Source organism: Scyliorhinus canicula, chromosome 12 (assembly GCF_902713615.1).
Source record: "Scyliorhinus canicula chromosome 12, sScyCan1.1, whole genome shotgun sequence".
In the NCBI taxonomy this organism is placed as follows: Eukaryota; Metazoa; Chordata; class Chondrichthyes; order Carcharhiniformes; family Scyliorhinidae; genus Scyliorhinus; species Scyliorhinus canicula.
In genome coordinates, this window is record NC_052157.1 from 123,109,257 (window position 1) to 123,181,345 (window position 72,089).

Genomic DNA, 72,089 nt, shown 5'->3' on the forward strand with positions numbered 1-72,089 from the left:
TGTGGTAGTGAGCGGGAACCGCCGTGCGCTTCCTGGCGCTCGGCAGCGCAAACGAACGTTAATTGGTCCACTTAAGGAGGCCTCATGGACTTCTCGCCGCCAATAACGCCTCGCCAGCTGATTCAGCGAATAAGCTCGAGCAGCACTTAAACTGCACTTACTCGGCCAACATCAACCAGCTCGCAATAGCAGCACCGAGGAAACTGGCCGTAAGATTCGGGCACGCTGACCTGGGGAGGCTCCTGGATGCGATGGAGACCAGGAGGGATGTCCGTTTCCCCAGAGGGTACCGGATGGTGAACCACAAAGCAGCCGGTGCTGTCTGGGATGAGGTGGTGGCAGCAATCAGCTCGGGCAATGTGACCAAGAGGACACACCTCCAGTACAGGAAGAAGGTCAATGACCTACACTGGGCAGCACAAGTTAGTAAACATCAATGCCCCCACCATGCCTGCCGAAGAGAGCATCCACCCCCCCCCAACTCTCCAATTGACCCCCAGTACTCCCTCCCCTTCCCCCCCCCCCAACCCCGCCTTCACACCCCCTCTCCCACCACTGAACCACACATGTAGCTCACGATGCCCTCACTGTGTCTTCTCAGGATAAGCTCTGCCACAATCGGCGGGAGAGGGCCCAGACTGGCGGATGGGTGCCGGACTTGAGCATCCTCACCTTCTTCAAGGAGGGGGCCCTATAGGTGACTGGCGTGGCCAAGGACAGGGCAGTCACCAACGTGGAGACTGGCAGACACCGCAGAAGTGAGGAGCCACCGGGATCCACTTGGAAGACCTGTCAAACGTGAGTTGTGATTGTCTTACTGACTGACATATCCCTCCCACTGATCACAAGTCCATTCTCCTGAAGGTCCTCCAGCCGACGGTGGCCGCCATTCGGGGTGGCCCCTCTTCCGCCTCCCAGGAGAGCACCTCGGAGAAGTGCTCCGAGATTGCCACCGTAATAGTCATCCCCACCCTCCATCAGCGCAGATACACATGACTTGGTAGGAAATGTTAGTGGTCAGGCTTCAGGGCACAATCTGGTGAGCACCACATCGCTGCTGATATACATCTGGAGGAGGTAGGAGCTTTCAGGCAAGACAGCAGTTGGAGGTCTGCTGGATCCCAGGACCCAGTTGGGTCCCAGGATGATGCTGAGCCTCTGGAAGTGGATTATCCAGAGGTGATGGAGATGATAGAGAGCGGCCGGGATGTTCAGAGGGAGATGTTAGCATTACTCCAGCAGATCCATAGCTGCTTGGAGGAGTCCCAGAGGCGAAGGGCACAGGAGATGGTGCCGGCAATGAGTGGCACAGAGGCCAACACTGCTAGGATGGCGACTGCAGTGGAGAGCCTGATGCATGACATCCGCATCATGAGCGAAGCTGTCCAAGGCGTCATGTAGTCGGTGACGGATATGGGTCTCGGCAGAATGTCCGACTTGCTGGGGACATCACCCAGGACCAGGGTGACTTAATAAGGTTCTGAGGGACATGTCCTGCTGTCAGATTGGCATAGCCGAGGCGCTGCGGAACTTGTCCCAGTCACAGGTGGGTATGGCTGAGGCACTGCAGAGCATGTTCCAGTCACTGAGGGTCATCGCGAGGGCCTCGACACCATGGAGCGGACCATGGAGAACCACCAGGGCTGGCAGTGCCAGACGATGCAGCGGCATCCAGGGCTCGAATGGATGAAAGGCAGCACACAGGACAGGGCGGCACTGCTGTGCCTGTGCCACCGACAAGTGAGCTGGTGCCCTCCTTCCCCAGAACCCCCAGAGGATGCCCGCCAGGGGCATCGAAAACCACGGGATTGGGTATGTAGCTGGCTGCCTCCACCTCACCTCCACCAAGGTGCCCGGATGGTACTGCCAAGCAGTATGGAGCACTGCCTTAGGTGCCAAGGTGGCAGTGTAAGGGTGCCTGAGTGCCAGGATGACACTGCCAAGGGCCGGGGCGCGAAGGGCCATCTCCATGAAAAGAGGGTGGAGAGGGGTTTGAAGGGTGGGGGATTTCAGGGCAGGTAAGTAGGGTCCTCTGGGAGTTTGGTGATGGGTGGGGCTCTTAGAAGGGAGGGGGTGCGGTAAAAGGGCTTGAAGGGGTCTGAAGAGGGACCCCCAGGGACCCTGTAGCAGGGTGTCCTCACTTGGGGGGTGTGGGGTTGTGGTCCATGTGTATGGGGAGTGACGTTGCCTATTGGTATGGGGTGTGAGGGATCTATAAGCTCACTTAGAGTTTGCGGCACCCTTTCAAAATGGCAGCCCGATCTCGGAGTTCAGCTTCCCAGTGCTGAAAAAAATTCTAAGTGTGGGCTAAACCGATGGGAAACTCCCTGAATGCTACAAATTAACTTAGAAATTTTGGGGGAGAATCGTTCCCTATTTGATTTCTTCCTACTACCCAATTGCTGTTTTTAATGCATGTTCCAGGCTACTTCTGCCCTGCATATACATTCTCCTTGCTTCCACGAATGGACCACATCTCCACTAACACCTGGAATATTTACTATCTCTATTCTGACGCAGTCCAGCAGGATTAAATACGTATGAATAAAGTCAGATTAGATAGTTGGGATATATTACATATTACAATTTCTTCACTGCTTCATGGATTAAGAAGTCTATTGAGACCCAGGAAATGAAATGATAAGGTGAAGGCCAATTTATTTACATTGACAAAATGTCTGCCCACAGCAGCAAATATATTTACGGAGTACAATCCCGTTGGGACAACCAACATGCCAGTCCATGTCCGGCTGGTCTTTATACTGAGATCTTATGAGCCGCAGCTGGGTGGGGCCTCCACCCACTAGTGGGTAAGCTCATATTCCATGGATCGCATGGGGAGATCAATCAGAGTATCCCTATGTGCCTCGTGGGGGTTATTACAAAGTCAAGGTTTATATTGTTAACCATCCACAGCCCTGAATGAATTTTATATTGGCAGATAAATACACAATGAAACCAATGGGAACATGAACAACCTAGTCTTGTCCATGGAATGGACTGATTTGGTTAGAAGGCAGCTAGATGAAGACCTTCTGCTAACACTTGCTGGAGCCAGGTGCTCTTGTCACAGCTTCAATAACCTATCCCCGGCCTCTGAAGGATTGCAGGCTATCCTAGCTGCAGGGAAAGGAAATACAATCTAATTGTAAACAAATAATGTTCTGCCATATACTTATAATCCCCTACCTTCCTTGTAATCTTTAATATAAACATGAACTCCAAGAGTTAGGGCAGCACGGTGGCACAGTGGTCAGCATTGTTGTCTACCGTGCTGAGGATCTGGGTTCGAATCCTGGCCCTGGGTCACTGTCTGTGTGGAGTTTGCACGTTCTCCCCGTGTCTGCATGGGTTTCACTCCCAAAAGATGTGCAGGATAGGTGGATTGGCCACGCTAAATTGCCCCTTAATTGGAAAAAATAATTGGGTACGCTAAATTTATTTTAAAAATGAATGCCAGGAGTTATTAGGAATATGAGAAGGTCACAAACATATTAATTTTTGTTTGGTCTTCAACAAATCTACCCACTATCTCATTACATGCCTCAAACCCTTTTCTTTACAAACTCCCATTTACTTCCTCATAAACTCAGTTACACAATTAGCTTCAATGAACTTCCCCAATTACGTATTACGGAAGCTGTTTAAAAATATCCATCTGATTTCCCTTCTCGCTCCTAATTTCATGTTCTGATCTTGGGCTATTGCTCTGGAATTCTATTCCCACATCATTCAGCATTGTCCCACCTGTGATTGTCTCCTCAAAACCTTAATCGAGGTTTTTGGTTTTCTTGCTGAGTTTTAGTCTGTCGCTCAGTCACCATAGGCACCATCAGATATTTTAACACAGCAAAGAGTTTTTCAAAATCTGTACAGTGGCGATCCCAGTGTTAAATCTTTCACTATACTGAATTAAATTGTCTGGATTAGTTTTGCCTCCCTTTTGGGAAGTAACAAAACATCCATAATCTTTCCTTCAGAGCTTAAGTTGCTAATGCTTAGGACCATATTCACCCATTTCTCCCACAATCAGTCTCGGAAGAAGGTTGCAAAGACAATGGGCTGGATTCTCCGATCCCCGAGCAGTATGTTTCTCTGCGGCCATCGTTCGCTGGCGGTGGGATTCTCTACTCCTGCCGCTTATCATTATTCATTTCATTTCATTTCATTTCATTCATTATCAATGGGATTTCCCATTGAAGTCATCCCACACCACCGAGAAACCCATAGCCGGGGGTACGCTGCTGGCGAGAATCCCAATGACTGGAGAATTCTCGCCAGGAACTCATTGATGAATAGAACATATTAAATAGTAAGAACTCTGTTTCTCTCCACAGATGCTGCCTGACCTGCTGCAAGTATTTCCAGCACTTTTCTGATTTTATTAAAGGCTGCAGTGAGGTTCTGGATCTGAATGATCCTAGTGGAACCCAAATGGACACTGGTGAGCAGTCTTTTGGTGAGTAAGTGCCACTTGATAGCACTGTAAATGATGCCTTCCATCACTTTGCTGATGATTGAGAGTAGGCTGATGGGGCAGTAATTGGGCAGATTGGATTTGGCCTGCTTTTTATAGACAGAACATATCCGGGCAATTTCTCACATTCCCGGATAGATGTCAGTGTTGTAGCTGCACTGGAGTAGTTTAGCTAGAAGCATGACTAGTTCTTGAGCCAACCTAAGGACTACACCTGGGATGTCATCGGGGCCCTTAGCCCTTGGCACGACCAGTGCGCTCAGCCATTTGATGTCACATTCTGTAAACTTAATTAGCTTTGGTGATAGCACAAAGCTCAGAAGGGAGCCTAAATGAGCCATTCACTCAACAATTCTAGCTGCTTTAAATTCTGATGACTGTTATTTTAATGCCCTGTGTAACACAATTCTGCAAAATTCCTACATGTGCTATTATTAATAAATTGTAAATAATTAAAAATGACTTAAAAAGAACCTAGTGGAGCCTTTTATCAACATATAATTCAGTGCGTCTTGAAGCTCTACTTCATTATCTGGAGTTGGATGTGTCTGTGTTGCATCAGGAAGGTATTGAGCATTCTACAAAGATGAACCATCAGAGCTATGGCACATATAGATTATAAGCACATGAGCTTCCACGAGATATGACAGTGTGACAAGTTGTTCGCAGGCTATATATTACAAATGGCTGCTCAGATTACATCACATAATTGGGTGTATTAAATTTGATCTGCACGAGTTGCTGTTTGTACTATTCTTAGAGTACAAAGCAGAAGTTTCTGGTAAAACAGAGCAGATCAGGTCAGCCCTCACCTCAGAAACCTAGACATTACGCTAGGGTTTTTCTCCAAAGAGGCTAACTGATCAGCAAGAACACTAATCATTCACCATCTCTGATGATGATATATCATTTCATATGTATACGTATAATATCATTTCAGGTGGCTGAAGACATCTGGCTCATAGAGACCTTGCCCAGTAGATGTCTGTCTGTGATCTCAAACGTTGAAAATGTTTGATGAGAGAGACTCCACCGTCTAGATCCATCTAGACTTTGTTTCTTCCCATAGAGTCAGGTCCAACTGAGAGGGGATTGGCTTTTGTTGTATCTGACCTTGGATGTTCTATGGTGCAGGTTCCCATGGTCAGTTGGCTGTAGAGTACAAATGGGAATTCTGCATGTGAACCATATGGCCAACCCCATGAAGCTAAGCTCTGATTCACATGCCCTCAATACAAGGGTGCCTTGCAAGAACTTCATTGTTACAGATTTTGTCCTGCCACATGATGCGACAGCTGGATCTTAAGCAGTGAAGGTGGAATGTATCTAGTTGCTTTATGTGATGTCAATGGAGTTGTCCATGCCTCACTGTCATTGTGAACCGGTTTGAGAGCACTGCCTGGTAGACTTTGATCTTTGTGTTTAGACAAGCTCCTTGCTCTCTCCAAAGCCTTTGGGTGATCCTGCTCAAATCAAAGCTTGCTTTTGCCAGATGATGGGCGATTTCATCATCCAAAGTGGTGTTGTTGCAGAGGATAGTCCTAAGATATTATAAATGGGAAATACACCCAGTAAAACTACCCGTCCGCTTAAATATACTCGCAAGTTCAAGGTTAAATTAATAGACCTAGGATCTTCACATGGTGGAAATAATAAGCAAAATCAAATTTAAAATGACAGTAAAATACGCATAATCAGAGCCATTGGATAAAACAACTACTTGTAACATGGGAGATTGCAAACCAATAAAGTAGTTTCAAAACATATCATATGGAGTTGGCTTCAGAATAATGAAGACAGCGATGAGGAAAGGGTTAATATTCATGTTGAAACTCTTAAAGTTGATTTCTGCTCTGATAATTGAATCACTGCACCTTCAATATTAGAATGAGTGAAAATATTTAGTCAGCAAATTTCTAAAAAAAAAACACAAAACAAAATTGCAATAAACTTATTACTCCATCTGTTAGTTAACTGGATTAACTGGAACTTCAAACATTCTATGCAAATGTTTTGACCACACAAATTATATATAAGGTGATATTTCAAGCATTTCCTGGTAGAAAGGACTCAGAGATTCCAAGGCAAGTATCAATCTGGCTGCTAATCTCATGTTTTGCGGTTAATGTACTTAAATGAAGTTGGCTGTTAATCGTTGCACATATGTTATTATTGAATCAAATTAAATTTTGTTCCTTACTTGATCCTAATAGGGACCTTAGGTCAGTTCAGTTGTACCCTGACCTTGCAGATATTTAAGGTGAGTGGAAATCTTACAGTGAAAATATCCAATCTATTAATCAGAAGACATGCAGAGCAAAGCAAATCTTCGTTTATATCTTTTTTTATATCAACCATGTTTATGACATTTATCAAATAAATTATTTTAATTTCAGTGAATGATTATTTATATAACACAGGTGAAATTTAGTTCATATTACTCAATTAAGTTGTTTAGCCACTAATACTTTGATGTTGACATCATAAATTTCGATGTCAAAGGATTCCTTCAGTTTATTCCCATCACAACTTATCTCAACTGAATTTAATGACTAACACCATCTCTGAATGACTACTTTTGTCCTTAACTCACAACTGAATTTTTCTTCTTTCAGAATGACACCCCTGTGGTTCCTGGGCGTGTTGCTCGCTGGGACTTTCCTATCGCAGTCTGACGAAGTTGCAACAGGTAAGAGGTTAAACCTATCTGAGGTTAAACTTACTCTGTCTCTCGTAAACTCAGTGTATCGCAGACTGAATCTGGCTCCAATGATCTTGTGCAATGTCAGAATAAAAGAGGCTGGCATTCCCCAAACCTATCGCGGTCTGAGAAAAGTGCAATAAGGAGATGAATAGGAAAAGCAACAAGAGAGACTTGGAGAATCTCGTGTCCGCTTGTAGAAAACAGATGTCACCATAAAGACATGTCCTTAAAAGGTTGAAGCCGAGTACAAACACCAAGTCACTTACACTACGGAAAGCCTGATACATCAAACTCTGTCATTCCTCTTCTTGACTGACAACATTGGATAAATTCCATATTTGGCCAAACTCTGCAGTGGGTAGTCATTCTCAGTTGTGAAGAAAATCAGAGAGCACAAATATGCGCTATGGAGTACAATGTGGCAATGTTGATATTTAGAAAGGAACCAAGAATTTGATTCAGGTTTTATTCAATGGAATGTTCATCGAGAGATTGGTATTATGTCGACCATCTAAGATGAGTCTGTTGAAGTTTTTGAATTTATAGCAGAATGATATCTAATGAATACAACTTAAAAGGAATAATTTACTGAAGTTCCATCTTTGAGGTTTTTTTTGCGAAGTGATGATGAATTAGCTGTTGTGAACATTAGCAATGAAAACTGGAAATACTGCTGGGTTTTGAGACTAGAAGTCGGAGAGTATGTCAGGACTGTAGCAGAATTCAAACTCTTCAATAATTCTACAGTCTGCAAATGACACCAAATTTAGAGTAATGGCCAATGATACTAACTAATGTTTGGTACTCCGAAAGTAGTTACATGGACAGTTGAGAGGTGTTTGGTGACATTCGACAAGAACAAATGCAAAACTACGAGAGTCTGTAGAACCAAGAATGTAGGTTACATATAAAATGGCAATCTTTCTGGAGTGAGAGAGCAGAAAAAAATTGACAGGTTTCGAAGAAATTGTAAAAGCACCAATTTATTCTTCACAAATAGGAGGGAAAGGCGTAACATTGTTGAAATGTACAGTTAGGGTGTGACTTCCACACCTAAATATTCCACATACTTGAGTGCACCTAAAACTTTCCCTTATCCTAAATCACACCAAGTCCTATTCACTCATCACCCCTATTGCTGACTGAACCACACTTGCTCCCAGGCCACCTATGCTTCAATTTTAGAATTCTTATTCCTGTGCTCAGGTCCTTCCATAACCTTGTCCCTCCTTATTTCTCGAACCATCTCCAGTTCTACAATCCTCTGGGAACTTTGTGATCATCCACCTCGAAGGTCTTGTGTGTCTCTTTACTCCGTAACGGTATTGTCAGTGGACTATTAATCCAGAGACCCAGGGTAATGCTCTGGGGACATGGGTTCGAATCCCGCCAAGGCAGACGGTGGAATTTGCATTCAATGAAAAAAAATCTGGAATTAAAAGTCTAAATGCAGCCATGAAACCATTGTCGATTGTTGTAAAAGACTATCTGGTTCACTGATGTCCTTTAGGGAAGGAAATCTGTCATCCTTGCCTGGCCTGGCCTACAAGTGGCTCCAGATGCACTGCAACGTGGTTGACTCTTAAATTCCCTCAGGGATGGGCAACAAATGCTAGCACGACCAGTGACGCCCACATCCCATGAATGAATAAAAAAACACAGCAAATTCTATTTATATCATGCATTGACTTAGCAAAATGTCACAGAGTTCTTCATAGACACGTAATCAGACAAGCAATGACAAAGCCAAAGAAGCAAATGTTAGAGCAGTTTACTAAAAATCTGCAGTTAGGTTTAATGGAGAGCTTAAAAGAGAAGATAAATGAAGCAGTACTTAATTCAAACATTTAATTGAAAGGGAAGGTGTAAAAGTACTTTGCGTGTTTTTTCTGTCATGCCTCAAAGAAACAAAGCTGTTCACTTGCTGAAAAAAAACAATCTTTTCCAAACTCCTGTTGACTCTGTAGACAGGGTTCTCTGTTCCAGACGAATTTATTAAGATTTTCCCAGATTATTTTCTTTGTAACTAACACCCAACTAGTGACACTGGAAGGATTTCAGCCACATACCAATCAGTCAACATAAATGCCTTTCTTGGCTGAAAAATGTGCTTGTGTATGCTCCTAAGGTATAGACAAATGTGCAAACAAATTGCGAGTTTGCGCCTGGAGAGCCGTTTAATAAATTCAGTGTAACATTAACCTGTTTAGATTGGAGCTACACTGGCTGTACGTCTCAGTTTAATGCCGATTGCATGCTGCTGGCGCTCTCTGGTATCCCCCTGCTCCCCTATCACGTTTCCAGGCTTTCAATTATTAACAGCTTCTTACTTCACATCATGTTAATTAATATCTTTGTCAAATCGTTGCACTTTCATATAGATTTAAATTGAAAACAGCTACTCCGACAGGTAATGGCCAATTTGTTTTTGATTCAAATCATCCAGTTAATCAATTCCATAACAAGTCGCTTATCAATTTTCTCAGGATGCTAACTGTCTGGCTCAGAGCTGCTATGTTTTTGTTGCAGGTGATGACCAGCTCCTGGGCAGTTCATTTGTACAAAGAGCTGTACGTGAAGCCATGGAACTGGTGGACAAAGCCTATAAAGCCACCAGAGACCAGTAAGTAATTACCCCAACTCTGACTTAACCACCTATGAGACGTGCAGCTGGTAATATGAAGATAGATTTATCTATTTCATTTTCTTGAAATTCACTCATTTCTGAAACTATAACTCAACATTTATAATAAACACAGCCGTACTATTCTCTTCAATTCTATTTGCTCAGAGTGTGTTCAACTTTGGGGATCTGAACATAAACAGTGACCAAACATGCATCATTTGTGTTCAAACGTTTTAAGGCTGTGTATTTGAACTTGGATATTCCTCTTTTGTCAGAAAGGGCACAGAATAAATGGTGGGTATCAGAAGTCATGAGGAAGGGTTAAGAAAATATTACTTGCTCTTTTTCTTTAAATCAATCCTCAAGATTGATTGATTGATATTTATTGTCACATGTACTGAAGTACAGTGAAAAGTATTTTTCTGTGATCAAGGGAATGTAGATAAAAAGAATAATCAACAGAGTACATTGGCAAATGGTACATCAACAAATAGTGATTGGTTACAGTTCAGAATAAGGGCCACAAAACGGAAATACATGAGCAAGAGCAGAGACTCGATTGAATATTAAATGTGAATGGAAACATGTAATATGTATTCAATCAAAGAAATAATTTGCATTTATATGATTCAGGAGTCTAAAAATCTTTTACAATAAACAAATTACTTTAAATGTTTAAATGCCACTGTTGGTACATGGGTAAACACCATCAGGTTCACTGATGTTCTTGAGACAAGGAAATCTGCCATCCTTGCCTGGTCGTGCTTACATGTGACTCCAAATCCACAGCAATGTAGTGGATTCTTAAATGCCCTCTGAAATGGCCTAGTAAGCCTCTCAGTTCAACGGCAATTAGGAATGGGCAATAGATACCCAGCCAGTGACGCCCGCATCCCATGAACGAATGGGACAAACATGCAATCAATCTGTTCACAGAACCTCTCAAACAGCATGTGAAAGAGCAAAGGAACTCTACAATGATCAGTGTCTGGAATTAACAGTCCTGTAATCAGTGAACAAGCCATTTCTGTAACTGAGTGGCATTATATATATTCTTTATTCACAAACTGGCTGTCTGACCTATCTCCATCTAATCTGATACTTTCCATTTCTAGGCAAAAAGAGAAAATTAGCAAAAGGTCCTTGAAACCGATGGACCTTATGCAGTTCTTTAAGCAACCTCTTGCAGAGACCAGGACTGCAGTACGATCTGCAGAGTACATGGAAGCTGCACTGAACCTCATCCAGCAAAATGTTCGCAAAGTCCACAAACGCTCACTGAATGCATCAGGTCAGTTTAGGAATGGTTCCAGCCACAGGCAATTGAAGCTCAGAATGAGCCAAGCTGATCCCAACAGAGACTGTTTGAATGTGGCAGGAGAAGCTATCACAGAATCAGGGGATCCTTCCAGCCTAGAGGGAGACTATTGTGCCTTGGGCCTGTCAAGGAAGCCCTGGCTCTGAAGGAACAATTCACCAAGAACAACTCCCCTATATTCTCCCCATAGTGCTCACAATGTTTTTCAGAAAATAATTCAATTTCCTCCAGAGCCTCGATTCACCCTGCTTCTACTACACTCTCAGACAGTGCATTCCAGATCTAAGCCACACGCTGTGTGACCCTGCCTCCTCCACACTCTCAGACAGTGCATTCCAGATCCGAACCACTCGCTGTGTGACCCTGCCTCCTCCACACTCTCAGACAGTGCATTCCAGATCCGAACCACTCGCTGTGTGACCCTGCCTCCTCCACACTCTCAGACAGTGCATTCCAGATCCTAACACTTCCTGTGTGACCCTGCCTCCTCCACACTCTCAGACAGTGCATTCCAGATCCGAACCACTCGCTGTGTGACCCTGCCTCCACCACACTCTCAGACAGTGCATTCCAGATCCGAACCACTCGCTGTGTGACCCTGCCTCCACCACACTCTCAGACAGTGCATTCCAGATCCGAACCACTCGCTGTGTGACCCTGCCTCCTCCACACTCTCAGACAGTGCATTCCAGATCCTAACACTTCCTGTGTGACCCTGCCTCCTCCACACTCTCAGACAGTGCATTCCAGATCCTAACACTTCCTGTGTGACCCTGCCTCCACCACACTCTCACACAGTGCATTCCCTAACCTAACCACTCATTGTGTGATCCTGCCTCCTCCATACTCTCAGACAGTGCATTCCCTAACCTAACCACTTGCCGTGTGACCCTGCCTGAGGCCGCATGTCCTTCCTCCTCCAGCATGTCGGCCGTTGCTGTGGCGGGTTGTGGAGGGCACAGCTGACCACTACAAAGCGGGAGACCCTCTTGACGGGTGTACAGTCCAGGCATCAAAACCACATTTTTAGCAGTCCAATGCACCACTCAATGACAGTAACAGGTGGCAGCATGGGCCTCGTTATGTCGGTACTCCATCTCGGTCTCCAGCCTCCACACTGCCGTCATCAGCCATGAGCTCAGCCCTTATCCCTAAAGAGTCAACCCATAATCTTGGGTGGTCCTTGGAGACACCAGACATGTCCGAGTGTCCCAGGATGTAGCTGTCATACACAATCCTGATTCGAAGGTAGTGGTCACACATGAGTTGAATATTCAGGGAGTGGAACTCCTTCCTGTTAATGAAAGGGTCTCGCTGATGCCCCGGTGCGTGCAAGGCGACATGCACACCATCAATTACCCCCTGGACCTGGGGCATCTCGGTGATGGCAGAGAACCCTGCAACCCAGGCATCTTTATGGCTTAGTCCAGCTCAAAGTTGATATAGTCTTCTTCCCTGGCATACAGGACATCTGATACCTCACAGTAACAGATGCCCTGTATGCCCGGGATATGGGCTGCAGAGGAGGTGGTGGGGTAATGGTATTGTCACTGGACTAGTAATCCAGAGACCCAGGTTATGGTCTGGGGTACCTGTTTCGAATCCCACCATGACAGTTGGTGAAGTTTGAATTCAGTAAATAAATCTGGAGTTAAAAGTCGAATGATGACCATGAAACCATTGTCAGTGTTGCAAAAACCCATGATGTCCTTCAGGGAAGGAAATCTGCCGTCCTTACCCGTTCTGGCCTACATGTAACTCCAAACCCACACAGAAATGTGGGTTCCCTGCACTTGGGGTACCACCTCCACCCTGCGTTGATGCTGCAGCAACTCTTAACTGCCCCCACTGAGCAAGGCCACTCAGTTCAAGGGCAATTGATGGGCAACAAATGCTCGCCTAGCCAGTGACGCCCACATCCCAAGAAGGAATAAAAAAAAGCTTGTGAAATGCCACATAAATTGTCGCTTGAGCCCAGGAATGAACCGGTTATGTACAGGTTCAGGGCTGCGGTGACCTTCATAGCCACCAGGTGTCCTTTTTCTTCACAGGGTGCCAAGTCTGCGAGGACTATCTCTTTGTTGAGATGGAGTCTCTTGCGGCACATACTGTTCATAATCTCCTTGAAAGACCAATGATGCCTGTACAGCTTGGGCAACTGGTGACCCCTCTGTGTTCCTCCTCAGTCTGACGAGCAGCCTGATCTTCAGGGTGGGCAGTGGCTCCCTGCACTTGGGGTACCACCTCCACCCTGCATTGATGCTGCTGCCTTTTACGGCGTGTGGCAGCCGGGGCTGCCACCAGTACCCCAAGCTGGTGGCTTGGGGCTTCCTCTGCAGGTGTGAAGCCACCACCCATTTTGGTACCTGTAAGGAATTGGAGAAGAGAGACCGACATTTAATATGCCTTCCCCCGTGAGACCCCCAAATCTCCCAAGCCTCCCCACCCTTATCTATTCCGTCTTCTCTCAGAGTGCCATTAACCAAGCCGGCTGTGATGGAAAACCCTCGCTCTGCACACTCAACCCCAGCCACATCAGGGGCTAGACCCCAAACCCCGACCAGGTACATTAGAGAGACCATGCTCAAGGTGTCCTCCGCTGATCCACACGCTCATCCTTTGGTCGCGAGGATATCCCGAGTGCTGAAGCCCAGCTCTTTGATTGTTGACTGCTGCCTCTAAGGTGCTGATGCTTCTATAGCTCAGGCAAACTGTTCAGGCTTCAAAGTGTGATTGAAATGCGATGCAATCATCCTCATCAGAGACATGTGGATAGCACTGTGGCTTCACAGCGCCAGGGTCCCAGGTTCGATTCCCCGCTGGGTCACTGTTTGTGCAGAGTATGCATGTTCTCCCCGTTTCTGTGTGGGTTTCCTCCGGGTGCTCCGGTTTCCTCCCACAGTCCAAAGATGTGCAGGTTAGGTGGATTGGCCGTGATAAATTGACCTTAGTGACCAAAAAGGTTAGGAGGGGTTATTGGATTAAGGAGATAGGGTGGAAGTGAGGGCTTAATTGGGTAGGTGCTGACTCAATGGGCCGAATGGCCTCCTTCTGCACTGTATGGCACGCGTATCCACAAGAAGCTTCTTGGGAATATTTTGTTTATTAAGCGGTCAACAGGAACAGAGATTTGAAAATTAACTATGTAACATTCCATGTATCACACCAACCATTAAATCACAAGGAAATGTCACTGTTCCATATTGGTACTAATACAAAGCTTTATCAGCTAATTTTCAAAAAAAACAACAAACACATGGTATCAGTCCTTGCAGGTTTCTCAACAGAAACGGAGGATAAGCCTGAGAATGTGTTATCATTTCCAGAATTTTGTTGGAGAAATGATCTGTCCATTAATGTGTGCTTTTTCCATGTATCATAGACATTCTCCATCAGGCCCTCCCACATAGTTCAATCTCACAAGAACCAAATCCTGGCATCCACGTATTCCACTGACCGGAAGGCCAGGTGTTCCCAGAAAAACAGATTTGAAAAACACCGGTCTAGACGCAACACTCTGTAAGCAGCTAGCCTGCATTGTGGAGTGGCACCATCCATAATCATACTTGGAATTGTAAATAATTAATGTCTACTCAATAAAGGTTTACATGTTTAAACACAAAAGGCTCAAGACCTCATTAATGAGACACCACCACAGCAACACGAAAATGACATATTATGACATGTTTGAGAACAGGTGAAGAAATCACATGTGTAGTTGTGTGGATCAGTGATCAAGCAGACAGCGACACTCAACAATAAACTAGACTGTAATTCAAACCGATATACACAGAACCTGGAGTCTGGTGAGCACCTGTTACACTACCAGGAATTTACTGACTATATCTGTTGGTGCTCTTGTAACAGAAAGACAGATTGTTATTTAACTGATGCAATTTGTGTGTGAATTTTTCAGTGATTGCAACCGATAAAGAGTATATGTTTCCTGCAGATTTGTTAACAGCGAGTGACCTGGACACCATTGCACACGTCACGGGCTGTCGAGCCATACGTCAGCCCCCAGTCTGTAAAAATGACTGTTGGTCAAATCGATACAGGACCTTCACCTCTATCTGCAACAACAGGTAGGAACTGATGGTGCTGGTGACGACTGTCCAGTCACCTTCAGTGATTAACTGTTAAACAAATATGGACATTCACTAAATGTTTCTACCTTCATCCTGATTAATATTTCTTTATAATAAACAAAGGACTAGGTCCACAGAAGCATTTTATCACTTGCCATAAAAACAGAAAATGGTGGATACTCAGCAGGTCTGGCAGAATCTGTGGACTGAGAAACAGAGTTAACATAACCTTTCATCTGAGCCACCCGTGCATGAGATTGATGCATAGGATCCTTTGAATGTTATCAAGGGTCTTAAAGGAAGAGGGAGTGAGAGAGGGAGAGATGGAATAGGAAAATGTTTGGCAGACAACAAGGTGCATTGTAAAAGATTTCAGCAAGCGATGGACATGTTTGCAATGTTTACTTTAGGTACAGTCAGGGAATGGAGCATTTCCCACTGAAGTACTTTAGAGTGTTTTCCGAATCTCAAAGGGTAGGTTATATAATTGCCCTCCAACCCCCACCCCCCAAGAACCATTGGGAAAAATAGCAATCGCATTAAAACTTGCTGCGAAGCAATGGTGATGAATTCTCCAGCTCTTCTGAATCTGCCCTCCAGCATTTTAGCTTTCAATTCTCGTATGGCTTGTCACCACTCCTAGGGCTGTCCACACCCAGAAGATCCGGGAGATTCTGTGGTGTTCTTTGTGATTCTTATTATCAGGATGGGTGTCGTAGTGTTTACAAATACCACAGAAGCTAAATTCAATAACAAAGTTAACATTTATTACACTACTTGTTAAAGCTCGACCACTTACTCCCACAGCCAGCAACAATTTAGCAATCTACAACCTACTTACACCAGTAGTACACTAATAAAATTACCGGCCGTGTAATTTACACGGCGCCAAGGCCCGGCGCGCGTAAATGACGTGGCGCCGCTCCTAGTCCCCCGGGGTGGGAGAATAGGGGCGAGGAGCGGTTTTCACTCCAGCATTGGCACTTAGTCTCCCGATAGGAGAATCTCACCTATATAGAACATAGAACATAGAACAGTACAGCACAGAACAGGCCCTTCGGCCCTCAATGTTGTGCCGAGCAATGATCACCCTACTCAAACCCACGTATCCACCCTATACCCGTAACCCAACAACACCCCCTTAACCTTACTTTTTAGGACACTACGGGCAATTTAGCATGGCCAATCCACCTAACCCGCACATCTTTGGACTGTGGGAGGAAACCGGAGCACCCGGAGGAAACCCACGCACACACAGGGAGGACGTGCAGACTCCGCACAGACAGTGACCCAGCCGGGAACTGAACCTGGGACCCTGGAGCTGTGAAGCATTTATGCTAACCACCATGCTACCGTGCTGCCCGGTATAGTGTCCGCTTGTGTTGTAGTTGGTTCTGGCAAATGCACTGGATTCGTGACTTTTAACAAAACTCATTGATTCCTACGAAAGATGACTCCAGTTTGTACCACATACAAGCATGATTCAACACCATTGCATTTTCCAACCATCCACCATTTGGATTTTGTATCCTTATGACAACCTCCTTCTTTCAGTGGAGGTAGTTGCTTTGCACAGAAACAGTCCAACATTTGATGTTGCGGTTTTGTCTCCACATAAGCAGTGACTTTAACTTTTAAAGCCTAGTACAAGAACTATATAAATATATTTAACTGAACAGCTTTAGCATTTTGCACTTTATAACCATTGCATTATAAACAAAAACTTCTGACCAGATCTTGGCTTATTTGGGTCCTTTTGAGATCAAAATTTCAGTCACAGGTTCAATCTCTGAAACCTTGCAACAAAATATTCGAAAAAAAATTAAAATCTATGATGTTAGGCAGATTGTAATTTTCTTACATAGCAAAACTCCTGCAGAAATTCGCTATCGGCCACTTCAGCCAAACCTCATCTTGACAAGGAAACTGTCAGTCCTTGGCTTATAATGATGCTAATTATATTCAAACCAAGTTACTGTTTTGGATCAGGTGAATTTGGGCAGAAGAGATGAATGTTTTTTGTTGTATATTTGCAGGAGGAATCCTCGCCTGGGATCGTCGAACACAGCACTCACCCGATGGCTCCCAGCTCGCTATGAAGATGGAATTTCACTTCCACTGGGCTGGACTCCAGGCAGAAGAGTATCAAGATTCGTTCTGCCACTGGTAACGGTTCACACATCAAACACAAACAAATACTATTCACTGTGAAAAACCTGCTGTCAGTTGTGGTGAACCCCACAATACTGAGCACAAGCAAATAGGATTCAGCTCTCTTCAGAGCCTTCCATGAGTTACCTTTACATCAAGTCATCCTAGTTCCTCGTAGGTTCTGGCACATAGTACAAAACTGTTCCTCAGCGCAATGTAGGATTGCAGCTTTTTCAGAGATTATGGGTGGACTCTTAAAAGAGCCATTGTGTTTGGGGTGGTTTTCAGTCCATTGTGGACTTTTACTTGGAGCTGATGTACTTGGGCACCATTTTTGTCCCTTCCCACACGGCATCCTTGGCCAGTTCCCCAGGCTGCAGCAGGTGAACTGTGGTTGGGATCCACAGGGAGCTGAAGGTGCTGCGCTTGTTGTAATGGGCCAGGCGGGTAACCTCACCTGCGATGTGCTCGGAAATATGGGGCGCGATTCTCCCAAAACGGGAGAAATCGTAAAGCTGGCGTAAAACCCGGGCGGGTTTTACGGCAGCGCGCCCCTTCCCGACCGGGGACCGATTCTGGTCCCCGGTCGGGGCTAGCAGCCCGACGCCGTAGGCTCCGGCAAGACGGGCTTAACGAAAATCGTTAAGCCCGCTTGCCGGAGTTAGCGCCGGCTGATGCGTCATATGACGTCAGCCTGCGCATGCGCAGTTTGGAAGACTCCAACCCGCGCATGCGCGGGTGACGTCATCGCGTTTTTGCGCGAAACCCGCGCATGCGCGGGCCGGGTTGCCCCTCAGCCACCCCGAGAATGGATACTGCGGGGCGGCGGAAGGACAAGTAGTGCGCGGGCATCGGGCCCGCTGCCCGCGATCGGTGCCCACCGATCGCGGGCCCATAGCACCCTTGGCACGGCCGTGCCAATCGGTGCCATGGTTATTAATAGCGAGTTAGTCACGCCGTTTTTACGAACGGCAAGACCAGGTGTGTTTGCCGTTCGTAAAAACGGCGTAAAGGGCTGGGACTTCGGCCCATCTAACAGCTGAGAATCGCTGCCGGCCGTAAAAAACCGGCGGCAGCGATTCGGGTCGGGACTTCGGCGGGGGGGGGGGGGGGAGAATAGCGGGAGGGCGGCAAAAATGTCGGGAAGGCCCTCCCGCTATTCTCCCACCCGTCGTGGGGGGCGGAGAATTTCGCCCATGGTCCAAGAACGAGTTCTTGTGCTCGTGGCTTTGGAGAAGATGCCAGTGTTGAGGTGAACCTGCTTCATCACTTTCCAGATGTAGATGGAGAAACTCAACTTCCTCAACCTTCGTCGCTCCTTCCTTCCTTTTAATGCCAATTTCTTAACGACTTTCTTGACTCCATTCAATGTCAGCCATCTTCAATTTCTCACACAGATAAGCACCAGCTTTGGAAAGTCTGGAATGCTGATTGGTGTATGAAATGACCCACGGGTGAGACAAAATAGAAACATCTCCTATTGGTTGTCCCTGGAGTTGCACTGTTCTTTCTCATGTTGTTATGTCGTCGGCTTTATTCACTGCCCTTTAAGGTTACGAACATGTCACAGAGGAGCGGCTGAGCATGCAGCAAAGGTGGCTCTATGATGAATAAACATTATCTTATTTTTTGTCTGATGAATGCTTTGCACTTCTGCTCCAGGTTCGAGACGTGTCCAACAAAATCCTGAATGTATCCAATGAAGACGTGGTATCGGATTTGGTATCAAGTCATTTGTTTATGCAGTGGGGTCAGTGGATCGATCACGACATGAGTTTAAGTCCTATGTCTGGCAGCCTCCAAACCTTCAATGATGGAATCGACTGTGAATCCACTTGTGTTCGGAAAAGTCCTTGTTTCCCAATAAGGGTAAGACCTCCATTCTGGCTCTGAAATTCTCTTTATAATTTGTGTCCTTTTCCCTTCCCTGCCACTTTGACAAATGCAATTTGCGTCAGCTCAGCGGTGACATTAAGAACATTCAAAAATATATAACACTTTCTCTTGAGATCTACTTCAAAATTCTCAACCATAGGCACTTCTGTGGCCATGAAATGGGCTCTAGGATGGTAGTTTGCCTCCCTGGTGCCAGGATCCTGAATGTCTCTGAGTGTGTACAAAGCATCCTAAAATGAGAGGGAAATCGGGCAGAGGTCATTGTCCACATTGGCACGAATGACATAGGTAAAAAGAGTAGCGAAGTCCTGCAACAGCAATTTAGGGAGTTATGGAGAAGATTAAAAAGCAGGATCTCTCGGGGAGTAATCTCAGGATTACTCTCTGTGCCACGTGCAAGCGAGGCTGTGAACAGCGAGATAGGGCAGCTGAACACGTGGCTAAAGAACTGGTGAGGGGTGAGGGCTTCAGTTTTTTGGATCATAGGGAAGTCTTCTCGGGAAGGTGGGGCCAGTAAAAGAAGGATGGGTCCTGAACGGAGGGGCACCAATATCCTGGCTGGGATGGATTGGGTGGGTTTAAACTAATGTGGCAGGTGGATGGGAATCAGAACAATAAGCCAGCAAATATAGAGACTGGGGGTGAGTATGGAACCAGGGCCAGGCTGGCTAAGAGGAAGGGAAGGCTGTGGGAGGTCAAATTCAGTGGGCCTGGAGGTCTGGAGTGCATTACTTCACTGCACAAAGTACAACAGGCAAGTCGGATGAACCTAGAGCCTTGATTCATGTGCGGAACATGAATCCGGTTGCTGTAATGGAGACAAAGTTAAAAAAGGGACAGGACTGGCAGGTAAATACTACGGGATTATGGGTGTTTTATATGAGACAGAGGGGAAGGTAAAATAGATGGGGGAGTTGCAATATTGGTTAGAGAACCTGGGCGGGGTTCTCCCGTACCCAGCAGGACGGGGGGTCCTGGCGGGACGGAGTGGCGTGAACTACTCCGGCGTTGGGCCGCCCCAAAGGTGCGGAATCCTCCGCACCTTCAGGGACTAGGCCCGCCCCGGAGTGGTTGCCGCCCCCCCGGCTGGCGGGATAGGGGCTTGGTGCCACACCAACCAGCGCCGAAGAGCCTCCACCGGCCGGCGCGAGTCGGCGCATGCATGCGCGTGAATTGGGAGGGCGGCGGGGGCGGGATTCACGCCGACCCCCGGCGATTCTCCTACCCGGCAGGGGGGTTCAGAGAATCCCGCCCCATATTACAGCTGGACAGAGAGAGGATACTTGAGAAAAATCAAGTAACGAGACACTGTGGGGAGAACTCAGAAACAGGAAGGGGGCAGTCACTATGATGGGGGTGTACTACAGGCCTCCCAACAGACCACGGGAAGTTGAAGAACAGATATGTAAGCAGATTCTGGACAGATGTAGAAATCGTAGAATTATCATAGAATTTACAGCGCTAAAGGAGGCCATTCGGCCCTTCGAGTCTGCACCGGCCCTTGGAAAGAGCACTCTACCTAAGACCACACATCCACCCTATCCCCATAACTCAGTATCCCACCTCACCTTTTTGGACACTAAGGGCAATTTAGCATGGCCAATCCACCTAACCTGCACATTTTTTGACTGTGGGAGGAAACCGGAGCACCCGGAGGAAACCCACGCACACACGGGGAGAAAGTGCAAACTCCGCACAGATAGTGACCCAAGCTGGGAATCGAACCTGGGACCCTGGAGCTGTGACGCAACTATACTAACCACTGTGCTGCCCTTCTCCCAGCAAGGGTATTGGTGCCCCTTCAGTCCAAGTGTAACCCGTCCTTCTTGTACTGGCCCCACCTTCCCTGGAAGACATTCCTATGATCCAAAAAACTGAAGCCCTCACTTCTGCACCAGTTCTTTAGCCACGTGTTCAGCTGCACTATAGGTTTGTGGTAGTGGGAGACTTTAATTTTACTTATATTGACTAGAAATCCCTTAGGGCTCGGGGTCCGGATGGTGAGGAATTTGCTAAGTGTGTCCAGGAAAGTTTTTTGGAACGATATGTGCATAGTCCGACTGGAGAGGGGTCTACGCTGGACCTAATACTAGGGAATATGCCCGGCCAGGTCATCAAAGTTGCAGTGGGGGAACATAGAACATAGAACATATAGTGCATGTGGTGAACAGTGACCACAATTCCGTAAGCTTTTGGCTACGCACGCAAAAGGACGAGTGTTGTCCGAGGGTTAAGGTGCTAAATTGGGGGAAGGCTAACTACAACCAGATTAGGCAGGATTTAGAGGCTGTTGTTTGGGACAGGCTGTTTGAGGGTAAATCCACATTTGGCATGTGGGAGTCTTTTAAGGAGCAGTTGATGGGAGTGCAGGACAGGTATGTGCCGATGAAAAGGAAAGGCAGGAAAGGCAGGATTCAGGAACCGTGGATGACCAGGGAAATTGCGAGTCTAGTCAAAAAAAATTAGGATGCATACATGAGGTCTAGGCAACTAAGAATAGATGAATCACTTGAAGAATACAAGGAAAGTAGAAAAGAGCTCAAGCAGGGAGTTAGGAGGGCAAAAAGGGGGTCCCGAAACGTCCTTAGCAGACAGGATTAAGGAGAAACCCAAGGCATTTTATTTGTATATTAGGAACAAGAAGGTAACTAGAGAAAGAGTTGGTCCACTCAAGAACAAAGGAGGGAAATTATGCATCGAACCAAAGGAAGCAGGTGAGATCCTTAATGAGTACTTTGCATCGATATTCACAAAGGAGAGGGGCATGTTGATTGGTTGTGTCTCAGAGGGATATGTAAATGCTTTAGAACAAGTCATTATTTCAAGGGAGGACGTGTTAGGTGTGTTAAAAAGCATTAAGTTTGACAAATCCCCAGGGCCAGATGACATCTATCTCAGATTACTGAGGGAGACAAGAGATGAAATCGCTGGGCCTCTAACAGCAATCTTTGTTTCCTCGTTGGCCACAGATGAGGTCCCAGGAGATTGTCCCGTTGTTTAAGAAGGGTAGCAAGGATAACCCGGGTAATTACAGGCCATTGAGCTTGATGTCAGTGATAGTGAAATTGTTGGAAAAGGTTCTCAGAGATAGGATCTATGCATATTTGGAAATTAATGGTCTTATCAGCAACAGACTGCATGGTTTTGTATGAGGAAGGTCATGTCTCACTAATTTAATTGAGTTTTTTAAGGAGGTGTCAAAAATGATTGATTAGGGAAGGTTTGTGGATGTTGTCTACATGGGCTTTGGTAAAGCATTTGACAAGGTCCCTCATGGCAGGCTGGTGCAAAAGATTAAATCACAGGTGGTCAGCGGTGAACTGGTTAGATGGATTCAGAAGTGATGTGGAGATGCCGGCGTTGGACTGGGGTGAGCACAGTAAGAAGTCTTACAACATCAGGTTAAAGTCCAACAGGTTTGTTTCAAACACGAGCTTTCGGAGTGCAGCTCCTTCCTCAGGTGATTGGAGAGGTATGTTCCAGAAACATTTATATAGACAAAGTCAGAGATGCTGGACAAATCTTGGAATGCGAGCATTTGCAGGTAATCAAATCATTACAGATCCAGGGAGAGGGATAATCACAGGTTAAAGAGATGTGAATTGTCTCAAGCCAGAACAGTTGGTAGGATTTTGCAAGTCCAGGCCAGATGGTGGGGGGTGGATGTAATGCGACATGAATCCAAGATCCCGGTTGAGGCCGCACTCATGCGTGCGGAACTTAGCTATACGTTTTTGCTCGGCAATTCTGCGTTGTCGTGTGTCCTGAAGACCGCCTTAGTGAACGCGTACCCGGAGATCAGAGGCTGAATGCCCTTGACTACTGAAGTGTTCCCCGACTGGAAGGGAACATTCCTGGCTGGTGATTGTCGCACGATGCCCGTTCATTCGTTGTCGCAGTGTCTGCATGGTATCGCCAATGTACCACGCTTCGGGACATCCTTTCCTGCAGCGTAAGAGGTAGACTACATTGGTTGAGTCGCACAAGTATGTGCCGTGTACCTGGTGGGTGGTGTTACCACGTGTAACGGTGGTATCCAAGTCGATGATCTGGCATGTCTTGCAGAGATTGCCCTGGCAGGGCTGTTTGGTGTCATGGTCGTTGTTCTGAAGGCTGGGTAATTTGCTGCAAACAATGGTTTGTTTGAGGTTGCACGGTTGTTTGAAGGCCAGTGTGGGGGTGTGGGGATGACCTTGGCAAGATTTTCATCTTCATTGATGATGTGTTGAAGGCTGCGAAGAAGATGTCGTAGTTTCTCCGCCCCAGGAAAGTACTGGACGACGAAGGGTACTCTGTCAGTGGTGTCCCGTGTTTGTCTTCTGAGGAGGTCAGTGCAGTTTTTTGCTGTGGCACGTTGGAACTGTCGATCGATGAGTCGAGCGCCATATCCCATTCATACAAGAGCATCTTTCAGCATCTGTAGGTGTTTGTTACGCTCCTCCTCGTCTGAGCAGATTCTGTGTATACGGAGGGCTTGTCCATAGGGGATGGCTTCTTTAATGTGTTTCGGGTGAAAGCTGGAGAAGTGGAGCATCGTGAGGTTGTCTGTGGGCTTGCGGTAAAGCGAAGTGCTAAGGTGACCTTCCTTGATGGAGATGAGTGTGTCCAAGAATGCAACAGAATTTGGAGAATAGTCCATGATGAGTCTGATGGTGGGATGAAATTTATTGATCTCATTGTGTAGTCGATTCAGTGATTCTTCGCTGTGGGTCCAAAGGAAAAAAATGTCATCGATGTATCTGGTGTATAACGTCAGTTGCAGGTCCTGTGTGGTGAGGAAGTCTTGTTCAAACTTGTGCATGAAGATGTTGGCATATTGAGGTGCAAATTTGGTCCCCATGGCTGTTCCATGCATCTGGATGAAGAATTTGTTGTCAACGGTGAAGACGTTGTGATCTAGAATGAAGCGGATGAGTTGCAGAATTGCATCTGGAGATTGGCAGTTGTCAGTGTTGAGGAACGAGGACTTAACTCGTGAGAGATCTGGAAGGTAGCAATAGAGTCTTTTGTTAACTGAAGTATGAAATAAAATTGAATGGAGAATAGTGAGGAATCAAATGTTGTATCTGATTGAGAAAGTAATTCGGAAAATGAAGAAGGAACTTTCACCTCAGATTAGCAACAGTGTGATATCAACTGCTGTAATCTGTTGTAAAGAAATAGGGCAATGGGATTAATCGAGTAAAGACATTGGCCGTGATTCACCGAATTCGAATTATGTTTAGTAGGATGTTTCTCAGTGCCGTAAGACCCTGTATTTAACAGTACTGTGCCCTTTTTGTGAACATCGAGGAGATTCTCTCCGCCAAGGCCGCATTTAGAGGCTCCTCGCAGACCTAGGCGCCATTTTGACTTGCTGCGCGCTCTTCTCCCCCATTTCTGTGGACCCCTCCCTCATCCCCCAACTTGGGGAGGCCTGTGAGAGCACCTCCTCAATACCCCCTCTACCTGGCAAGCCCACCTGCTCCCTCAACCCGCACCCCGGGCCCGACCCCTGACAATGCCAATCTGGCACCCGGACATCTTGGCACTGCCAGCCTGGCACTACCATCCTGGTAGTGCCACCCGGGCACTCTGGCAGTGTCAGGCACAATGGGATCGCTAAATCGCACCCATTAATTTTGTTCTGGTCATTGAAGTATGATTTTTGGAATCTCAATTTTCACCCTCCTTTAAACCCTCCAAACTAAAGCAATATCCTTCTGCAGTCAGTACCCAGAGTCCTACACCAAGGGTGTCATTAATAAGTTTTTGAATCTCCTTTTTCTCTGCCTTGAGCTGTGCCTGTCTTTGATTTACATACTTCTACTAATCACAGGTATAGGTTGTTTGGATGTTTGTCCCAAACGATTGAGTTGTGCTTAATTTGAGAAAATGTATTCATTCATCAACTATGCATAATTCATATTTGTTGCATTATTTCATGTTTCTCCAAGTCAAGCTATAATTCCAGAACGCATTAATTTGATTAATTCAGAACAATTTGAATACTATTCGCCTACCTTACACCAGTTACCAGGCCCTACATTGGACTCCTGAGCAGATCGGGGTTGGTTTAGCACTGTGGGCTAAACAGCTGGCTTGTAATGCAGGAAAAGGTCAGCAGCGCAGGTTAAATTCCCATACCGGCCTCCCCGATTAGGCGCCGGAATGTGGCGACTCGGGGCTTTTCACAGTAACTTCATTGAAGCCTATTTGTGACAATGAGCGATTATTATTAGATAAACAATGACTGGAAGTCAACTCCTCCATGTTATTTATGCTTTGAACAGAAGGACTCAGAACAATCCTTTGTGTAATTCCTCTAGTCCCTGACTCCAGACAGAGTTTCTTCCCCTTCCGATCACACCTATAAGTGTTCTTAATCTTTCCTGACAGATACCTCCAAGGGACCCTAGGATCATGGATGGCACCAAATGCTTCCCTTTCTTCCGATCGGCTCCTGCCTGTGGAAGCGGTGAACTGGGTTCTTTGTTCGGAGATTTTAACACCCGTCAGCAGATCAATGCTCTGACCTCTTTCATTGATGTTAATGAAGTCTACGGCAGCACAGATTGTTTGGCCAACAAACTCAGGAACCTCACCAATGACCTTGGCCAGTTAGCTGTCAATCATGAATTCTCTGACAATGGACGAGAATATTTACCCTTTAACACCATTTCAAGCAACCTTTGTGGAAGAATGGGGGAAGCCTGTGTCACCGGTCAAAATTCAACTCCATGTTTTATAGCTGGTGAGTAATGGCTGGATCTAGAAATCCTGTCCCATGTCATCTTCATATGGAGATGCCGGCGTTGGACTGGGGTGAGCGCAGTAAGAAGTCCTACAACATCAGGTTAAAGTCCAACATGTTTGTTTTCAAACACTAGCTTTCGGAGCACTGCTCCTTCCTCAGGTTCTGAGGAAGGAACAGTGCTCCGAAAGCTAGTGTTTGAAACAAATATGTTGGACTTTAACCTAGTGTTGTAAGATTTCTTACTATCTTCATGTGGCGCATTCCTTTCACATGCACGGTGCTTCCTTTCAATTGTTTAACACACATTAAAGGATTGAAAGGTGTCAGGAGATATCAATGAATGTTGTAATGTTTGGAAGATGCTCAGAGGAAAAGAATAATTGAAATATTAAGCAACAAAGAATTAAAGATTTGCACCAGGTAAAATAAAGGAAACTGGGTAAATGGCCGCCCATTGGGAACAAACTAGTAGCTGGTCATAATTGTCAACACCTGATTGACAGCCTGTTCCTGTTAATCATGTAGTCACTGCCATTTTTTTCAGCCATGGTGTGGGGATGCCGGCGTTGGACTGGGGTGAGCACAGTAAGAAGTCTTACAACACCAGGTTAAAGTCCAACAGGTTTGTTTCAAACACTAGCTTTCGGAGCACTGCTCCTTCCTCAGGTGAATCAGCTGATTTTTTTCAGCTGCATACCCCAGGTCCAAGCCAATTTGGAATATTGTGATTGGAGAATTGGATACCAAGTCTGTTAAGATTTTCAGGTATCAGTGGTGAAGAGTGCATCGGCACATTCCACCCATTAGCATTCGGCAATACGGTCTAAGTGATGCGTGAAGAGTGCACACAAGCAAAGCAAGGTTTTCAGTTTACATTTGTTTTCATCTCATTTCATTTCAACTGTCTCTTACCATTTCTTTCTTTCTTGTTTTTCTTAATATACATTTAACCCCCCCCCCCCCTCACAATCTTATCCATCTTTCCTTACACCTTCTCCCCTTTGTTTCCCCCCCCCCCCCCACCCCCCCCCCCCCCCCCCCATTTCCATCTGTCACAGTTCACCCTCTGATGTTAGTTTCCCTGCTGTTTGACCTTTCACACCTTATGTTCCCTCTGGGGACTGCCATTAGCACTCTTTCCCCTTGGTTTCTGTGGCCATTAGCACCCCGCTTCCCTGGGTTTCTGTGTCTATGACTCATCTTTCATTCTCACTCCACAGTATAAATATTCCCCACATTCTCTGATAGTTTTGACAAAGAGTCATTGGACTTGAAACATTAGCTCTTTTCTCTCCCTACAGATGCTGCCAGACCTGCTGAGATTTTCCAGCATTTTCTCTTTTGTTTCAGTTTATAATTTTGTGAGAATTCTGAATCCTATATTTGAAATATCCTTACCTGTTGCTGACAAATCCGTAACCATCGTCACTGTCACAGGAATGAACTAAATGAGCCGCTGATGGGGTGAATGTTCCACCTCCCCCGGCCACATATCACTTGGAGGCGAAATCTTGCTGGCAGCGGGATGCATCATTCCCGCCGCTGGCCAATGGGAATTCCCCTTGTAGCCATTACACACTGCTGGGAAACTCACACTACCGTCGGAATGGAGAATCCCACCGGTGGGGAATTCACGCTAATACGATATTATTTCCTGAAATGCGTGACAAATAATTGCTGGGCACCAGGAGTATTGAGCAGCTCTACTTCAGATAACGTGTCCACCTGAGAGGCAAAATGGTGACCAAGTTTAAAAACTCATCTGGAAAAAAACTTATTGGCATTCCCTCAGTGCAGCACTGCAGTGTCAGCATTCCCTTAGTGCAGCACTGCAGTGTCAGCATTCCCTCAGTGCAGCATTTCAGTGTCAGCTTTCCCTCAGTGCAGCATTTCAGTGTCAGCTTTCCCTTAGTGCAGCACTGCAGTGTCAGCATTCCCTCAGTGCAGCATTTCAGTGTCAGCATTCCCTCAGTGCAGCACTGCAGTGTCAGCATTCCCTCAGTGCAGCATTTCAGTGTCAGCTTTCCCTCAGTGCAGCATTTCAGTGTCAGCTTTCCCTCAGTGCAGCATTGCAGTGTCAGCATTCCCTCAGTGCAGCATTGCAGTGTCAGCTTTCCCTCAGTGCAGCATTGCAGTGTCAGCATTCCCTCAGTGCAGCATTTCAGTGTCAGCATTCCCTCAGTGCAGCATTGCAGTGTCAGCATTCCCTCAGTGCAGCATTTCAGTGTCAGCTTTCCCTCAGTGCAGCATTGCAGTGTCAGCTTTCCCTCAGCGCTGCACTGCAGTGTCAGCATTCCCTCAGTGCAGCATTGCAGTGTCAGCTTTCCCTCAGCGCTGCACTGCAGTGTCAGCTTTCCCTCAGTGCAGCATTTCAGTGTCAGCATTCCCTCAGTGCAGCATTGCAGTGTCAGCTTTCCCTCAGTGCAGCATTGCAGTGTCAGCATTCCCTCAGTGCAGCATTTCAGTGTCAGCATTCCCTCAGTGCAGCATTGCAGTGTCAGCATTCCCTCAGTGCAGCATTGCAGTGTCAGCTTTCCCTCAGCGCTGCACTGCAGTGTCAGCATTCCCTCAGTGCAGCATTGCAGTGTTAGCATTCCTTCAAATCAGCACTGCAGTGTTAGCAATCTTCAAATCAGCACTGCAGTGTTAGCAATCCTTCAAATCAACACTGCAGTGTTAACATTCCTTCAAATCAGCACTGCAGTGTCAGCATTCCCTCAAATCAGCACTGCAGTGTTAGCATTCCTTCAATGCAGCACTGCAGTGTTAGCATTCCTTCAAATCAGCACTGCAGTGTTAGCATTCCTTCAATGCAGCACTGCAGTGTTAGCAATCCTTCAAACCAGCACTGCAGTGTTAGCAGTCCTTCAATGCAGCACTGCAGTGTCAGCAATCCTTCAAATCAGCACTGCAGTGTTAGCAATCCTTCAAATCAGCCCTGCAGTGTTAGCAATCCTTCAAACCAGCACTGCAGTGTTAGCAATCCTTCAAATCAGCCCTGCAGTGTTAGCAATCCTTCAAATCAGCCCTGCAGTGTTAGCAATCCTTCAAATCAGCACTGCAGTGTTAGCATTCCTTCAAATCAGCACTGCAGTGTTAGCATTCCCTCAGTGCAGCACTGCAGTGTCAGCATTCCCTCAGTGCAGCACTGCAGTGGACAGGCGCCGGAATGTGGCGACTAGGGGCTTTTCACAGTAACTTCATTGACGCTTACTCGTGACAATAAGCGATTTTCATTTCATTTCATTTCAGTGTCAGCATTCCCTCAGTACAGCATTGCAGCATCAGCTTTGCCTCAGCGCTGCACTGCAGTGTTGTCATTCCCTCAGTGCAGCACTGCTGTATCAGCATTCTCTCAGTGCAGCATTGCTGTATCAGCATTCTCTCAGTGCAGCATTGCAGTGTCAGCATTCCCTCAGTGCAGCACTGCAGTGTTAACATTCTCTCAGTGCAGCATTGCAGTGTTGTCATTCCCTCAGTGCAGCACTGCAGTGTTAACATTCTCTCAGTGCAGCATTGCAGTGTTGTCACTCCCTCAGTGTAGCATTGCAGTGTCAGCTTTCGCTCAGAGCTGCACTGCAGTGTTGTCATTCCCTCAGTGCAGCACTGCAGTGTTGTCATTCCCTCCGTGCAGCACTGCAGTGTTGTCATTCCCTCAGTGCAGCACTGCAGTGTTGCCATTCCCTCCGTGCAGCACTGCAGTGTCGTCATTCCCTCCATACAGCACTGCAGTGTTGTCATTCCCTCAGTGCAGCACTGCAGTGTTGTCATTCCCTTCGTGCAGCACTGCAGTGTTCACATTCCCTCAGCGCTTCACTGCAGTGTTGTCATTCCCTTCGTGCAGCACTGCAGTGTTCACATTCCCTCAGCGCTTCACTGCAGTGTTAGCATTCCCGCACTGTAACACTGCAGTGTTAGCATTCCCGCACTGTAACACTGCAGTGTTAGCATTTCCTCAGCGCTGCACTGCAGTTTCAGCACTCCCTCAGTGCAACAGTGCAGTGTTTTTCTAATCTGCCGGGTCTATGGAGTGAAACTTTAAGGTTTGATTCAGCAGTGAGTGTACTGGGACAGGACCAATACTACATTTAATTACTGCAATCATGGTCATCAGATAATGTCAGTTGTGCCTCTGATTCATATAGATGATGGGTTCAAGTCTTATTCCAGAAATCGGAGTACACAGTTCTGGCTGACAGTCCTTGCAGTCCTGAGAGGGAGCTGCACTGTCAAATGTGTCATTTTGTAGATGATATGTGAATTCAAAATCTCCTCCACTCATTCAGGTGGATGTGAATAATGTCACAGTGCTATTTCAAAGAATCCTCCTCCGTTGTGAAGCAACTGAGAACATCTACAGTCCCCCGTCATGGAGCATCCTTTAATCATGCCTGAATATTGGTCTATTCACTATTATTTATGTTTGCCCTCTTTCATAAGATTATAATACTTGCAGACTTGACACTAATTGTCTCATCACAGGTGATGTACGTGTGAATGAACAGCTGGGGATTTTAGGATTCCATACAATATTTCTACGGGAACACAATCGTGTGGCGAGAGAGCTGAAAAGACTGAACCCACATTGGAGTGGAGATACAATCTATCTGGAGTCAAGGAAAATCTTGGGATCTTTTCAGCAGGTAGTGAGGAAATGGTCCTGATTTTCACAAAGTTGGGGTGAATCCACGAGCCTTTAAAATGTGGCCCAGAACTGACTCCAGGATTCCAATCCCTCTCCCTGCGCGAGATAAGGATGAACTTCGGTGCAGAACGCGAGGGCCGCATCCTGCACTCCCAATCTGCCTGGTTTCATGACAGCTGAGAGGTATCTGTTCGCTCTCCCTAATTTTCATAGAGACAAGTCAGATATCCAAGGCTTCAAGCTTCCCAGCCCACAGAGGTGTCACGAACCATAGCCTGGATGAAGGAACCTTCTGAAATGCAAGTTCAAAAGTTCTTACCCATCCCCCTTTGCCAACTATGCAAAACAAGTAGAAGCAATACCATTGCTGGTGTGATGCATTTGAGCTTCAGCTCATAAAACGTGTTGGAGCAAGCTCTCCACTATGCAATAGAAAAATGCATGGAAGCCGCGTAAAGCCTATTTTGGAAGCAATTCTGAAATATGACAACCTCACTGAGTTCAGCAAATGTATACTTAAATGCAAAAGGAAGAAATGCATCCTTACTTTCTTTTTTGGAATATAGGCTGGATGTTCCATCTACCCACCCCCAAGGCCCCTTGTGCTCTCCATGCCAACCCAAGCCCTCTATCCACCACCCTTAACCCCACACATCTTCCATGCCAAACCATGGCACTTCATTGTCTATTGAATCCTATAGTTGCAATAGCATGTGCAGAAATTTTTTTATAAAAAGTAATTTGTTCATAAATGTTGCTTTTACTAGTCATATAAAAGTGTCAATCATCGAGGCCCTATAAATTATCAATAGCAGAGACCGAAAGCATTTGTAACCCCTTCAACTTGTGCAAATAAACATTGCACAATTGACAGAATAGAAAATAAATAAAAATTTAGCAATCAAGCATTGTTTTCGGGCAGAGCGGTGGCACAGAGGGTTAGCCCTGCAGCCTCACGGCGCCGAGGTTCGATCCCAGTTCCGGGTCACTGTCCGTGTGGAGTTTGCACATTCTCCCCATGTTTGCATGGGTTTCACCCTCATAACCCAAAGATGTGCAGGCTAGGTATGATTGACCTTGCTAAATTGCCCCTTAATTGGAAAAAAACAAATTGGGTACTCTATATTTTAAAAAAAGTGCATTGTTTTCCCTCAGGTACAACTGTTTCAACAGAGTAAAGGATGTCTGAGCTCTCAGCGAAGAATATGAAGCATAAATCATATGACATTCATGTCTTTATCAATAGGGGCACAAAATACAAATACAAGGAAGTTATGTTAAACATATTAAAGCATGGTTCAGCCTCATTTGAAGGATTGCATTGCATCCTGGGTTCTTTAGGAAGGAAAATAAGATATTAGAAAGGTTCCGAAAAGATTCATGAGAACGGTTTCAGGGACGAGGAACTTCATCTACATAGATAGATGGAAGAAGTTAGGATTGTTTTCCTTGGAGGACAGGGTAGATAGTGAAAAGCTGTTCCTGTTGGTGGAAACATTGAGAACCAGAGAACACAAATTAAAGGTAATTGGCAAAATGGTGACAGGAGGGAGAAGCTTTACCACACAGTGAATGGTTAGGATTAGGAATGCACTGCCTGAGAGTGTGGTGGAGACCGTTTCAATTAAACCATTCAGGAGGAGACTGGATTAATATCTGAAAAGGAAAACATGCAGGGCTTTAGGGAAAAGACAGAGGAATGGCACTGGGTGTATTGCTCCTCCACAGAGCCAGCACACACACAACAGACCAAATGACCTCCACTGTGCTGTGACCATTCTATATTTCCATGATTAAGTGAATCTTCTGAACCTGATTATTACTTTCCAAACCTCCTTTACTAGGCCAGGTTCCAGGGTGAAAGGGCCACACTCACTCCCAAACCCCAGCAGTGGTAGAAACCTTCAATCTGTCTGTCTTTGCCATACCTGGAATCAATGTGCAGAGCTGAACGAGTCATTTTCTAAAACAAGACTTACTGATGCATTTTGAGTTTATTGTTTTTAGATCGAGCTACACTGAATGATAATTTTTCTCACTGCCACAGATAATAAACCACAGAGACTATCTTCCACTGGTAATTGGGCCGGCGGCAATGGCGAAATATCTCCCAGTTTACGAAGGCTACGATGAATCTGTAGATCCCAGTATAGCTAATGTTTTCTCGACAGCAGCTTTCCGTTTTGGACATCTCAGCATTCAGCCAAAGCTGTTCCGCTTGGATGAAAACTACCGGGAACACCCTCAATTCAAAAACATTGACCTGCACCTGACTTTCTTCAGTCCCTGGAGACTGATCAGGGAAGGTAGGTTAAAAAAAAACATTAATATTTCTCATCCGAGACATTGCTCTGACACGAGGAGCATAGCTCGGCTTCATTGACGGGTAAATAGCCTCATGTTTGCAGTAATTCATTTTGAACTGCGAAGAATGAGGTGTTTGATCTCGAGCTAAATACTCTTTTCACTGAAGTGCGCAGCATCATGATGACACAGAGCAACCAGCCAATAAAGCAAACACTGTGGTTCTCAGATTTTTGACTTGCCTGTAGTTTTCACTCTCCCCCGGCAAAGCAAAAAAGAAACAACTGTGGTCACAAATGATTCCATTTGATAAATGATAAGAACCATCCTTGCGGTTTGCACTATAAACAATGTAGAATGGAGCCGTTTAGATGCCAACACTTCAGTTGCCCTTTTACTGCTATTTGCACGAGATGATATGAACGCCAGTCCTGGTTGCTGGAATCCCTACTCAGGTATTGGTAGAATATAAAATCAGATTTTATTAGCTAACTCCACCAGACATGGAAGGTTCAATAGAATTAATTTTGATATTTCCTACCCAGAGCTGAAATCCACTTTTAATATCTGGTGGCTCCTTACTTTGGTCCCAGTTCTCCACACAGACCGGTTTGTGATCCATACTCATTGCAGGAGAGTCTGAGAATCTCATTCAAACTTTTTCTTTGCATTATCACATCCAAAAATATGTTTTGTTTTCTCCTCCTCATCTTCATGGAGAAGCAGTATTCAATGAAGAGTGTGGGAGGACATGCCAGGAGCAGCACCAGGGATGCCTAAAAATGAGGGGGTGAACCTAATGAAACCACAACACAGGACTACTTGTGTGCCACAGGGCAGAAGCAGCAACTAATAGACAAAGCTAACCAACCACACAACCACCTGATCAGATCTAAGCTCTGCAGTCCTGCCACATGCACCATGAATGGTGGTGGACAATTAAGCAACTCATTCGAGGAGGAGGCTCCATAAATATCCCCATTCTCAATGATGGGGGAGCCCAGCACATCAGTGCAAAATATAAGGCTGAGGCATTTGCAACAATCTTCAGCCAGGTGTGCTGAGTGAATAATCCAACGTGCCCTCTTCAGCGTCACAGATGTCAGTCATCAGCCAATTTGATTCATTCCATGTGATAGCAAAAGCCAAAAGCCCTGACAATATTCAGGAAGTAGTGCTGAAGACTTGTGCTCCACAACTAGTCATGCCCCTAGCTAATCTGTTCTGGTACAACCACAACACTGACACCAACTTGACAATATAGAAACGTATCCAAGTATACTCTGTCCACAACAAGCAGGACATATGTAACCGGATCAATAATCGCCCTATCAGTCTCATCAAATTGTAAAGTTTTTCAAGGGGTCATCAATAGTGGTATCAAGCGGCACTTGCATAGTAACAACCTGCTCACTGACACTCAGTTTGGGTTCCGCCAGGGTCATTCAGCTCCTGACCTCACCACGACCTTAGTTCAAACAGTGGCAAAAGAACTAAAGACCAGAGGTGAGGTGAGAGTACCTGCCCTTGACATCAAGGCAGTGTGACTGAATGTCACATCAATGAGCCCTAGCATACCTGGAATCAATGAGAATCAGGGAAAAACTCTCCACCAGTTGAAGTCATGCCTGGCACGAAGGAAGATGGTTGTGGTGGTTGGAGATCAATCATTTAAGCTCCAGGGCATCAATGTTGGAGTTCCTCAGGGTAGTGCCCTCGGACCATCTTCAGCTGCTTCATCAATGAGCTTCCTTCCATCATACGGTCAGAAGTAAGGATGTCAGCACCATTTGACTTCACAGATATGGCCAGGATTCTCCCGCAATTGGCGGGACGGCCCGACGCCGGCGCCACGAGCGCGCGGAACACTCCGGCTTCGGGCCACCCGGAAGTTGTGGAATCCTCCGCACATCCGGGGGCTAGGCCGGCGATGGCAGGGTTAGCGCCACGATAACCAGCGCCGAAGGGCCGCCGCGAGTTGGCGCATGCGCAGAACCGCCGTCATGTTCTGGCGCATGCACAGAATCGCCAGTGTGTTTCCTGCACATGCACAGGGGGTTTCTGTTCCGCGCCGGCAATGGCGGAGCCGTACCGAGGCCGACACGGAGGGAAGCAGTGCCTCCATGGCACAGGCGTGCCTGGCCACAGATCGGTGGGCCCCGATCGCGGGCCAGGCCACCGTGGACCCCCCCCCCCCCCCCCCGCCCAGGGCCAGATCCCCCCAGGCTCCTCAGAGGACTCCGCTAGCCGCCCTCGAAGTCAGGTCCCACCAGGATGAACCATGTCTATTTAACGCCAGCGGAACTGGCTGAAAACGTGTGGCCACTCAGCCCATCGTGGCCCGGCGAATTGCCGGGGGGGGGGGGGGTGCGCTGCCAACGGCTCCCGACCGGCGCGGCGTGATCCCCGCCCGAAAACCGAAGCCGGAGAATTCGGCAGCCGGCGCCGGAGCGGCAGGGCGGGATTCACGCCGCCCCCCGGTGATTCTGCGACCCGGCGGGGAATCGGAGAATCCCGCCCAATACAGCAGTCCATGTCCAAATGCAGCACTGCCTGCACAACATTTAGGGTGGAATCTTCCATTCTGAAATCAAGGTTAGGTGGCAGGAGTAAAAGTGGGAGTGATTCCCACTGGGTCAGCTGACCATGCATGAGCTTGTGTGCTGTTCAGCTCATTAAATATGCAGTCCCGAGGAGCATGCCAATTCTCGTAGCAGGGGCAGGTAGGAAACCGCTGTCCCTGCCATTACCTTATGTGGATGAAGGTCTGGGCACTAGAATCAGACAGCACTATCCCTTCCACCTTTAGCCAGCCACAGATCCGCTCTTCCCTGTTAACCCTTTCTTGGTATCCTCCATGAAACTTACAATGCCACCACCTACTCTCAAGCAGAGGTTGCCATTTACAGACACTCTCCAAAGTGAACAATGCAGCGGCAACTCATCATTAGTCATGGGATAGGGCAACCTCACCAAGTGCAGATAAATTACGTGCAGTTCTGAAAGTTAATATTCTAATTTCTGACTGGGATCTTAATTCGATGAGGCAACCTTTTAATAAGCAGTTATGAGATGCTAATGCATGTTAAAGGATTTTCCGATATTGTTCATCAGGAAGCTCGACCTAACTTTAACCCGCCTTTAATGTCACAAGAACGGAATCTCAAGTGTTCATCCTGACATTAGAGAATTGATTTTTAGCCCCAAACAAAATTAGTTTCCCCACAGACCACAATTCCTGCTGTCGTCAGGACTGGCTGCTTTCAGCCTTCTACGCGAACACAGATGTTTCTATACTTTAAAGGGCAATGAAATTGACTGTGAAAACCACTTCAAAGGTTTCCACAACTTTAAAGGGATTACCTTTACCTTCATCTCACAGACCTTTACACTTGACATACTGATGGACTTTTCGAAGGATTTAGGGGGACAGATGGAATCACTTTCATTTTATTATGAGATAACTTATACTTTTACATAATGACTGACTTTTAACTGGTTTAAACTGGTCTGCGGGCCCATCACGAAGCCCGCGGCTATCGGGCGTCCCAGGGAATTCTGGTCCATGAGCACAGTCGTCCGGCTGTTTACACTGGTGAGATCTCCTGGTCCTACGGATGGCACACCCCTGTTGCAGGTTTCTCAGTGGTGTGGGGCAGGTTCAATGGAAAATCCCATTGACAGCTGTGGCGGGCTGCCTCCTGCCGCCGAGAAACAGGCTGGGGGGAGGCCAGTGAATCTTGCCCCATTGCCAACACGAGAGAAGCTACCACTTCTTCATCAATGTTTAACGGCATTACCATCATTGATTTCGCCACTACCCTATATACTGGGATTATCACTGATCAGAAATTGAACTGGATTATCCACATAAATACTATGGCTACATGGGCAGGTCAGGGGCTAGGAATTCTGTCATGAGGAACACACCTCCTGACTCCTTAAAGCCTGTTGGCCATCTACAAGGCACAAGATAGGAGTGTGAATTCATAGATTCATAGAATTTGCATTGCAGGAGGAGGCCATTCAGCCCATCGAGTCTGCACTGGCCCTTGGAAAGAGCAGCCCATCCAAGCCCCACGCCTCCACTCTATCTCCCTTTATCCCCGTAACCCCACCTAACCTTTCTGGACACTAAGGGCAATTTATCATGGCCAATCCACCTGACCTGCACATCTTTGGACTGTAGGAGGAAACCGGAGCACCCGGAGGAAACCCACGCACACACGGGGAGAACGTGCAGACTCCACACAGACAGTGACCCAAGCCAGGAATCGAGCCTGGGACCCTGGAGCTGTGAAGCAATTGTGCTAACTGTGAAGGAATACTCTCCACTTGCCTAGATGAGTACTGCTCCAACAACACCCAAGAAACTTGACACCATCCAGGACAAAGCAGCCGACTTGATTGGCACTCCATCCACCACTTTAAACATCCACTCCCTCCACAACCGACACACAGTAGCAGTAGATTGTACAATCTACAAGATGTGCAGTAGAAACTCACCAAGGCTCCATTGACAACACCTTCCAAACATGTGACTCCACTACCTAGAAGTACAAGGGCAAAAGATACATGGGAACACCATCGCCTGCAAGTTCCTCTCCAAGCCACTCACCATCCTGATTTTGAAATATATCATAATTCCTTCACTGTCGTTGAGTCAAAATCCTGGAACTACCTCCCAAACAGTTTTGTGGGTGAATCTACACAATGGCTGCAGCAAACAATCTATATTTTCTCTTATAACCTTAAAACAATCATATTCTGCTTGCTTATTTCCTTTGAAGTATGAAATTGAACTGCCTTGGCCATAATTTACAGAATGTGGAGACATGGCGTTGGACTGGGGTGGGCACAGTAAGAAGTCTTAAAACGCCAGATTAAAGTCCAACAGGTTTGTTTGGAATCACTAGCTTTCGGAGCGCAGCTCCTTCATCAGGTGATTTACGTATGCATTGTCCCAATCTATTGAAGTTACTTCAGTGGAAGATTGATGAATCTTCTGGAGAAATATTGTGAATGGCTAAAAGTGGAGATTTATGCCATTTTTGCACTGTTTCTCTGGAGCTATAGCAGAAGTCCAGAAGACCACCTGCAGAAGTTCAGCGAACTACCTATCGCCAAACACTGTTTTTTACAATATTATTTATAGCCTTGTTTGAACAATGTTTTTTTTGTTGGGTAATAATCTGTCATACTGTTGAGGTCTTTAACTCGTGTGTGTTTGTGTATGTTTGTGTCTGCGTGTGTCTTTGTTTGTGCGTGTGTCTTTGTGTATGTTTGTGTCTGTGTGTGTTTTTGTGTGTCTCTGTGTGTGTGTTATCTTTGTTTGCATGTCTTTACGTGTGTGTCTTTGTGCTTGCCTGTGTGTATCTGTGTGCATATCTTTGTGTGTGTGTCTTTCTCTATCTTTCTATGCGTGTGTGTATCTGTGTCTGTGTGTTCCTGTGTGTGTGTGTGTCTTTGTGTGTGTACATTAGGTGGAGCCGACCCCCTCATGCGAGGATTGTTGGGCAGACCCGCCAAACTGCAGGTACAGGACAAGATGCTGCCGGACGAATTGCGCGAGAAGCTGTTTGAATTGACCGCTCATATAGCCCTGGATCTGGGTTCTCTGAATCTGCAGCGTTCCCGGGATCATGGAATCCCAGGTAAGCGGAAAACCAACATGGTCTAGAATGCAACTTAGAAAAAGGTGTTGTCAAAATGTCAGTGAATCCAACAATTTAATTATCTAGAGATACATTATCAAAAAGCCAGCAAGAAAAATCTTGGCTTCACTCATTGAGACTTGCTCCTTTACCCCAGTATTGATTGCAATGATGTGGAAAGGCTGATGTGAATATTGATGTTCAGTGTCGTGAAGTAGCGGGTAGGCACTGCTGAGGAGCAACGAATGTGGGTTGAAAATTGTAAAAAAAAAAGCCATGGTACTTGTGGTATCCCGACCGCTGAACTTCAGGACCATCGAGCCCAAAAGCCAGAACTTTATTCTAAATCAATGATTGAGCCTAAGCTGGACAAGGAGTCCAATTCTGGGAACCTCGAATTAGGAGGGATAATCAGGCTACAGAGGACATTTACAAAAATGGTACCAGGGATGATGAACTTCAGTTATCTGGAGAAACTGGGGAAGCTGGAGATAATTTTCTGAATGCAGAGAAAGCGAAGGAGGATTAAAGTTAGGGTAAATTGTTAAAGGTGGAGAAGAGGAAATAGTGGTTTACTATTGCCATCTGGGAAGGAAATCTGCCATCCTTACCTGCTCTGGCCCTACATGGGACACCAATCCCAAAGCAATGTGGTTGACTTCACTCTGAAGTCGACTAGTAAGCCACACGTTTAAGAGCAATTAGAGCTCGCTAAAAAATCATGCGCTTGCCAGTGATCCCATGAATTCCCAATTTTTTTTTTAAATGTCTATTGAGCAGAGTAGCGATTTGAGTAAAATCAAGCAGGATGGTGCCAGGAAGGGACCCTGCTAATGGGGAGTTTGCGCAAGGCCCTGTTAGCAGGACCCCAGGCAGTGTGGATCCCGGAGCTGAAGTGATTAGACCTGTTACCTTGAATTCTGTGTCTGAATAATTACCAACCTTTGCCTTTCATCAATGAACCCCTTTGTGATGACTGGAAACCTCCAGCATATGTCTCGAGTCACCGCATTGGCCATGAGGTAAAAGGTTTGATCACAGTTGGTAATACTTTGTGATTTGAGGGGGGAGGAAGTAGCACTTGAAAAAGGAAAGAAGGACCAACGAGAGTCAGGAACCATTAAAATGGGAGTGAAAATTCCTAAACTAGACTCAATTGACCAAGGCGCTGAAGATTGGAGTCAGTACATCAAACAGTTCTGCTATTTTTTTAAACCGCGAATGTGATCACAGGGGAAGACAAGCAGAAGGTAATACTCCTGACAGTTTATGGTCCCCATATGTAGAATCTAATTTGGAGCCACACATCTCTGAAGGCACTCGACTCAAAGACATTTGATCAGATATTTAAGTTTGTCAAAAAACATTTCAACCCAAAGCCCTGGATTATCCTCCAATGTTATAAATGTAACTCCCTGGTGAGGGACCATGAAGAGCCCTGCTTTCATAGCCAGGCTTCGCCACCTCGCTGAGCACTGCAAGTTCAGGGCTGCGCTTAGTGACCTGTAATAATAATGATAATAATAATAATATTAATAATCTTTATTTACTGTGAAAAGCCCCTAGTCGCCACATTCTGGCGCCTGTTCGGGTACACAGAGGGAGAATTCAAAATGTCTAAATTATCGTTGTATCATTGGTAAATTCTATTTTTTCTGCCAACATTCAAGCCAAAATAAAGGAATGGTCGTAGCATGGAGCCAACCCACTCCACAAAAATGTTTGGTTTAAGGACAGCACTCCCAACCATTATTGGGAGTGGTGTGAAGGAAGGCAAGAATACTTTCCAAGGAAAGGGAAGGGAATATCCTTAAATGAGGATATGACTGACTCTGCGATAGAGGAGCATTCAGATTTATCTTGTATAACACACAGTAGCTGACAAGAGTGTTTTACATTTTGTTCTCTGAATTCCACAGGTTACAATGCTTGGCGGCACTTCTGTGGCCTTTCGCAACCCAGGAATGTGGTTGCGCTTACTCGAGTCCTCAGAAATGTTCAATTAGCAAAGAATCTCCTCAGCTTGTATGGAACTCCCGACAATATCGATGTGTGGTTGGGGGGAATCTCCGAACCCTTTGTGGAAGGTGGGAAAGTGGGCCCCTTGTTTGCCTGTATAATAGGACAGCAATTCAAGAACCTGAGAGATGGAGACAGGTAATGGACATTATTAGCAGCACGAAAGGAACTGAAAGCTTTGACATCCATTGAGTTGTGGGTTTTCACTACAGTAAAGTAAGACTATCACAATCAAGGGAGCGTGGTTCAGGGACACTGGTTTGTCTGGTACCCCAGTCTGACAGCCTTCACTGTGATGAATTTAATTAGTCGAATGTACTGCTGGGTGTAGCCAATTAGTAATGGTCATGGTGGTAGCATTTCCATCTTTCAGTCGGAAGGTGCAAAGCCCCATATAGTTAAGGTGCATGGAGACCAGTGCTGTGGCTCTGAATTCTGGGGTAACATCCTGCACAATTCTGGAATTCAGTGGGTGTTATTTGGCCCCCACCACCAATCCCCAATTATATGGATTATGAGATCCTGTAAAAACCTCCAATAACGGGCGGCATGGTGGTGCAGAGATTATCACTGCTGCCTCATGGCACCGAGGACTCAGGTTCAATCCTGGCCCCGGGTCACTGTCCATGTGGAGTTTGCACATTCTCCCCGTGTTTGTGTGGGTCTTACCCCCACAGACGCAAAAAGATGTGCAGCGTAGGTGCATTAACCATGCTAAATTGGCCTTAATTGGAAACAAACCCAGCAATAATGACCCTATTGCCTGGTCCAATGTTAGTTATGAACATGGAACGGGTGTCAGGTTGTTACTCAACCTGTAAATCTTTCCATTCATTCGTGCCATCTTCCAAATAAGGAGTGTCAAAATATAACAACCACTGTGCAGAAAACTGAAGCTTGTGTCACCAGCAGTTATCTTTCCATAAATTGGAGACCCAGTCAAACCATGAGACCACTTTGTCTCCTGAGGAAACATAAAATATACAGTACAGAAGGAGGCCATTCAGCACATCGAGTCTGCACCGACCCACTTAAGCCCTCACTTCCACCCTATCCTCTTAACCCAATAACCCCTCCTAACCTTTTTGGTCACTAAGGGCAATTTATCAAGGCCAATCCACCTAACCTGCACGTCTTTAGACTGTGGGAGGAAACCGGAGAACCCGGAGGAAACCCACGCAGACACGGGGAGGAATTGCAGACTCCGCACAGACAGTGACCCAGGGGGGAATCGAACCTGGGACCTTGGCGCTGTGAAGCCACAGTGCTAGCATACTGGAGGTAAAAAGAAATCCTGAAGGGAAAAAGAAATGTGAAACTAACATTGCTATAAATCGGTTTTCATAGATTCCTACAGCGCAGAAGAAGGCCATTCGGCCCATTGAGTCTGCAAGACCCTTTTGAATGAACTACCCACTAACACTCCACCGTCCACCCCAGCGTATCCCCATAACCCCATAGCCTAATCTGCGCATCAAGGGGCAATTTAGCACAGCCAATCTGCCTAACCCGCACATCTTTGGACTGTGAGAGGAAACCGGAGCACCCGGAAGAAACCCACACAGATACAAGGAGAACGTGCAAACTCTACACAGATAGTGACCCTAAGCCGGAATTGAACCCGGGTCCCTGGCGCTGTGAGGCAACAGTGCTAATCACTGTGCCACCGTGAGGTATTTCCACATATAATTGAAGTTTTGTCAGAAGATGTAACTCTTAGACCTCAGGCCTAGAGACTCTAGGCCCATACGCTATTCAGGAAACATGAAACCCAGATACCCAAGGGCATGCTTGGGTTGTCAATTTGTTGGCAGTCACTGCTTAAACACTGGCAGCAGTTTGCTCACGTGGTGACCTGCTCTACTTCCTGTCTCGCTAGTTGAAATCCAAGCTCATACAATGAACCCTACAAATCAATACTACAAATCAATACGAGTGAGATCTTCAGACGAAGAATCTGAGTCTCTTTTTAAATACAGGAAACCGCAACCGCCCCTGCTCCCCCCCCCCCCCCCCCCCTCTCTTTGTCAGAGTTGCAGATAACTGGAAACATAAGACCAGAAGACATGGGAGCAGAATTAGGCCACTTGGCCCATCGAGTCTGTTCCGCCATTCAATCATGGCTTATATTTTCTCATCCCCATTCTCCTGCCTTCTCCCCATAACCTCCGATCCCCTTATTAATCAAGAACCTATCTATCTCTGTCTTAAAGACACTCAGTGATTTGGCCTCCACAGCCTTCTTGGGCAAAGAGTTCCACAGATTCACTACTCTTTGGCTGAAAAGATTCCTCCTCATCTCTATTTTAAGTCTGAGATGGTGTCCTCTGGTTCTAGTTTTTCCTCCAAGTGGAAACATCCTCTCCAAGTCCACTCTATCCAGGCCTCGCAGTATCTTGTAAGTTTCAATAAGATCCCCCTCATCCTTCTAAACTCCGAGTACAGACACAGAGTCCTCAACTGTTCCTCATACGACAATTCTTCATTCCAGCAATCATTCTTGTGAACCTCCTCTGGACCCTTTCCAAGGTCAGCACATCCTTCCTTAGATACGGGGCCCAAACCTGCTGACAGTGCTCCAAATGGGGTCTGACCAGAGCCTTATATAGCCTCAGACATACATCCCTAGTCTTGAATAGCCCTCTCGACATGAATGCTAACATCCCATTTGCCTTCCTAACTGCCGACTGAACCTACACATTAACCTTAAGAGAATTGTGAACAAGGACTCCCACGTCCCTTTGTGCTTCTGATTTCCTAAGCATTTCTCTATTTAGAAAATAGTCTATGCCTAAATTCCTCCGACCAAAGTGCATAACCTCACACTTTCCCACATTGTATTTCATTTGCCACTTCATTGCCCACTCTCCTAGCTTGTCCAAATCCTTCTGCAGCCCCCTTGCTTCCTCAATACTACCTGTCCCTCTACAGATCTTTGTATCATCTGCAAACCTAGCAACAGTTCCTTCAGTTCCTTCTTCCAGATCATTAATGTATATTGTAAAAAGTTGTAGTCCCAGCACAGACCCCTGAGGCACACCACTAGTCACCGGCTGCCATCCTGAAAAAGACCCCTTTATCCCCACTCTCTGCCTTCTGCCAGTCAGCCAATCCTCTATCCATGCCAGGATCTTACTCTTAACACCATGGGCTTTTAACTTATTTAACAGTCTCCTGTGTGGCACCTTGTCAAAGGCCTTCTGGAAATCTAAATAAATCACGTCCACTGGTTCTCCTTTGTCTAATGTCCTTGTTACCTCCTCCAAGAACTCTAACAGATTTGTCAGACGTGACCTCCCTTTGACAAAGCCGTGCTGACTCAGTCCTATTTTACCATGCACTTCCAAGTACTTCGCAATCTCATCTTTAATAACAGACTCGAAAACTTTACCAATGACTGAAGTCAGGCTAACCGGCCTATAATTTCCCGTCTTCTGCCTCCCTCTCTTCTTAAACAGTGGTGTTACATTAGCCACTTTCCAGTCTTCTGGGACCCTTCCTGCCTCCAGTGATCCCTGAAAGATCACCACCAATACCTCCACAATTTCCTGATCTCTTTTAGGACTCTAGGGTGTAGTCCATCTGGTCCAGGTGACTTATCCACCTTCAGACCTTTCAGTTTCCCTAGATACTTCCCCTCAGTAATGATCACTGCACTCACCTCTGCCCCCTGGTTCTCCTGGAGCTCTGGCATCCCACTGGTGTCTTTCACTGTGAAGACTGATGCAAAGTAACAATTCAGTTCATCTGCCATTTCTTTGTTTCCTATTAATACTTCTCCAGCCACTTTTTCCAATGGTCCAATGTCTATTTTTGCCTCTCTTACCTTTTATATATTGAAAACAACTCTTCCTATCTTCCTTTATACTAATAGCTAGCTTGCACTCATACTTCATTTTCTCCCCCTTTATTGGTTTTTTAGTTGTCTGCTCGCTTTTAAAGGCTTCCCAATCCTCTGGCTTCCCACTAATCTTCACCACTGTATGCTTTTCCTTTAGCTTTTATGCTGTCCTTGAAATTCCTCACCAGCCATGGAGGCCTTGTCCTCCCCTTAACATGTTTCCTCCTCCTTCTTGGATAAATTTCTGTTGTGCCTCCATAATAACCCCCCAAAACTCCTGCCATTGCTGTTCCACTGTCTTCCCTGCTAGGCTCCTTTTCCAATCAACTCTGGCCACCTCCTCCGTCATGTCTTTGTAACAGGGTCAGATCTATATGGTTGTAGGAAGGGGGTTGGGCGTGGAGCAGTGGGGCTGGACAGAGGGGCAGCGATAGATGGAGATTGACAAAGATGTGCTGTATTTAAAGTCAGTGAATGCTGTTCTTGCCTGACCCTCATTAAACAGCTGCTATATTCCGAGTCATTGAAAGTCCATGGCTAATGTTTGAAGGACAGCAACTGCACATTCTCTGGTGTGCATTTGTATTCAATTGGAAAACATCCTGGAACTTGCAGTGCAAAAAGAGGCCATTCTGCCCGATGACTATTCATGTAAGTATCACTACTAGCTCGTCAAGTAGACCTAATCATTCAAATCCCATTTTCATGCATTTTATCTGAATCATTTTTTAAAAAACAAATTTAGCGTGCCCAATTCATTTGTTCCAAATAAGGGGCAATTTAGCATGGCCAATCCACCTACTCTGCATATCTTTGGGCTGTGGGGGTGAAACCCATGCTAGCACAAGGAGAATGTGCAAACTCTGCACGGACAGTGTCCCTGAGCCGGGATCGATGCTGGAATCTCGGCTCTGGGAGACAGCAGTCCTAACCACTGCACCAAAAAGAAAAAAGAACAAAGAAAAGTACAGTTCAGCCCTCCAAGTCTGCGCCGACCATGCTGCCTGTCTGAACTAAAATCTTCTACACTTCTGGGGTCTGTATCCCTTTATTCCCGTATTCCTGTATTCCCATCCTATTCATGTATTTGTCAAGATGTCTCTTAAACGTCACTATCGTCCCTGCTTCCACCACCTCCTCCGGCAGAGAGTTCCAGGCAGCCACTATCCTCTGTGTGAAAAACGTACCTCGTACATCTCCTCTAAACCTTGCCCCTCACACCTTAAACCTATGCCCCCTAGTAATTGACCTCTCTACCCTGGGAAAAAGTCTCTGACTATCCACTCTATCTATGCCCCTCATACTTTTGTAGACCTCTTTCAGGTCGCCCCTCAACCTCTGTCATTCTAGTGAGAATCATGTTTATTCAACGTCTCCTCATAGCCACTGTGCTGCTGAACCTGAATCATTTTATATTAATCCTTTTCAGATAACTATCCTATTCCTGTTTAAAGAAGTCTGTTATCTCTATCTAGTGGCCATTTGTGGTACCGCATTCAATATTCCCTTTCCTGTTGTGAAAATATTTATTCTAGCATAGCTATCATTCTTCTACTGATAACCCTCAATCTATGCCTATTGAGGCTAATTTTACACTCTGTGGGAAGCTTTTTATTGATTACCCTATAAAACCTCTCTTTGTTTTATAGACCTCAAATAGCTTGCCCTGAAATTTTCAGTCTCCTCTGGTGTGGGTGGTTTACACAAAGCGACTGATGGCACAGGTCATTCCAACATGGCTAACTCTGTGCACATTACAACCTTGTCCTTTCCAAGAATTCTAATGGCTTCACAATGGTAATTTTCCCTTTGGTTTATCGGTTGTCAGCTGTGGCTTGCTGGCAGCACTCTCAGCGAAAGGGTTCAAGGCCCACTGCGGAGACACGCGCACATAATTTCCAATTCAATACAACTTTGAACGGGTGCTGTGAGGTAAGATGTCAAAATAAGGCCCGTTCAGGTGGATGCTAAGCAATCTACATAGAAGTTTAGGGAAGCTTTCCATGTTCTGGCCAATATTTATCCCTCAACTAATATCACTAAAAACAAAATATCTGGTCATTTATCTGGTTATTGTCTGTAGGACAAGGCTGTGCACAAAATTAGCTGTCGTGTTTCTGAAGATTCATAGATCCCTACAGTGCTGAAGTAGGCCATTTGGACCATCAATCTGCACTGACCCTCTGAAAGAACACCCTAACCACGCTCCCGCCCTATCCCTCCAACCCTGTAACCCTACTTAACCCACAAATCCCTGCGGATTTTGGGGCAATTTGGGTTAATTTAGCCATCCACCTAAGATGCACATCTTGTTGGACTGTGGGAGGAAACCAGAGCACCCAGAGGAAACCCAAATAGACACGTGGAGAACATGCAAACTCCACAACAGTCACAAACAGTCACCTAAGGTCAGAATTGAACTTCGGTCCCTGGTGCTGTGAGGCAGCAGTGCTAACCACTGTTCCACCGTGCCTACAGACACAGCAGTGACCATGTTTCAATGTTCATAATTAGTTGTGATGTGCTGTGGGATATTTAGGTTGTGAAAGGAACTCTACAAATTCACTTTTTTTTCTTCCTTTAGATTCTGGTGGGAAAATAAAGACATTTTTACTGCTAGCCAACGTCACGCTCTTGCTCACATCTCCATGTCCAGGATCATCTGTGATAACACAGGGATCCAATTTCTTCCACGGGATGCATTTAAATTCCAAGAATTCCCAAATGGATATGTAAACTGCAGCCAAATACCAAAGGTGGACCTGAGTGCCTGGAAGGAGGATGTGCAAGGTAGGGTATTACAAGGCTGGGTCCAGCCTTCAGAAAGCTAACATTACAGTTCATTTATGTTTAAACATAAAACTAACCAAATTTGCTGGTGGAAAAAAATAGCAAAGAGAAATTGAGGTCTACTCTTGCACGAGCAGACTTGTTTGGGGAGATGATGGTGCAGTGTTCATATTGATGGACCAGCAATTCAGAGAGCCAGGATAATGCTTTGGGGACATGAGTTCAAATCCCTCCACACCACAGCAGCTGGTGCATTTTGAACTCCATTATTAAAAATCTGGGATATAAATTGATTTTACTAATTGTGACAGTGACAACTATCATTGTTTTTTCTAAAAATTCATCTGGTTCACTAATGTCGCTTAGGGAGGAAAATCTGCCATCCTACTGGTCTGGCCTACATGTCACTCCAAATCTGCAGCAATGGGGTTGACTCTTAATTTCCCCCTGAAATGGCCCAGCAAGCCACTCAGTGTCAACACACCTACAAACCAGTAAAAATTGTTTTTCAAATCTGGGACTCTGAATTCTATTTCTCTGTGTCTTAGTTGTGCATGGTAGCACAAGTGGATAGTACTGTGACTTCACAGCGCCAGGGTCCCAGGCTCAATTCTCTGCTGGATCACTGTCTGTGCAGAGTCTGCACGTTCTCCCTGTGTCTGCGTGGGTTTCCTCCGGGTGCTCCGGTTTCCTCCCATAGTCCAAAGACGTGCAGGTTAGGTGGATTGGCCATAATAAATTGCCCTTAATGTCCAAAAAGGTTAGGTGGGGTTATTGGGTTACAGGGATAGGATGGAAGTGAGGACTTAAGTGGGTCGGTGTAGACTCGATGGGCCGAATGGCCTCCTTCTGCACAGCATGTTCTATGTACCGCGTAAATGACACGGCCGGTGGCACTTAAATGACGTCACCCACGCATGCGCAGGTTGGCCGGCGCCAACCCGCGCATGCGCGCTTGCCGTCCTCCCCGCGAGCGCCCCGCAAGACATGGAGGATTGATCTTGCGGGGCCGCGGAGGAAAAGAGTGCGTCCTTTAGAGACGCCGGCCCGCCGATCGGTGGGCACCGATCGCGGGCCAGACCCCTACTGAGCACTCCCCCAGGTGCTCGAACCTCCCTCTAACCCCACAGGCCGCACACGCAGCGTTCGCGCGCTGTTCACGCCGGCAGCGACCAGGTGTAGTTGGCGCCGGCGTGAACCCGTCGGATTGGGCAGGCCGCTTGGCCCATCCGGGCCGGAGAATCGTCGCTCGCCTGTTGAAACGGCGAGCGGCGATTCTCCGAGCGGGCTGTCGTGAAACGCAGCATGCCGTTTTGGGGGTGGGTGGGAGAATCGCGTGCGGGTGCCAGGGCGGCACGGCGGGAATCGCCCGACACCCCCGCGATTCTCCCACCCGGCGTGGGGGTCGGAGAATCGCGCCCCTAGGTGTGATTAATAACGGCAAGATCTCAGAGAAGGCACCTGAAGGCCTTGAATTTTTATGTTCAGTTTATTCACATCTTTGTGAAAATGCATGAGCAGCTGAACTAATTAAGAGGGAGGCATTGGCATAGTGGTATTGTCGGTGGACGAGTAACTCAGAGACCCAGGGTAATGCTCTGGGGACCTGGATTCGAATCCCAACATGGCAGATGGTGAAATTTGAATTCAATAAAAATCTGGTGTTTAAAGTCTAATGATGACCATGTAAAACCATTGTCTATTGCCATAAAATCCCACTGGATCACTAATTCCCTTTAGGGAAAGAAATCTGCCATTCTTACTTGTTTTGGCCTATATGTGACTCCAAATCCACAGCAATGCCCTCAGGGGTGGGCAATAAATGCTGGCCCAGCCAGCAACACCCCATGAACAAATTTAAAAAGGTCGAACAACTGTCACTTCTGTGGTCACTGAATCACTGTCAGGTAATTAAAAAGATCCATTCGCTTGGCAAAGGTTTAGAAAGTGACATGAAGAGCAATTCTAGTCAGCAATTAGCCTTTGGCAAAGTTGAATGAATCATCCCTGGAAAACATCAATGGCCGGATTCTCCATTCTTGAAACTAAATGTTGACACCGGGGCAAGATTCGTGGACTTCTATGACAGCAAAACAGGCGTTGCTCCTGGACCTATTCAGTGACTATTAAGGGGCTAGCACCGGCGCCATGTGGAACACAATCGATTCAAATGAGAAATGGTGCTGGATTTGCTGGATTCAGGATTGGCACTCAGGAGGCTGACAAACTGCAGTTGCATATATACACTTCACTCTCTCCACACACACACACACACACACACACACACACCACCCCAGCCAACAAGTTGGCACTGGTTGCGCTGGAGTGCATCAATCCCGCTGATGGGTCAGCTGGGGCCAGAGGACGCATAAGGGGGAGTGGCCTTGGGGGACACCCATATAACCTGTGGCCCTAAGTTCACAGTAGGCTGTTAATGGCATGTGCAGCTGCATGTCTGCCTTGCAGGCCATGGCAATGCCATTCCATGCCTGTCCATCCTGACCCCATGTACCAGCCATCGCCACCTCCTGCTACTTCCCCTGACTCTGGCAGAAACCCCCCAGCCAGCAGCATGACTGTCACCAAACTTTGCCGATATTAGACACTTTCCGTACCCCCTCTCTCTCTCCCTCAGCAGCCACGGCGCCTGTTTCACGATTTTTAAAAGCACAAGTGAACCTCGCCGTCGGGAATTCACACTGGTGGAGGTGGAGAACATGCCATGGGTGTTGACTGGAGTGTGGAGTGGAACACATTGACGTCTCTGTCCAGGCACCGGAGAATTGCGATTTGGCGTGAAGCCACCACCCACCAGGATTTCGGCATCAAAACCAATTCTCCGGCCAATCGGGTTTCTCAATTCCGACGTCAGTCGACAGAGAATCCCGCAGAAATGTTATGATGTGACCCTTTAGATTCGTAGTGGCCATTTGAAATTGATGACTGATCATTAAGTGGCTGCATGGTACATTTTATCTGCATGCAGCCATTTTGGTAGAAAATCCTTCCGTACAATTCAGGTATATGTGTTTATAATAGCTTTCTGTGTTCAAACTTTATGTATGTAATTCGCGAAGAAGCATCTACCACCATTCAGTAAGGTAGAAAGTAAAACAATCGCAATATTGAAAATGACACTCACATACTCTTCTTTTTTGTCTTACTATTTCACCCAACAAACATACAAAGGGTAAAGTAGGCAAGCATATTTCATGTAAAAAGGAATATTGTCGAAGGACAAAGGTCAGGACTGTCTGTTCCCACAATAGCAGGTATCCCGGCGGAGAACCATTCAAAGCCCCATTGACTTTGGCAAGACTGGAAAATCCCACCGTGGGAGGGGCCGGAATATCCCACCCAATATCTTTATTAAATTTCCACCACTTTCCCACCACTCCTGTCGTGATTGACCTCATCTGGCTTTCGGTCCTCTGTTTGTGAAGTTTAAAGTTCTTATCCTTGTGAATATATTATTATATTATAATATTATATTATATTTAGCCTCTCTTCCTTATCTCCGTGGCTTCTTCCAGCTCGACTACTACCCTTCTTCACTAAACTCTCTATTCCCCTGCCTTCAGTCTCTTGTCTGTGCTCCCTCCTTTTTCTTACCCAACCCTTAGCAGCTTATCTGCTATCCAGACCTCACACACAGAGAGTTTCTATCTAAATTTATTGACTACAGCTCCGCCCTCAACACCATAATCCCAGCCTAGCTCATATCAAAGCTCCAAAACCTAGGACCAAATAAAAGAGCTGGTCATTGACTTCAGAAAGCAAAGATTCCAGAAGATGGCGCCGGAGCGAGGCGACTCCCCCACAGAAGCACGTTTTACTTAACTTAAAATCGTTCTAATCTTTTAAAATTTAATTCTAAGGCTAACATTATTACTAACCTCTCTCTTTTATCTTTTCCCCATTCTGTATTTTCTTTTATTTCCTTTTCTTTCCATGTACTTCAGAGAGTCATGAATTGATCTGTTGAGCTGCTCGCAGGAAAATACTTTTCACTGTACCTCAGTACACGTGACAATAAACAAAATCCAATTAAATCCAAAGTACTGTACAACGGGGCCAAGGTGGAGATGGTTAGCAGTTTCAAATTCCTAGGGGTGCGCATCTCCAAAAATCTGTCCTGGTCCACCCATGGCGACGGTACCACCAAGAAAGCACAACCGCGCTTACATGTCCTCAGGAAACTAAGGAAATTCGGCATGTCCACATTAACCCTTACCAACTTTTACAGATGCAGCATAGAAAGCATCCTATCTGGCTGCATCACAGCCTGGTATGGCAACTGCACGGCCCAAGACCGCAAGAAACTTCAGAGAGTCTTGAACACAACCAGACCATCACCTCCCACTGTCTGGGTAAAGTGGGCAGCATAATCAAAGACCCCTCCCACCCAGCTTTCTCACTCTTCCAACTTCTTCCATCGGGCAGGAGATACAGAAGTCTGAGAACACACACAAAAAGACTCAAAAACAGCTTCTTCCCCGTTGTTACCAGACTCCGAAATGACCCTCTTATGGACTATGGCCTGACCTCATTAACACTACACCCCTGTATGTTCCACCCGATGCCGGTGTTATGTATTTACATTGTGTACCTTGTGTTGCCCTATTACGTATTTTCTTTTATTTCCTTTTCTTTCCATGAACTTAATGATCTGTTGAGCTGTTCACAAAAAAATACTTTTCACTGTACCTCGGTACACATGACAATAAACAAATCCAAATAATTTCTCCATCTCATCTTCTCCTTCACTTCCTTTAAGTTTCCCCTTAATACTCACCTCATAGGCAGGGCTTTCTGTCATTCTGCTTAATCTTTGGCTGGACATCCACAGTCCCTTGAATATTCCCTGTAATATTTTCTAATTATTGTCTGTTTCTCCCCCCCCCCCCTTTTTTTTTTACAGTGACCCCCTGTGGCCCTGTCCCAGTTGTGGATCATGCCCATTTCTCGCTCTGTAAATCCTTTGTCAGATACACCTGTGAGCCCGGACTCAAGCTAGTGGGAGAGGATACGATTAAATGTCTGAGTAATGGACAGTGGGACTCGGCACCACCCGGCTGTGCAGGTAAGAGCTTTGATAAATGAATGAATAGAACATTGAAATAGAATGAAGGAAGCAGAGGAGTGGCGGGAGGTAATTTTTCATTTGGCCAAAAGGACAGCAACCACCAGAATTGTTTCTGATGAGCACTCCAGCTTCTCCTGGTCCTACAGAAATACATTTATCTCTTATCACTGAGGTTCAAAGTAAGTAGGTTCAACTGAGAGGACTGTTCCCAGAGGATGGTTCAGCAGAATGCCATACCTGAGTCTGACAGGTATTTCAGTCATGCCTTAAGCCATTCGCAAGAAGATGAGGGTAGGAATATTGCTTTGTACCCCTGATTTCTGTGACATTTAAATTTCCCCTAATGTACACAAATCCTGCAGGCTCAAGGGATGGGCTGAATATTGGAACAAAACAGGAAAGTTAGAAATCAGACACAGATGATACCCATGGCGGTGCCCTAGCATTCCCCTGGCACCTGGGCACTGCCGGCCTGGCACTGCCAGGGGCTTGGCTCCGGTTGGGTAGGGGGAAGAGCTTGCTAATTAGAGGGATGGTGAGGTGGGGCTCCCAGAGGCCTTGCCAGGGTTGGGGTGGTGAGGGGAGGGGATCAATAAAGTGGGGAGGGGGGGCTAAAAGGGCGGGGGCAGAAAGATTGGGGCTGCTGATCAAAATTACGCCCCGATCTGTGAACAGCCGTTTTCTGTTGGTGTGATCAGCTCACTAGCAGGTAATCACTCCCAGTGTGGCCTCAGTGGAGGGAAACTCCCCAAGGACAAACAAAAACATCAAACTGCCGTTTAATAACGGGGTGTTTCTCGGCGTTGCAGCCTCCAAAAAATACATCGCTAAACACAACTAAGCTGCTGAGTCACGCCCAAGGGCACAAAGGGAGAAGGAAAGCAAAGCAAGTTTATTCTGAGGTTAACATGTTACACTTCACACGAAGGGTAAAGGTGAGGTAAAGAGGTAGTTTGGAATCTGGATGTTGCATTACCCAGTAGCCCTGAACCACCTGCCGGCCTCACAGTGGAGTTAGTGTGGGAGACCGTGAGTGAGCACCGGTGAATTTTAGGATTGTCAATTTTTGGTGATTTCCATTTTGCTGTGAGACCTAAATTGGTAGAAATACTGGGACAGAACAGTGCTCTGACTGCCCAACATACTAGCCATTTCAAAGTGCAGCCCACTGTGACTGGGGATTCCACCCTAAACTGTAGATCTCTGATCTGCACTGTAATGACCAATTCTGTGTCTGTAGCACACTGAAGAGTGACTTGCTCTAACCGCACTCTGCGCCCAGCAAACACACATGCAACGACTTAAGTGGAGGGTAAATGGGCGGCACAGTAGCTTAGTGGTTGGCACTGTTGTTTCACAGTGCCAGGGTCCCAGGTTCGATTCCCGCTTGGGTCACTGTCTGTGTGGAGTCTGCACGCTATTCCCGTGTCGACGTGGGTTTCCTCCGCGTTCTTCGGTTTCCTCCACAAGTCCCGAAAGTCAGCTTGTTAGGTGAATTGGACATTCTGAATTCTCCCCCTGTGTACCCAAAGGCACCGGAGTGTGGTGACATGGGGATTTTCATAGTATCTTCATTGCAGTGTTAATGTAAGCCTACTTGTGACAATAATAAAGATTATTAATGGCAGTGGAAGAAAAAAAATAGAATTATGATTTATTTTCCAGAATATTTCAGCAAACTTCACAAATCTATCCTTCTGGATTTAGATTTAGATTTATTACCTCGTGTACCGAGGTACAGTGAAAAGCATTGTTATGTGTACAGCCCAGGCAGATTGTTCCATACTTGAAAACATAGGACATACGATAAATACACAATATAAATACATAGACATCGGGTGAAGCATCCGGAGTGTAGAGAAACATGAAAGAGTATGTTCAATATTATGGGCGGGATTCTCCGATGCCCCGCCGGGTTGGAGAATCGCTGGGGTGCGGCGTGAATCCCGCCCCGCCACTCCAACTCCGGCTGCCAAATTCTCCGGCCCCGGTTTTCAGGCGGGTGCGGGATCACGTCGCGCCGATTGGGAGCCGTTGGTAGCGACCCCCCGGCAATTCTCCGGGCCCCAATGGGCTGAGCGGCCACCCGTTTTCGGCCAGTCCCGCCGGCGTGAAATAGACATGGTCCATCCCGGCGGGACCTGGCTTGGAGGGCAGCTAGCGGTGTCCTCAGAGGAGCACGGGTGGATCCGGCCCCGCGATCGGGGCCCAACGATCTGCAGGCGGGCCTGCACCGCGGGGGCACTCTTTTCCTCCGCACCGGCCTCTTTAAGGCTTCACCATGGCCGGCGTGGAGAAGAAACCCCCTGCACACGCACAGAACATGCCAGCCGTTATGCGCATGTGCCAACTCGCGGCGGCCCTTCGGCAACGGTTGGCACGGCACCAACCCCTCCGGAGCCGGCCTAGCCCCCGGAGGTGCGGAGGGTTCCGCAAATTCCAGGTGGCCCAACGCCAGAGTGGTTCGCGCCGCTCTTGGAGCCGTAGTCGGGCCTCGCGCCAAGTGAAGGATAATCCCACCCTATATTAGTTTTAAAATTAAGTTTTAAAAGGTTAGTACAGTTATAAAAGATGTAGAAAGAGGATCTTCGGGGAGGGCTCACAGAGAGTCGCCACACTCCAGAGCCATTTTGAATTGTTATCCTGATTGCACACTACTATTTTCCAGGTGCTGTTTCCACAATCTGCTCATCAAAATGGAAACAGTTAGCTAATGGGAAGCTGATGAAGGTGAGATTTCCCTCGTAAACCTTTGGCAAACCCTCGGAAATGTCCTGCAGGTTTCTTCTTTTTAAAACGCACTTTATTCAAACTTGTATCAAAATAGTTACAGCAAATAAACACCCCGGGAAACATTCTTCCCAGACCGGTACATGGCCTTTTCTCATTAGAACAGAGAAGGATGAGTGGCGACTTGATAGAGGTTTATAAGATGATCAGGGGAATAGATATAGTACACAGTCAGAGACTTTTTCCCCGGGTGGAACAAACCATTACAAGGGGACATAAATTTAAGGTGAATGGTGGAAGATATAGGGGGGATGTCAGAGGTAGGTTCTTTACCCAGAGAGTAGTGGGGGCATGGAATGCACTGCCTGTGGAAGTAGATGAGTCGGAAACATTAGGGACCTTCAAGTGGCTATTGGATAGGCACATGGATTACGGTAGAATGATGGGGCGTAGATTAATTTGTTCTTAATCTAGGACAAATCTTGCCCTGTAGTATATACCTATCCCTTTCCATCACTAAAGTAAACGTAACTGAATTGTGGTCACTATCACCGAAGTGCTCACCTACCTCCAAATCTAACACCTATCCTGGTTCATTACCCAGTACCAAATCCAATGTGGCCTCGCCTTCTGTTAGCCTACCTACATACTGTGTCAGGAAACCCTCCTGCACACATTGGACAAAAACGGACCCATCTATAGTACTCGAACTATAGCGTTTCCAGGCAATATTTGGAAAGTTAAAGTCCCCCATAACTACCCTGTTACTTTCGCTCCTATCCAGAATCATCTTTGCAATCCTTTCCTCTACATCTCTGGAACTTTTTGGAGGCCTATAGAAAACTCCCAACAGGGTGACCTCTCCTTTCCTGTTTCTAACCTCAGCCCATACTACCTCAGTAGGTGAGTCCTCATCAAACGTCCTTTCTGCCACCGTAATACTATCCTTGACTAACAATGCCACCCCTCCCCCTCTTTTACCACCTTCCCTGAGCTTACTGAAATAGCTAAACCCCGGAACCTGCAACAACCATTCCTGTCCCTGCTCCATCTATGTCTCCGAAATGGCCTCAACATCGAAGTCTCAGGTACCAACCTATGCTGCAAGTTCACCCACCTTATTCTGGATGCTCCTGACATTGAAGTAGACACACTTTAAACCACCTTCCTGCCTGCTGGTACACTCCTGCAACCTTGAAACCTTACTCATGACCTCACTACTCTCAACCTCCTGTATACTGGAGCTACAATTCAGGTTCCCAACCCCCTGCTGAATTAGTTTAAACCCTCCCGAAGAGCATTAGCAAATTTCCTCCCCAGGATATTGGTACCCATCTGGTCCAGGTGTAGACCATCCTGTTTGTAGAGGTCCCACCTATCTCAGAATGAGCCCCAATTTTCCAGGTATCTGAAACCCTCCCTCCTGCACCATCCCTGTAGCCATGTGTTCAACTGCTCACTCTCCCTATTCCTCGTCTCGCTAGCACGTGGCATGGGTAACAACCCAGAGATAATAACTCTGTTTGTTCTAGCCCTAAGTTTCCACCCTACCTCCCTGAATTCCTGCCTTACATCCCTATCCCTTTTCCTACCTATGTCGTTGGTGCCTATGTGGACCACGACTTGGGGCTGCTCCCCCTACCCCTTAAGGATCCCGAAAACACAATCCGAGACATCGTGGACCCTGGCACCTGGGAGGCAACACACCAACCGCGAGTCTCTCTCGTTCCCACAGAATCCCCTATCTATCCCCCTAACTATGGAGTCTCCAATGACTAATGCTCTACTCCTCTCCCCCTTCCCTTCTGAGCAACAGGGACAGACTCTGTGCCAGAGACCTGTACCCCATGGCTTACCCCTGGTCAGTCGCCCCCCCCCCCCACCCCCACCAGTATCCAAAGCGGTATACTGGTTACTAAGGGGAACAACCAGAATGGATCCCTGTACTGACTGCTTCCTCCCAGCCCCTCTTACTGTCACCCATCTATCTTCATTCTTCGGAGTAACTACATCCCTGAAGCTTCTATCTATGACCACCTCTGCCTCCCGAATGATCCGAAGTTCATCCAACTCCAGCTCCAGTTCCCTAATGCGTGTTCTGAGGAGCTGGAGATGGGTGCACTTCCCACAGGTGAAATCAGCAGAGACACTGACGGCGTCCCTCACCTCAAACATTCTGCAGGAGGAACATTGCACTGCCTTCCATGCCATCCCCTCTAGATAAAACAAAAAAAAGAAAGGAAGAGCTTACCTGATATTCACATCCAGTTGGATATTCGACATCCAGTTCCCATCCAGTAGATAGTTATAGGCCTCAGCAATCCTTCCAAGATCTTTTTCATGAACTGTGTCCCGTGAAGCTGCACTCGGGAGCATTGGAAAAGTTTTCCCCCATTGTTCATTCCCTCCCCACTCCATCTACCATGGTTCAGGCTACCAAACCAAAGAACCAATATCTCTGCTGTGTGCTGGACTCTTTGTGTCTCATGGTTCAACTCCTCTGAGTGTTTTACCATTAGCTTCAGGTGTTGAAAGCAGCAATGTTCGACTAGTGATGGATATTGCAGAATGCAGATAAACATGCTGATCTACTCTTACAGGTCTTTTCGGATGCCTGCGACCATTCAAAAAAGTTAATACCAAGCTACCATTAATTGGACCTGGAGGAAATAAACAGATGCCAGGCAACCAGGATCTAACGGAAGAATTATTCGGAAAATATCAGCCTTTTACTGTACAATTTGCAACTGAGAATCCAGAATCAAACACAGCAACACCATTCAGAGATACAATTTGTGATGAGCAGAGAGACTGGTGACAAGTGTTTTTTTGACATAATGAAATGAAATGAAATGAAAATCGCTTATTGTCACAAGTAGGCTTCAAATGAAGTAATGTGTGAAAAGCCCCTAGCCGCCACATTCCGGCGCCTGTTCGGGGAGGCTGGTACGGGTACATAACAAAAAGAGCCAGTTTATGATTGGATAGAGGTGGTGGTTTGACACCTTAAATCAGATCCTCAAAACACATCAACCTTCAATCTGCCCACCTTCAGCTTTAACTGAGACAAGAAGGGATCAGATGTTAAACCAGATCCAAGGAGGTTGTTCTGACTATTGTCATTCAGCTTTTTAAGATTCAACTGCTGTCATTAGAGTCTCCTGTATCTCATAGACCCATCAGCTATATGTGGACAAGGAGTCTCCTGGGCCCAATGTGCCTGCCTGAGGAACTCTCACGATCGGACATTCTCCAACCTTCCCGACTACACCTGAGATCTCCTACCAGTCACAAGACCTTAAATCCTTTCCCTGATGCCTTTGATCAACTCATTAGGTCTGCAAATGCCCCTTACTATACATCAATACATCATCCTCGGAACCTCTGACCTGCAAGTCCACAACCTTCTTCCACCCGCAACCCCAACCTAGGATCTGTAGCCACCCCCGGATCATTTCCTTGCCACCAATCGATCCCATCTTCCAATTCCAAAATTGAACCCCCCCCCCCTCCCCCTGGAAATGGGAGTGCCCTCTCCCCCACCCCGGCCAATCCAAGATCACCCCCCCCCCACCCCATTCCCCAACCTGGCGTGGTTGGCTAACCCTGTAGCTTTCACCAGACATCCGACTGAAAGCCAAAGCTGTCTTCCCAGCGAAGACCGATCTATAGCAACAAACATAGTTTAAACTCCATAGCCTGCACACAAATCCAAGATTCCAGGTACTCTGCGCCTTTATGAGCCATTCACTGGGCCAACTAAATAATAATCCAGGCCTATAAACCTCTTCCAGTTGCATCACTTCTTGTGTCAGAGTGGTGTATCATGTTCCGTATCAATTTGTAATTGGTCGTACCACCACTGTGTTTCTCAATAGAAATGCTCCTATTGTGGTTACTTCATAACAGAGTAAGCAATGCATTAAAGGAACTATATAAATACAAGTGGTCTTTTATTTCCTGATCTCTCCGTTTTCTTTTAATTAGTAATATTTTTCAATCAGTCTCAGAAATGTAATGTCAATTATTAATGTGGGTATAATGGAGCCTATCAGGAATCGTTAAATTACAAAATATGTTTTAATCACATCCTGCATGTTCTAAATTAATAATTGCAATAAATCAGTTCTAATCCATTTTGCTGACTGGGTCAGGAGCTTCATCAGGGCCCAGTTTAATCAGACTGGACAGGATTGGTTGAACTGACTTTTTGAAATGTTAATTGCTTTGATTGTATAGAAATTAAAATCTTCATTGTATTGAAATTTTCAAAGAAAACCAATAAAGAACATAGATCTTCAAGCTCAGCAACATTGGTTTCTGTTGTAGGAATATCGGGAGCCATGCTTTTATATGTATATTTTACTCTCATGTCTGTTCATATTATGTTAAATCGCACAAATAAAGGCACACATGCCCAAAACAAATCAGACCTCACCAGAACACAGGGAAGGGTTTAACTCATGTATCAGGCAGGCAGCAATCAACACAAGTCATCAGCACCCACAATAGCAAAAGTCTGAGAAACCCGTTTTCATTAGCAACACAATCAGGGATACCACATGGAGACAGCCAGACTCCAAGAAAGATCATTATCCATGACATCCAGGCAGGGAAGGCCGTTAACACCTCCTTGTCGTGTTAGGTACACTGGTCTAACATTGGTTGCAACAGGATGCAGTTTAGATCAGAAAGATACTCCAGGTCTTGAAGTTAGTTCAATCAGGTTTATTGAACTAATAGCACAGTTAGCACAGTTCTCTGTGAGTTCGACTCTCTGCTAACTTAAGTGTGGTTACTTTGAGTGGAGGTGTGTGATTGTAACAACACCCTTGACTTACTCTCTAGGTGTTCATCAGCGGAACGAGGCGCAGTGTGAGTGCCTTGTGCCTTTTATAGTCAGATTCCACCCCTAAGTGTCCTGCCTGCTTATTGGTCATGTCCTGTTCCCTGTGTCCATTAGCTGCTTGTCTGTATATCATTATGTGTGTGTCTGTATATCATAACACTCCTCATAACTGAAACTTCCTTTTGACATGCTAAATGGGGTAAGAAATCATCCGGAGATGTGATTATCAGGACTGTTTCAAACAATGTCTGTACTTAACAAAATTATGCGAACCATCTGGCATTCAGTAAAACAAATCAATATGCTAGTACTAAGTTTTGCGATGTTTTTCAAACTATCTGTATTCAGTAAACAATTACCATATCAATACGGAACCTAACGACAGTGAACAATATCACTGACCAGTGCACTGTACAATCTGGGAAACCACGGACTCTGGAGAACCTGCATTGTTCAGGGCCCAAGCTCTCTGTGTTTCCCACATACATGTGATACAATAAAGATTTTCCTTGAAGTTCAACACAGTCGCCAGAACTCAGCTTTAATCCGCTTCAACAGTTTCAAATGGGTCTAAGAAATTATGAGGGGCAGCTTTGTCAAGAGTTCATGTTGTTACGGGCCAGGGCTTAAAAACTCCAAGGTACATTATGAAGTCCACCTGACCTACAACTTTTATGTTAAATTCGGCTAGGATGAGCACAAGAGCCTTCCCTTCAGGTGTGATTCAACAGTCTTCTAAGACACTTTAATCAAAATAAACTATATTCTAAGAACTTAGTTCACATTTTCTATAAACACACAGCAAGAATTGTTATCAATTGCAAACATAAAGACACCCCACCGCTACTGTAATCTATGTATAGCACTTACAGTTAATTTCCCCTTAACTGTTCCAATTCAAAAACAAAATCCCATAAACCAAAAACTCCTTTTCAAGGGCTTGGTCCAGCACTCTACATTCTCACTTGAGTAACACTGGCTTTTCCTGAGATTCTGACCCCATCTCACCAGCAGGTTTAAACCCTTCTGGAAGGCAAACTATATATTTTAAGTTATCAAAGCAGGTAGCTATAACCAATAGGTTTTTACTGGAGCAGTTATTTAAAATGAAGAGAGAGAGAGAGAGACAGGCCATAACACTTATTTTCTCTGTCTGTAGTCCACAGCATGTCAACACTGAAAGCAAAAGTAAAACCAACATCACAGCTCAGCTCCACCCACAAAATGACATTGCTGAAGCCATGTGGTAAGACAAAAACCTTTCTTAATGGGACACTCCCATGACAATGTTAAACACAGTGTGTGAAATGGCCGCAGTCAATCCAGAAGATACTGACTGAACTAATGGAGACTGATATTGTCACAGATCAAAGAGAACCTTGATAAAATGCTGGTTTAGCCTCAACTGGAGTACATGAAAACACACAAAGCAGGAGCAGACCATTCAGACACTCAGGACTGCTCTGCCATTCTATAAGTTAATGGCTGATCAGTTGTAGCCTTAACTCCACATTCCTGTCTGCTCCTCGACTCCTTGTCAATCAAAAATCTTCCTAAATCAGCCTTCAATATATTCAATGACCCTACCTCCATTGCTCGCTGGGGAACAGAATTACAAGCATTAATGGCCATCTGAGAAAATAAATTCCTCCTCATCTCCTCCTTAAATTGGGGATACCTTATTTTGAAACTGTGTCCCCAGCAGAGATTGATTTATGGTTCTTAAGCTCACGTTCACGTCTGGGGCCACCCCTACTCTGGGATCTGAAAACAGAAGCGGCAAAGTAGCACAGTGGTTAGCACTGTTGCTTCATAGTTCCAGTATCCCAGGTTCAAATCCCAGTGTAGGTCACTGTCTGTGTGGAGTCTGCACGTTCGTCCTGTGTCTGCCTGGGTTTCCTCCGGGTGCTCAAGTTTCCTCCCACAGTGCAAAGATGTACAGATCAGGTGGATTGGTCATGCTAAATTGCCCTTAGTGTCCAAAAAGGTTAGGTGGGGTTACTCGGTTACGAGGATAGGGTGGCTGTGTGAGCTTAGGTAGAGTGCTCTTTCCAAGGGTTGGTGCAGACACGATGGCCCGAATGGTCCCCTTCTGCACTGTAAATTCTATGATTCTATGATCCCTCGTGCACACTCTCTGTGTCCCCACCCCTCGCGCATACTCTCCCTTCCTCTCCTCCCCTTGTACGCTTTCTTCCTCTCCTCCCCTCTCACACACTCTCTTCCTCTCCTACCCTCACAGACACAGTCTCTTCCTCTCCTCATACACTCTCTATTTTCCCACCCCTCGCACACACTATCTCTTCTCCCCACCCCACGCACACACTCTCCCTTCCTCTTATCTCATGCTCTCTCTTCTCCCCACCGTTCACACTCTCTCTTACTCTCCTCTCCTCACACACTCTCTCTTCACACATACTCGCTCTTCCTCTCCTCACTTACACTCGCTCTTCCCCCACCCCAGCACGCACTCTCACTTCCTCTTCACTCCGTGCACACATACTCTCTACCCCCACTTCACACAAACTCTCTCTTCATCCCATACTTGCACACAATCTCTCTTTCACCTACTCCCTCACACTCGCTCATCCACCATTATCCCCTGCCACCACATCTGCCACCAGTGGTGTATTGGGAAATTGTGAGGTGCAGGATTTCTAAGAAAATGTGTTCACCATATAATTTCTCAACATTCTATTATGTTGTTTCCCCAAGTAGTAATCACTTGAGTGAAAAACCATAAATTATTGGATCATTAGTCTTTAGCATAGTTTAATTATATAATTAATGCCTATTAAAAACATGACTTATAGATCTTCACCAACAAGTTATGAAACATAACTGGGCAAATGGAGTTACGGTACAGATCAGCCATAATGGCAGAACAAGCTCAAGGAACTGAATGGCCTATTCTTGTTCCTATGTTTCTATCTAGATATAAAAAATTTTGAGTACCCAATTATTTTTTTTCCAATTAATGGACAATTTAGCCTGGCCAACCTACCTACCCTGCACATTTTTGGATTTGTGGGGGTAGGATCACACAGACACCGAGGGGATTTTCAAATTCCACACAGACAGTGATCTTGGGCCGGGATCTAACTCGGGTCCTCGGCGGCGTGCAACAGCAGAGCTAACCACTGTGCCACCATGGAGCCCATTTCTATTTAGATATTGATCCTTGGAACATGTGTGCAAGCATTACATAGATAGAATTTACAGTGCAGAAGGAGGCCATTCAGCCCATCGAGTCTGCACCGACTCCTACATCGAGTTCTTTCTTCATTCAATTTAAACTAGTCCAGATCTCAAAGAACTATTATTAAGCAAAATAATGGCTCGCACTGTCCCTCTCTGAATTTCCACACAGCAGACAGCCTGAGGGGAGTCAGGCTGTCTGCTGCCCACGTGTGACCGGAGTCATGGTCGTTCCTGCAATGAGTAATGGCTCTCATGTGTACGTGGCCAACCTGGCCCTGGTATCTCGCAACCACAGATGCAAAATGCCCACTCACACTGGCTTGAAAGTCTGTTCTCCTCTCATGAAGACGGTGGCTCCTGTGTCTAGGGGGTGGCCATTGACCTGGAGTTTGATCCAGATTCGGGACACTTTGGGAGGCAATTTAATTGCATTAGCTCTCCCTTTTCATGCTGGTTGATTTGTAAAGCACTGGCCTGAAGTGATCTTGTCTGCAATTCTGCCAGCCTTGCCTTGGGTGTGCCCTATGACCGCAGGTGCAGCAACTCTGTGATTGCTCTCAGTAGTCCTCCAGGGAGGTTTCCCATCTGTTTCTGGTGTTTTGCAGCCATCGACCCCTCTCCTTTTATATTGTGCTTGTTTATTGACTTGGTGGCAAGTGGGTCACGTGAGTACTGTCCATGGGAAAACCAGTCCTCGTGTATGGGGGATCACCCGATACTGAGGATGCTGTAATCCATGGGATCCTGGCGTTCCTTGGCTCCTTTATCAGCGTTTTCATGGACAGTGCCAATTCTATGGCTCTTTTAGATTCTGCCAGCAGTGTCCTCTGGGTTGCAACATTATTTATCCCACATATTAGTTGATCCCGAAGCATCTCTGGGAGGGATGGCCTGTAGTCACAGTATTCTGCCAGTTTCCAAAGTCTTGTCAGGAATACCGTTACTAATTCTCCGGAGATTCTTCTAGCCATGTTGAATCTATAACGTTTAGTATCACAGATGGTTTAGGGTCATAGTGGTTCGCCACTAGGTCAAGGAATTCGAGTTCAGAGCTGCCGAGTAGGTCAGGTTTTCAATGATGCCGAGTGTTGGGGCTTCGCAAGTGGTCGGGAAAATCACCTTCTGTCGGTCTTCACCTTCTATGCCATTTGCCTGAAAGAAGTATCACATTCTTCCGACAGGCTGGGGCTAATCTTCTATGCCCACAACATCTGGCTCTATTTTACCAAATAGTGGCATTTTCAGATTCTCTTTGTCTTTTTCGAACCATAAGTGTCAGTGTGATAAGGAGGCACGAACAGGAAGACTAATGTAGTTTATTTATGTGGTGATTTGCATATACACATAAATAATAGACACCTACCAGTTGGTAGTAAGTCATACAAGAAGATAGTCGCACTTAGAGTAGCTCCAGGAGAATTCACTGAATTAATTTAGTAACCATCGTCTGTATTAACAAAGAACAAAGAACAAAGAACAGTACAGTACAGGAACGGGCCCTTCGGCCCTCCAAGCCCATGCCGACCATGCTGCCTGTCTAAACTAAAATCTTCTACACTTTCTGGGTCCGTATCCCTCTATTCCCATCCTATTCATGTATTTGTCCAGATGCCCCTTAAATGTCACTATCGTCCCTGCTTCCACCACCTCCTCCAGCAGCGAGTTCCAGGCACCCACTACCCTCTGTGTAAAAAACTTGCCTCATACATCTCGTCTAAACTTTGCCCCTCGCACCTTAAACCTATGCCCCCAGTAATTGACCCCTCTACCCTGGAAAAAAGCCTCTGAGTATCCACTCTGTCTATGCCCCTCATAATTTTGTAGACCTGTATCAGGTCGCCCATCAACCTCCATCGTTCCAGTGAGAACAAACCGAGTTTATTCAACCACTCCTCAGAGCTAATGCCCTCCTACCAGGCAACATTCTGGTAAATCTCTTCTGCACCCTCTCTAAAGCCTCCACATCCTTCTGGTAGTGTGGTGACCAGAATTGAACACTATACTCCAAGTGTGGCCTAACTAAGGTTCTATACAGCTGCAACGTGACTTGCCAATTCTTATACTCAATGCCCCGGCCAATGAAGGCAAGCTTGCCGTATGCCTTCTTGACTACCTTCTCAACCTGTGTTGTCCCTTTCAGTGACCTGTGGACCTGTACACCTAGATCTCTCTGACCTTCAATACTCTTGAGGGTTCTAACATTCACTGTATATTCCCTACCTGCATTAGACCTTCCAAAATGCATTACCTCACATTTGTCCAGATTAAACTCCATCTGCCATCTCTCCGCCCAAGTCTCCAAACGATCTAAATCCTGCTGTATCCTCTGACAGTCCTCATCACTATACACAAGTCCACCAACCTTTGTGTCGTCTGCAAACTTACTAATCCAACCAATTACATTTTCCTCCAAATCATTTATATATACTACGAACAGCAAAGTTCCCAGCACTGATCCCTGTGGAACACCACTAGACACAGCACTCCAATTAGAAAAGCACCCTTCCATTGCTACTCTCTGCTTTCTATGACTTAGCCAGTTCTGTATCCACCTTGCCAGCTGACCCCTGATCCCGTGTGACTTCATCTTTTGTACCAGTCTACCATGAGGGACCTTGTCAAAGGCCTTACTGAAGTCCATATAGACAACATTCACTGCCCTACCTGCATCAATCATTTTTGCGACCTCTTTGAAAAACTCTATCAAGTTAGTGAGACACGACCTCCCCTTCACAAAACCATGCTGCCTCTCACTAATATGTCCATTTGCTTCCAAATGGGTGCAGATCCTGTCTTCAAGAATTCTCTCCAGTAATTTCCCTACCAATGACGTAAGGCTCACCAGCCTGTAGTTCCCTGGATTATCCTTGCTACCCTTCTTAAACAAAGGAACAACATTGGCTATTCTCCAGTGCTCCGGGACATCACCTGAAGACAGTGAGGATCTAAAGATTTCTGTCAAGGCCTCAGCAATTTCCTCTCTAGCCTCCTTCAGTATTCTGGGGTAGATCCCATCCGGCCCTGGGGACTTATCTACCTTAATATTTTTCAAGACGCCCAACACCTTGTCTTTTTCAATCTCAATGTGACTCAGGCTATCTACACACCCTTCTCCAGACTCAACATCCACCAATTCCTTCTCTTTGGTGAATACTGATGCAAAGTATTCATTTCGTACCTCGCCCATTTCCTCTGGCTCCACAAATAGATTCCCTTGCCTATCCTTCAGTGGGCCAACTCTTTCCCTGGCTACCCTCTTGCTTTTTATGTATGTGTAAAAAGCCTTGGGATTTTCCTGAACCCTATTTGCTAATGACTTTTTGTGACCCCTTCTAGCCCTCCTGACTCCTTGCTTAAGTTCCTTTCTACTTTCCTTATATTCCACACTGGCTTCATCTGTTCCCAGCCTTCTAGCCCTGACAAATGCCTCCTTTTTGTTTTTGACGTGGCCTACAATATCTCTCATTATCCAAGGTTCCCGAAATTTGCCGTATTTGTCCTTCTTCCACACAGGAACTTGCCGGTCCTGCATTCCTTTCAACTGACATTTGAAAGCCTCCCACATGTCAGATGTTGATTTACCGCAAACATCCGATCCAATCTAGGTTCTTCAGTTCCTGCCTAATATTGTTATAATTAGCCTTCCCCCAATTTAGCGCATTCACCCTAGGACCACTCTTCTTCTTGTCCACCAGCACTTTAAAACTTACTGAATTGTGGTCACTGTTCCCGAAATGCTCCCCGACTGAAACTTCTACCACCTGGCCGGGCTCATTCCCCAATACCAGGTCCAGTACAGCCCCTTCCCTAGTTGGACTGTCTACATATTGTTTTAAGAAGCCCTCCTGGATGCTCCGTACAAACTCTGCCCTGTCTAAGCCCCTAGCACTAAGTGAGTCCCAGTCAATATTGGGGAAGTTGAAGTCTCCCATCACAACAACCCTGTTGTTTTTACTTGTTTACAAAATCTGTCTACCTTTCTGCTCCTTTATCTCCCGCTGGCTGTTGGGAGGCCTGTAGTAAACCCCCAACATTGTGACTGCACCCTTCTTATTCCTGATCTTTACCCATATAGCCTCGCTGCCCTCTGAGATGTCCTCCCGTAATACAGCGGTGATATTCTCCCTAACCCGTAGCGCAACTCTTCTACCCCTTTTACATCCCCTCCTATCCCGCCTGAAACATCTAAATCCTGGAACATTTAGCTGCCAATCCTGTCCTTCCCTCAAACAGGTCTCTGTAATGGTAACAACATCATAGTTCCAAGTACTAATCCAAGCTCCAAGTTCATCTGCCTTACCCTTAATGCTTCTTGCATTAAAACATATGCACTTCAGGCCACCAGACCCGCTGTTTTTAGCAACATCTCCCTGTCTGCTCTTCCTCAGAGCCATACAGGCCCTATTCCCTAGTTCTCCCTCAATGCTTTCATCTTCTGACCTATTGCTCCGGTACCCACCCCCTATTATAGTTCATTTGTTATCTTTTCCATGTGCTTGCTCAGAAATCATCTTTATAGTTAAACAATTATATGTTCTGTGTACATCATTACAACAGTTATATCACAGAACACAACAATTTACAACACAAAAGTAATGCCGCTACCTCTGTCAACAATCGAGCCTCGATCTGAAACTACAGGCACCATTGGCCCCAGTTAGGGCCGACATCTAAAGGCCTCAGTTACTGAGTCCCAGCTGGGCAGGCCTCCATTTGGTACCAGGGAAACTGCACGCCACGAACCATACAGGGAGATTTATTATTGATCTGCAGTGGTCCTCATGGTGGTTATCAGTTCCCAGAGCCAAGGTCAACACCAGATGATTCATCTGGCTTTATTCTTTTTTGTCGACTTTGGAGCTGTTTGATACAACTGCAATAGCTTCTTCGGACATTCCAGAGGGCATTGAGGAGTCAACCACATTGCTTTGAGTCTGGAGTCACATACTGGCCGGCCCAGGCAAGAACGACATATTTCCTTCCCTAAAGGGCGCAAATGAACCAGATGGGTTTTAATGACAATTAACCAAGGTTTTATGGTCACTATTACTGAGATTAGCTTTATTAATTCCAGATATTGTCACTGAATATAACTTCCACGAGCTGCTGTGGTGACATTTAAACCCATGTCAAAGAGCATCAGTCTGGGCCTCTGGATTACTCACCAAGTAACTTTACCACTACTCCACCACCTCCTGTAATTAAATGATTACATTATGAAACCAGACATTGGTAAATTTTATGTTGAGAAAGTTTCCCACAACTAATTTTGACTCACTGGTCTAGTTATCGGATTTATCCACTCCCTTCTTGAGTCAAGGTATTACATTGGCTGCTCTCCAGTCCCGTGTTGCAATTTCTTTATTAAGGGAGGATTGATAAGTTATGCTCAGTGTCATTGTGAATTCTTCTCTGATTTTATTTGGCAGGCTAGGCAGCGCGCTGCAAGGCCTCGGTGACCTATCCAGCTTGATATCTGATAATTGTTTCAAAAGCAACTTATTTTCTTTCGTTATTTCTATCAAATGACATTTTTTGAAAAAAATTGTGCAGCATATTTATTTTGTTTCCTTGCAATAAAAACTGATTCTGCTACTGCTTAGGGGCTAGCATCAGCGTGGAAAATAATCGAATCTGATGAGAAACAGTGCAGGATTCGCCAGATTCACGATTGACGTTCAGGAGACTGACAAGCTGCAGCCGCATATACACACTTCACTCCCCAAACACACCAGCCCAGCCAACAAGGTGGCAGTGAGGAGAGCAGCCCCAAGATTCACCAACGCTGAGTTGAGATGTTCTTGGACGTGGGTGAAGGAGGAGCCAGCCACCGCCGTTCGACATGCCAGGGTGCAAACGGCAGAGGCATCAGAGTAGCCCTGGGGCAATCGGGCACCCGAGGGAGGGGGAGTTGATGGGGCCTATGCCAGTGACTCCTGCAGGGTAGGTGCCAGAACACCGCAGCATCTCAGACTCCCCCTGCCACCCCCCCCCCCCCCGACCCTAGTGCATTTGGTGGGTAGCGGGCAGAACAGGGCAGCACCATGCCACCTGGGGCACCTGAGCAGCAGCCAGGCCCATCCAAGCCCCCCCCCCCCCCCCGGGTGGGGGGGGGGGGGTAGAATGGGTGGATGTTGTGGGTGGCCCTGACTCCTCCCCTCCGACCATCTCCCCAGGGATTATGTGGGACCGTGTGATGGAATGGTCAGCTCACATGCAGGGGTCACACAGGACACCACTGGAAAATACTACCATGGGCAGGAGCAGCAGAGCTCATCGCAGAGTGAGTTGTCAATGTAGTGAAATCATGGTTGCATTATAATTTACCGATTGGCCACTAGGAGTGTCATTAGTGTACAAATGAATGTTAGAGTCTGGTGACCTCAGACTGTCTAGGCAGCTCGGAGAGAGGTTGCTTGTGCATTTTAATACTGTTATTCATCTGTTGTTTTGTATAAATTTGATCCACATGTTAATAAATCGTTTATAGGTTTAGCTATATTCTTGTAATATAAATCAGGCCATCCGACAAGAACATTACAGTCATTATTCTCCATCCCATGGATGCCACTGCTGATTCTGCCAACCCAGGGCCCACACCCTTTGTGGCAGTTATGTATCATGGAAGGTGTTCCAGGCGGGGGTTGGGAGGGTGGCCGAGGGGAGAGTGAGGGGGTATGGAGTTAGGGTGTAATGTCTATACCCTGGCCAGTCATACCCCCCCCAAGTTGGTAAAGTCGGAGGCGATCAGAGCGTCCTGTGTGGTCTCCCGTGCCTGTCTTGGCCACATGTCCTGCTTATCCTTGCCCTCTTCCACATCCACCTCATGGATGAGGCCCTCCAGCACATCGCCACTCTTCTGCGTGATGTTTGGAGAACACAGTAGGCCTCCACAATCCTCTCAGCATCATCGTGGAGAGCCCCTCTAAAGTGGTCCAGGCACCTGAACCGCATCTTCAGGATGCCGAAGCACCGCTCGATTGTGGTGATATAACCACTGTAGTGATGTGTACTTGCAGTAGGGGGATGTATGCCTGTATCTGTAATACAGGTTCCTCCGGTAAGCCCCTGCCGGCCAGCTCCTCCCACAGGGAGCTTGTGTATAAATATGCGTGTGAGTCACTCAGACCCTAGTCTACAGTTGCAGATGGAGGAATAGCATCGCACAGCAATAAAGCCTCTATTGTACTTGTCTCTTGGCTTTGAGTATAATTGTTAGCGCCACAATTTATTGCTGTGTGATTTTCCGTTCACCATGGACATCAGAATCAAGCCTGACCGTCTGCAGCTGGATCCGCAGTCGCCTCACACCAGAAAAGACTTTGTTCACTGGCTGGCAGTCTTCGAGGCCTACATCTCTTCAGCGGACCCTCCCCCGATGGAGGCTCAGAAAAAGCAACTCCTGTACTCCAGACTTAGCTCCAGTGTCTTTCCGCTAATTCGAGATGCGACTGACTACACCACAGCAATGGAACTGCTCAAGGAGAACTATGCACAGTTGGCGAACACCCTGTTTGCGAGGCATCAACTCTCTACTCGCGTCCAGCAGCCGGGTGTGTCGATTGAGGACTTCTGGAGGGCCCTTATACCTCTGGTACGAGACTGCGACTGCCGGGCCCTCACAGCCACGGAACAGTCTGACTTACTCATGCACGATGCCTTTGTTACAGGCATTGCATCAGACACCATCCGGCAACGACTGCTGGAAGGGGCTGCCGCCGACATCGCGGCCGCAAAGGCTCTGGCGCTTTCCATGATGGCCGCCTCCCGTAGTGCGCGATCTTACTCCGCTAGCCACTCGGCCCACCCTTCCTACCCCTCGTGGACCCCGCAAACGGCCCCCCAGGCCCACCCGTCCTACCCCTTGTGGACCCCACAAACGACCCCCCCAGCAGCCGCCCCCGCACACTACGCCTGCGCTGCTCACCGCATCACGCTCCCTGGGGGTCCCCACTGTTACTTCTGCGGTCAGCAGAAGCACCCCCGTCAGTGCTGCCCGGCCCGCACCGCGACCTGCAAAGCTTGTGGCAAGAAAGGCCACTTTGCAGCAGTGTGTCAGTCCCGGACGGTTGCCGCTATCGCGCCCCCGGTCCCCTCGCCTCAGTCGCTCGCTCAATGGGCCCCGCCGTCCGCTTCCCCCGACCGCACGTGCGATCAGTGGACGCCGCCATCTTTCGCCGCCCCCACCACGTGCGCTCCATGGGTGCCGCCATCTTCATCCACCACCGCCATGTGCGTTCCATGCGCGCCAACATTTTGTCCCAACCCCACAACGTAAGCTGCATGGGCGCCGCCATTTTACCCACAGGTACTCCAGTCGCCGCCATTTTGTCCTCCCCCGGGACGGGGCCACGGGACACCGGTCGCTACCGCACCTCGCCGGACTCATCTGACTCGACCACCGATCGCCTGCTTCTTCAGCGGCTGCTTCGGGAGGGTATCATCGAGGCCAGCAACAACCCTTGCAGAGCCCAGGTGGTAGTGGTTAAGACTGGGGAGAAGCACAGGATGGTCGTGACTACAGCCAGACCATCAACCGGTACACACAGATCGATGTGTACCCCCTCCCCCGCATTTCTGATACGGTCAATCAGATTGCACAGTACCGTGTCTTCTTTACTATTGACCTGAAATCCGCCTACCATCAGCTCCCCATCCGTAAATCGGACCATCCCTACACTGCCTTCGAGGCAGACGGTCGTCTGTACCAATTTCTTAGGGTTCCCTCCGGCGTCACGAATGGAGTCTCGGTATTTCAACGAGAAATGGACCGAATGGTTGACCGGTATGGACTGCAGGCCACCTTCCCGTACCTCGATAATGTCACCATCTGCGGCCATGACCAGCAGGGCCATGACGCCAACCTTTCTAAATTTCTCCTCACCGCATCGCTCCTTAATCTCACGTACAACAAGGAGAAGTGCGTGTCCCGCACAAACCGCTTAGCCATCCTCGGCTACGTAGTCCAAAACGG

At 46.6% G+C, this 72,089-nt stretch overlaps 1 protein-coding gene across 1 annotated transcript; it reads left to right on the forward strand.

The window, feature by feature from the left end:
- The first annotated feature begins 6,688 nt into the window (after window positions 1–6,688).
- LOC119974771 (eosinophil peroxidase-like) lies at window positions 6,689–59,367 on the forward strand. Its single transcript, XM_038813987.1, has 16 exons — window positions 6,689–6,737; window positions 7,093–7,166; window positions 9,711–9,804; window positions 10,923–11,098; window positions 15,078–15,210; window positions 17,250–17,379; window positions 19,027–19,233; window positions 25,639–25,993; window positions 30,479–30,639; window positions 32,689–32,947; window positions 38,429–38,599; window positions 40,519–40,756; window positions 47,044–47,249; window positions 52,171–52,332; window positions 55,004–55,065; window positions 57,666–59,367. The coding sequence occupies exons 2-16, from the start codon at window positions 7,094–7,096 to the stop codon at window positions 57,717–57,719; spliced, it is 2,481 nt and encodes an 826-aa protein (XP_038669915.1). The 5' UTR covers window positions 6,689–6,737; window position 7,093; the 3' UTR covers window positions 57,720–59,367.
- The last annotated feature ends 12,722 nt before the right edge of the window (window positions 59,368–72,089 follow it).

Bases quoted from the DNA above. Each gene is read 5' to 3' on its own strand.
- LOC119974771 (XM_038813987.1), top strand. From the start codon at position 7,094: ATGACACCCCTGTGGTTCCTGGGCGTGTTGCTCGCTGGGACTTTCCTA. The intron at 11,099-15,077 runs GTCAGTTTAGGA...TGTTTCCTGCAG, and splicing joins ACGCTCACTGAATGCATCAG to ATTTGTTAACAGCGAGTGAC. The intron at 38,600-40,518 runs GTAAGCGGAAAA...TGAATTCCACAG, and splicing joins CCGGGATCATGGAATCCCAG to GTTACAATGCTTGGCGGCAC.